The 72089-nt window shown below is 34.5% G+C and overlaps 6 protein-coding genes across 8 annotated transcripts; 4 read left to right on the top strand and 2 right to left on the bottom strand.

The window, feature by feature from the left end:
- The first annotated feature begins 3959 nt into the window (after positions 1–3959).
- LOC122309798 (F-box/kelch-repeat protein SKIP11-like) lies at positions 3960–6998 on the top strand. 3 transcript variants are annotated; one of them, XM_043123454.1, is made up of 3 exons: positions 3960–4203; positions 4812–4871; positions 4947–6998. In XM_043123454.1, exons 1-3 carry the CDS (start codon positions 4146–4148, stop codon positions 6401–6403), a joined length of 1575 nt encoding a protein of 524 aa, XP_042979388.1. In that variant the 5' UTR covers positions 3960–4145; the 3' UTR covers positions 6404–6998. The 3 variants fall into 3 exon arrangements, with proteins under 3 accessions (XP_042979388.1, XP_042979390.1, XP_042979389.1); XM_043123456.1 differs by lacking the exon at positions 3960–4203 and adding an exon at positions 4214–4595; XM_043123455.1 differs by lacking the exon at positions 3960–4203 and adding an exon at positions 4215–4595 and having other exon boundaries at positions 4812–6998.
- A 12683-nt stretch (positions 6999–19681) lies between these two features.
- On the top strand, positions 19682–20622 carry LOC122308831. The gene has a single exon (XM_043122088.1). The coding sequence runs from the start codon at positions 19816–19818 to the stop codon at positions 20356–20358; it is 543 nt and encodes a 180-aa protein (XP_042978022.1). The 5' UTR covers positions 19682–19815; the 3' UTR covers positions 20359–20622.
- An 11364-nt stretch (positions 20623–31986) lies between these two features.
- Positions 31987–35332, bottom strand: LOC122311609 (40S ribosomal protein S9-2). Its single transcript, XM_043126217.1, has 3 exons — positions 35170–35332; positions 34561–34942; positions 31987–32514 (listed from the first exon to the last, which is right to left on the bottom strand). The coding sequence occupies exons 1-3, from the start codon at positions 35195–35197 to the stop codon at positions 32331–32333; spliced, it is 594 nt and encodes a 197-aa protein (XP_042982151.1). The 5' UTR covers positions 35198–35332; the 3' UTR covers positions 31987–32330.
- Positions 35333–36310: 978 nt separating this feature from the next.
- Positions 36311–39428, top strand: LOC122308829 (protein GAMETE CELL DEFECTIVE 1, mitochondrial). The gene is made up of 3 exons (XM_043122086.1): positions 36311–37025; positions 37694–37883; positions 38978–39428. The coding sequence occupies exons 1-3, from the start codon at positions 36379–36381 to the stop codon at positions 39182–39184; spliced, it is 1044 nt and encodes a 347-aa protein (XP_042978020.1). The 5' UTR covers positions 36311–36378; the 3' UTR covers positions 39185–39428.
- A 13752-nt stretch (positions 39429–53180) lies between these two features.
- LOC122309133 (pentatricopeptide repeat-containing protein At1g26900, mitochondrial) lies at positions 53181–55260 on the top strand. Its single transcript, XM_043122503.1, has one exon. The coding sequence runs from the start codon at positions 53262–53264 to the stop codon at positions 54999–55001; it is 1740 nt and encodes a 579-aa protein (XP_042978437.1). The 5' UTR covers positions 53181–53261; the 3' UTR covers positions 55002–55260.
- Positions 55261–57284: 2024 nt separating this feature from the next.
- LOC122311108 (PH, RCC1 and FYVE domains-containing protein 1-like) lies at positions 57285–70514 on the bottom strand. The gene is made up of 9 exons (XM_043125500.1): positions 69694–70514; positions 68987–69073; positions 67804–67893; positions 67396–67476; positions 66979–67143; positions 64756–66834; positions 61325–61471; positions 59626–59918; positions 57285–57869 (listed from the first exon to the last, which is right to left on the bottom strand). Exons 1-9 carry the CDS (start codon positions 69739–69741, stop codon positions 57713–57715), a joined length of 3147 nt encoding a protein of 1048 aa, XP_042981434.1. The 5' UTR covers positions 69742–70514; the 3' UTR covers positions 57285–57712.
- Between the last annotated feature and the right edge of the window lie 1575 nt (positions 70515–72089).

Raw genomic sequence — 72089 nt, 5'->3', positions numbered from 1 at the left:
AGTTTTTCATTATTTATTTATTTTTCCTGTGGGGGTTGGAGTTTGGAGATAGTGGAGTTGTTTGGTTTTGAAGTCTGTTTTATCATTACTCCATGCCCTTTACATTTATATCTCCATTATTACCTTCAAAGATTTATGTATTGCACGTGCCTTTTGAGTTTTTCTATATATATATATATATGTATATAAATAATAAATAAATTTTTAGAATTTACAAATTTCACATACTTTTTTTAAACAAATAAATAAATAAATTTAAGATTTATATAAAAATATTTATATTTTAATATTAGACTCGGCTATTTTTCAATAAAATTATGCATTGAGAAATATTGGAAGAGTTTAACTTCATAGCTGAAATTAGTAAAAAGACTCTTCTGTATCAACCCTGGAATGCAAAAGCCAAAAGTAAAGAAAACAAGTAAGATGAGAAGTGGGATAATACCAAAGTCGCACTTTAGCAAAATGAAAGGAAAACAAAATCCCATTCAGAGCATTGCCGTCCTTGGAAAAATAAATATAATATAATATATTACTTGCCAACTGAAACAGGCAACATTAACTTGGACAAATACAAGATTAAGCGGTTTCTTCAATATATTTCTATTTTTTTAAGGATTTCTATGCTTATATCTTATATTAATATATAATAATAATATTATTATTTTAATTATGTTATTTAAAAAGTTAATTAATAAATCAGCATTATTACTAATATAAAATTAGAGCACGAAATGGAAACAAAAGCCGTCATAGACGGACATTCTCTCATGTGTACTGCACATATATCTGTATTTATAAACAGGCGGCCGTATAAAATAAGTCAAGTAAAATATAAAAAAGTAAAGGGGCTTTTGGAGCAAATAGCTTCCTCCAGTAAGAACTTCCCACATGCGCCGACACGTGGCTCGAAAGCCTAGAACGATGTCTTTTGCGCCCTCGATGGTCTCGCGTTTACCCAAAAATATATGGAAATGACACGTGTGTGCGCTATTAGATCAGATTAGATTACAACAAACATCGAATCTCTAAGGATCACATGCGCCGCACAAAGCTGAAGCCCATCGGGGGGGTTGGTTTACTTTCGGTCCTCGACGACGCCGTCAAGTCATACACGCAAAAACACAACCCAAACATATTTTTAAAGATAAAAATTCATCCCCCAAAAAGGCCACTATATTAAATTAAACATTATTTCCTGGTCGATATTTATTAGTTTTTATGTTTTATACGTTATTCGAACAGTGAAATGAAGTGATTTAGATATAAATTAAAAATCGAATAAAGTATTATTTTTTAATATTTAAAAAAAATGAAATTGAGATTTAAAATAATTGAATTATTTCTTATATTTTATAAAAAAATTATATAAAAAATGGCTTCACATAAAATTATAATATTTTTATTTCTTAAATAATAAATGAAACGGCTGGGTCGGTGTTGTGGTGGGGAAATTTGGGAGGGGGGGAATTGTAAGCGACGTGGATTGTTGGAAAGAAGTCCAAAGTCTTTTTATTATTATTATTATTATATAATTTTAGAGGGGAAGTGGATTGGTCAAAATCTCGTGAAAGTGGTGGCTGATTTTATTGGCCGTGTGATATGAACAACGATAGAGAGTCGTATGGGATAAAAATTCAGTATGGAGTTTGGACCACTGACACGTGTGAGTGAGTGAGTGGTTAAAATTACATCTCTACACACGCACGCACGCACGCACACAGATCCTACTCCAGAGTCCAAGACTCCAAAACGCTAAGCGATTACCACCACTCTCTCACCTCTTGCCTTCTTCCCAATCAATTCCCACGCTTTCTTATCCTTTCCTTTCCTTTAATTGGTATTTGCTGTAGATTCGACGGAACGAAGGTTTTAGTCATTTTTGTACACATGACTGATAGATATACATTTAAGAATATTTTGAATAATAAGGCATGTATGTCGATCATTCAAATAAAAATTATTTTAAAAATATTTCATCCCATCAACGTTCTTCGAAAATTACACATTTAGAATGTATACAATTTCTTTTTTATATAATATAGAGAACGTTATAGTATTATAAGAATACTTTATTATAATTTATTATTTTTTACTTATTATTTAATATTTTACTTTTATCATTTTCTTATTAAAAATATCTAAAATTACCACACAAACGCAACGTTTGGAATGTAATCTTTTTGGAAAATATGATTTGGGTATTGTGGGGGTTGGGTAACCTTGGAATTTGATACTAGAATGATTGGAGGTATATTTAATATAGGGTTCAGCTAATATGGTTGAAATACATTGGTTTGAAACAAATTTAAGAGCGGAGAAAATAAAGACAGCAGCAGCCAAGGTGGGCCAATGTGATGAATCATTTTTCCTATTGATAGGCAAGAAAGTTTGGAAGCCTACACCACCCATCTAAACCTATTTTAAATAGCATGTGTTAATTCAAAATTTGAATTAATCATGTAGATCGAATCTTTACACAGTGAAAGTTTCATGACACTGTCGTTAATGCTCTCTCTCTCTCTCTCTCTCTCTCTCTCACAATATTGCGATGCTGTTAATTAATGGTTATTAATGTTTTTGGTTGTCATGTCCAGAATGAGTAATAAAAGCAGTGAAGAAGAGAAACTTAATATGTCTTCTCTCTTTAGAGATAATATCATTATTTTATTAGCCTTTCATGTTAATTATTAATTAATCTCTGTAAAAACTTTTTCAAAAATAAAATAATATCATTATTTTAGCGTTAAAAAAAAATAATAATTAAAAATAATGACAAAACAAGTGTTCATCGTAAGCATTGATAAGTTTGTTGTCGGATATTATCTTATTTTGTTGTTGTTTTCATAAAAAACCAAATCGAATTCCACTCATTCATTCATTTGACGTTACAAGTCACAACAACATCCATTGAATGCATCGAAGCCCCCAAACAAAAAAAGAAAAACCAAAAATAAATAAATAAATCCAGGTAATATTTAGCTGCATGCTGACCACGCGTTTCTTTCCAAGTACGATAATAATACTAATAATAACGGTAACTTTGTTATGCTAATTATCGGTTTGACCAGTCAATTAAGAGTGCAAATCCTATTACCCACGTGCCCCCCCCCCCCCCCCCCCCCCCCCCCACCACCCAAAACAAAGGTGAAGAACCAAGTGTAGTATAATCCTCTGTTGCATCGTCGCACCTGATCCCTCCCCCACCAGTAAGACGAAAGATTGACCGGGTAACCTACGGGTAGCGGAGTCTCTCTTCTCCCGGTCTGTGGAGCCTCTGAGAGTGAGAGAGAGAGAGAGGGACGGGCTTTTTCGGTCGGTTGTTTCCTTATTTTCTCTTTACCCCAGTCAACACGTGTCTCTACCGCTCCTTACCTGTTACCGGTATTATCCGTGACGGCGACGTCGGCCAGCTTCCCCCTCCTATACGTGGACCCCATTCCCGTATAAACTCCTATTAATTTTAATCAATCGGATATATGGTTATACCGTATTTCTCGTTCATCTTTCTATTTACAGGTCAGAATAATTTATATGGAATTTTATTTTCAATTTTTATTATTTTTTAATACTTTTCCATCATTTTAGAACTAATATTTTATTCATAAAAACTCAAAAAACAGACATTAAATAGAAATCTGGTCAATTTATTTTATCTTGCTGTATTGAAGTGCATCATTCTCATTCTCTTGGATTTATTATTTTAAAAATTTTAACTTAATAATTGATAAGTTTTTCGGTGTTAATAAGAGGCTTGGATTGCTAAAAGAAAAAGGTTTTTTGAAACCATGTTTTTTCTTTATGGTATTTAGAAATTGAGTAAGATTTTTTTTTTTTTAAAGTATTAATTTAAAACAAAACATTACATCTAAATGAAAAACTAAATTAAAAAAAAAAAAAAAAAAAAAAAAAAAAAAAAAAAAAAAAAAAAAACCCCAAGGGAGAGAGAGAGGAAGAAGAAGAAGAAGCAGCTGAGAGGGATAAAGGGGAGGTGGGGGGCCTCATGAGAGATTTAGCTCCCAAAGCCAGACACTAAAAAAGCTCCCAATCTGATTTGCAGAGCAGAGAGCAGAGAAAGATAGAGAGAATAAGAACTCTCGAAGAACAGAAACCAGACAGACAGGAAAGAGAGAGATATAGAGTACATGTGTTATTTTGATAATTCCAATCAAGTCCCCTTTTTTTTCCCTTCTTATCCAATCCGTAAGTCCCCTATGCATTATCAGACCCTTCTTCCCTCTGTCTGTCTCTCTATTTTTTTTATTTTTTTTCCCCTTTCTTTTCGTTTCTTTATATTCTCGTGCTTTCCTAAACGAGAATATCTAATTTATATGATTATCTTTAATCGTTAGCACTAAACCATGCTTATACCGATCTAATTTTTAGTCGTATTTTTGTTTTTTTGGTTAAATTGAAAGTGTTCTTGAGCTCTGATTTCGATCGTTTCTGGAACTTTGAGTAACTGGCTTTCCATTGGGCAAATCGATATAAGTTTCCGATTTCTTGGTGGATTTTAGAGATCTGAGCTTTCCTTCTTCTTGGCCGTGAACAGTGAAAACTTTTCAATTGCAACTGATATGTTTGGTGCTGTTTTGGTCTCTTCCTTCTCCTTTTCTATTTGACATGAACTTAGTTCCGAAACATCTTTGGTTCATTGGTTTCGGATCAGTGAATTTTTTTGTTTGGTTTTTGGATGGAATGAATAGCGTTAGGTTCTATGCAATTCGGCTTCTTTTTTAGACTTACCTTTTAGTTTCGAAAAAGTATTTAATTTTTTCTTCAATAAGATTTGCATTCATTCTCTTGGATAGGTTGGTTCTGCAATTGGACCGATTTTTTTTATTTGTGGGACTTCGGAGCTCGGATTATAGGTACACTTTCTGTTTCTCCATTGAAGAATAAACAACAAGGTTTTGGATCGGATTGACGCTTTGTGAATTTACCAGCTTGGGTTGAATTGAGTGAAGACATGTTGGAGGGTAGGTGCCTGCTTTCGAGATTTTCGAGCGCAGAAGCCCCGTGGTCTTACATGAGCTATCGGTTCGATGTCACAAACGGGAAGCGCCCCCTGGAAATTGACGGTGAAGATGAACGTGAATGTAGACAGAGGAAGTTGTGCGAGCAGCCATTGGATTATCGCGAGACGAGAGCCGGAACGGCGCGTGAGCTACAGCAATCCCATCATCGAAGTGAAGGGCGAGGAGTAGAGGGAGGAGGATCCGATGACCGGAATGGAGGAGGAGGGGATTCTTCTGATTCGGGCTCGCTTAATGGAGCAGGAGGAGGAGATTCTTCGGATTCGGATTCCCTTAACGGAGAAGGAGAAGAAAGAGGGGATTCTTCGGATTCCCTTATCGATCCCATTGGCCGAGACATTTCGATCAAATGTCTCATTCTTTGCTCCAGGTCTGATTATGGTTCCATTGCCTCTTTGAACCGGAGTTTCCGTTCCTTGATTCGGAGCGGCGACCTGTATAAGGAGCGGCGCCAGAAAAATGTGATCGAACACTGGATTTATTTTTCGTGCCACCTCCTCGAATGGGAAGCATTTGATCCGATTCGTCGCAGGTGGATGCGTTTGCCTAGAATGACCTCCAATGATTGCTTCATGTGTTCGGATAAGGAATCTTTGGCCGTGGGCACCGAGCTTCTTGTATTTGGTAAGGAGGTGACGTCCCATGTCATCTATAGATATAGTATTTTGACAAACTCATGGTCTTCTGGAATGAGAATGAATGCTCCGAGATGCTTATTTGGGTCTGCCAGTCTTGGGGAGATCGCAATTTTAGCAGGTGGGTGCGATTCACGGGGAAGCATCTTGTGCTCTGCGGAGCTATATAATTCCGAGACTCAAACGTGGTTGACACTCCCGAGCATGAATAAACCCAGGAAGATGTGCTCCGGGGTGTTCATGGATGGGAAGTTTTATGTTATTGGGGGAATAGGGGGAAGCGATTCAAAGGTTCTAACTTGTGGAGAGGAGTATAATTTAGAGACGAAGACTTGGAGAGAAATTCCTAACATGTCTCCTGGTCGGATTGGTGCAGCAAGGGAGAACGAGATGCCTGCTACAGCTGAGGCACCGCCTTTGGTTGCAGTAGTGAATGATGAATTATATGCGGCCGATTACTCTGACATGGAAGTGAGGAAGTATGACAAAGAGAGCAGAGAGTGGTATACAGTGGGGAGATTGCCTGAACGAGCAGTCTCGATGAACGGTTGGGGTCTCGCTTTCAGGGCTTGTGGAGATAGGCTTGTAGTAATTGGCGGACCTAGGACTTTGGGTGAAGGTTATATAGAGCTCAACTCGTGGGTTCCCAGTGAAGGCCCTCCACAGTGGGACTTGCTTGCGAGAAAGCAATTGGGTAACTTTGTCTATAACTGTGCAGTAATGGGATGCTGAAGAGTTGGATTTTTGCAGTGCCATGTTTGCTGTGATTGTGCCTTGCTCGCAAGGAAGTGCAACAATTGGTTTGCTCTTCGACACAGGAATCTCGCTAATTGGTAATTTTCCCTCCTTTCTTGTTCAGATCTTTTACCTTTTTGGCTGAGGGAGGAGGGGAAGAATCTTTGATTTAACTCAAGATTCAATAGAATGTTTCCTTTGAAGGAGGTCTTGAGTTTTCAATTTTTTCTTTCAAACTTTTTTTAATGTTTTGTTCCATTGAATTTATATCTTTCCCCATTTTTAGTGGCATGAGAAATCTCAAAGGTTGGCATCATGTAGCACAGGAATAGATTCAATAATTAAACATACCAACACTTTGGTAGGTTGTCATCAGTGTTTGCTGAAGTGTTTTTTAAAGAACACAGAAGGAGGATGTGGGTTTTCATGATCCTTTATTTTCTTTCAAGGGAAGAAGTAAGTTCTGAAAGGTCACTTGTCTCAAAAGGAAAAAAATCTGAAAGGTTCTCATCTTGTACGTGGCATATGTAGTACTTAATCCCAAATATCGTTGCAATCAAGGGGCTATCATCTTTTAAGGTCTCTGTTAAAATTATTGTGTATCCACTTTAGGGCTTTACCATTAGTCATATTTTCAAATTTTTTTTTTTTATAAGTAGTTATATTTTCATTTATGGTTCAGAAATAGCATATGCTCTCTCTCTTTCTCAACCCCCCACACACGCAAAGAATCAACATGGACTGTTTATTTCTGGTTTGATCAAATGAAAAAAAATTTACCAGAACCTTATAGTCGTTTTCATTTTCTACCAAGGCATAGAAATTGGCTGGGATTAATTATTGTTGCAATCAAGGGGCTATCATGTTAGATTTGCTAATTCTCGTCTCTTCTATTGCTTTCTTTCTCTTTATTTGTCATGAAGGCCACTCTGCATGGTGCACTTAGAGTTCAAAGAGGAGAATTTTCCAATTTGGCAATTAGGGTTTGTATGAACCTTCTTATCTTTAGATGCAATTTGATTCTATCAGCGTCGTTTAAGGTGGTTATCTTGAGGCTTGGGTTATAGGAATTATACGAGTCTTTCTTCAAACTCCTCAATGATCCACTTTTTACAGAAAAAAAATTAAAAAAAAATAATAATAATTAAAAAAAAAATTAGGATCCATATTGCTAGTCATAGAAAATAAGAGACATGGTTATGGGGGTGTTTTTTTTTGTTAGTTATGACAATGGCATTTCATAAAAGAGGAATCATACAAATCTTTTTCCAAAACGTTAGAGAATCCATATTACTAGACATAGAAAATAAGAAAAACATGGCTTACTTTTTGGTTAACAATAATGTTGGCATGCAAAATAATACGTTATTGTACCGTATAACCTCAAACTCACTGCCAATATGAAAGAAAAGCTTTAAAAATCATAAATCAAAGAGTTGAATTTCATATGGTGTAAATTTTGTGGGCTGAAATGCAGTATGAAATCCATCTCTTGTTGATTTGGTGTTATTGGTGACTGCAAAGTTCCAAGTTTTATTTTTGGAATCACACATGGCATGAGAGTGAAGGGGCCATTATGATCTAATACGTGGACCATGACTTCAACAAGGTTATCTTTATTGGTATGGAGATGGCTATTATGTACACTTTTAGTTCAAGAAAGTGGAAAACCACATTATATGGTATTTAGTATGCATATACTTCCATACTTGTTGGTATACATAGACCATATGAAGGTTATTGCTTGAGAGAATTAGGTTGGAAGAACTGAACCCGATAGGTGCACGCCTGACTGCAATGAATTTTGGCCCGCGGGAACTTTTGCGGAATTTATTTCTTGTTTGTGCCTGTTGTTTGTGATATGGTCTCTATATCCACCCTTGATTGAAATTAAATAGTGAAGCATATTTTTCTTTTATTTATTCTTCTCCCATTTTCTTACATAGTTGTTAGTCTTGAAATGGGACTTCTTGCCTTGACTTTCTTTCTTGTTTTGTTATGTTTTCCTCCACGTTCTTTTTGGTGGGGTGCAAGCATGAATTTTTTTCATTATATATTGAGTTTGTTAAAAATGCTGCTCTCCCAGCATGGTACTAAATGCAATAATTCGTCAGTACTTATTCTCTTTATAAAAGCCAAAATTACTATGTAAAGTCGTGAAAGACTGAAACTTCTGGGTAACTTGCCCAGGAGGGGGTTCCTTCAATACAAGGTGTATTTACTTGGCGATTGTGTTTGATAGAGATGAAAAGGAGAGTGTTGCTCATGTTAGAAGTTACTGTAGAATGTCCCCTTTTTTTCCTCTCTTATGGCATTTCCTGTTGACTGAGAAGTTGGGTCGTTGAGTTAGGACGGCGGTTAGTTGTTACATTTGACCAACATTAGATGGTAAAGTGGAACAATAATTTTCGTGTTCTGCATCCTTGAATTGGGCTATTTGCCACCCCTACTCCTTAACTGTTCTGTTTTTGTTTGTGTCGAGTCCCCATTGCTAGCTTTCAAACGTTTCTTCCTTAAATTGCTGGCTTTGTAATTCAGCTCCGACTTCAGAAATAATAGTACTTTAGCAGAAATTGGTGGTTCGAATTTATTGTTATGTCCTGAAAAACTTGAAACTTTGAGAGATGTCATCCTGCTCAAGAATGATCCATCTACCAGTTTTATTGCTGGTACTTGACCTAAAACCTAGTCGTAGAAACATTGAATTGCCTTGCTTTGGTTTGCACTACCAAGCAGTCTTTGTGGCCTGTATCTTGCATTAGACTATTTAGCTCTTGTAGTTATGGACAAGCAAAGCAAGCTTCTCTCCTTCCTGACGAACCAGAATGACAACAACTCTGTCCCTAGAGTTTCTATCCAACTTTTCAAGCTTAAGAGTTAAAAAGGAGAGAGAGATACAGTCTGGGTCTAGAAATATTTATTGTAATTTGTGTGAATGTCAAATGTTTGATAGATATCAAGAATTTTATCGTGTCTATTTCTCTCCAATTATAAGCGGTCTCACTTCCGCCGCCATGGTCATAAAAGCAAGACACTTGGACTTGAATCATAGGAAATAGTTATACGTTCATTCTCTATATATCTAGGGCCCAAATGTTCGGAACTCTTTAAGGCCTATAAGTTCTTTGATTCATTTTGCTTTGAATTGGCCCAAACGCCTACTAAGCATTTAACATCTGGTTTCCGGGGTCGTGACAAACCGAAACCATTGTTCTTTTGGGTTAAAGATTTTTGATATTCATGCATCTGCCAAAAAACACAGACTCTTCGGGTTTCTAATTTTTATAGTTTTACTCCTTGAATCTTCAAGTTTTTGCAGTTAAATTCTCACATCCAACGTTCGATATATCTATGTCAAGAGCCTGATTGCATATTATCAAGTTCTCTAAATAGAAAACTTGAGTTGGAAACTATCCGCCTCCTATATAAAAAAAAAATTCGATATATCTATTAACAAGAACCCCACATTACTCCTCATTAAAAATATATATATATATTTTTTATAATCAAAAAATTATTAAAAACCCAGAAAAAAAATCAAAATATCTAAACTTCTAATACAAAGAATAAAAAGTTAAAACTAAATCAATAAAAAGATACAACAAAAATTTAGAGAGAGAGAGAGAGAGAGAGAGAGAGAGAGTTTTAATTTATTGACAAGTGGCAACCACGCTAATAGTAAATTAACAAAGTAAGGGTGGGGCCAATTCAAGACTGATTTTACATTTACTCCTCAATCTTTCCAGCTTAAAAGATTATATGAAAAGAAGTCAAAAGAGATTATGAGAACCATTTACAATTATTCCTGTTAAATAATGTGTAAGTTATGTAGCTACACCACTGAGAATACAATTATTACCTCTGAATGAATAATTTGAAAATAAATTTAATACAAATGAGTAATTAGACATCTTTACGTAACTAGGAAAAATTAGATAATGTCCTTCCCTACTTTTCAAACCCTTTTATTTATTCTCCTACCAATCACCCTTTCAAAACGGCATCACTCAAACAATATATATTCTTATAAAATAACATATTGTACCATTTGCTTAAACAAGTCTTAATGAGCGCATAAATTGAGGCTAGTTTAATTTATACGTGGTCTCCACTATCTCTTACACCCACACCAAAAATAAAATAAAATAAAATTGAAAAGCTAACCTATTTCTTGGTATCCATCATCCATCAGATTTATCAAACTAGCCTTTATTTTTTTTAATATCCGCTGAGCATCTTATATATTATTAGCTCTGCCCCAATTGCTGTTGGTCTCTGGTTTTCCTTAAATCAACACAATTATGTTGTTTGTCTTGATTGATCTTATTAGGTCCATGTCCCCAATGCATATAGACTTTTAATGCATAGAGCAGGTGGCCCATAACCAGCATAAAGTACAAAAGCCAGCTGACTCTGCTCTTAGTAGGGGGAGAAGGGATTGAAATCCCTTTTGATAAAGAAAATTAATATACTTTGCGTTTCTCCTCGTGAATCCCCAAGAGTAAAAACAAACTTAATTTGCTCAATTCTTTAAACCCCCCACTTTGATTTTTTCTTTTTCTTTATAAATCTATTCGTACTAGACAATATTATCCTAGGTTGATCCATCACAACTTCTCTTTTTTACTTTCAATATGAACCCTCTACATTGGAGACCGAGACGATATGGTGATGTTTATATGTATATGAAAATGTATGGAAACTTGTTGGGTCATCATTACTTCCTGCGAGTATTCCTTAAATAGAGCTTGTCATGGAATAGCAGTAATGGATTTGCACATGAGTAGCACCTTTTGTGCTTTTCTTTTTGTTGATATTGGCCTTTTTTTAAGATCTTGGTAGATATGATATTTGCATTAGTGCTTTATACCTCAAGTAATAATTGTGAATAAAGTGACTATATACGATCCAACCTTTCTAGGATTTGTTGATATTAAATAGTCGAATGATATTGACACTAGAGATGGGGAAAATGCTAGGAAGAAAAATATCAATATATATTATATGAAGATCATACGACAAGCTTAACTTTCAACCTTGGGGTTTAGGTGTTAATTTTTCTATCCTTTTCCCCCCATAATGCTAACTACTTGTTGAATTCTCAGAGATCACAATTAAACAATAATTATAAATTAAATTGGGGTTCTTCCCTTTTCCTTTGGCTGGTTGGGGTGGAGTGGATTATGTGATGGAATAAACTTGCTGCTGAGTTGTCATTGTGAAAGATCTCTAATTAGCATAATAAAGTGCTATTTTTCATCTTGTTAATTACAATCATTCCATCATTCCTTTCATGGGAGTCTATTGTTGCTAGGCACGGCATCATCGAGGTCATTGGCCTTGGATCTATTAGATTCGACGATTGTCATCTCTCTGAGAGTGGGATATGGCCTACAAGTGCCTCCACAGCTAGTGATGGTCGTTTGCTGGCAATTCAACCTATATGTTGGTTGTTATTTTCTTATGTTCATGTTTTTCTCAACCAATGATCAAGATAAAGTGGTGAAAGTTTCCTTCAACCAACCAAGACCAACAAATTGAAGCACACAACAATCCATTGCAGCTTCCAGTCGTAGTTTTACCATCTGTTTATCAGACTATATCAAATTCACCTTTGTTGAAAATGGGTGGGAGCCAAGTCATTAGCTCTAGATTTCTCTTTATTTTATTTTTCTTATGTTGTAATTGCTAATTTGAGATATTGTTAGGAGCTCTCATCCAGCTGAGTCTTGTATCTTGTAATCGTTTATCATATATATGATATGCTAGTTTTAAAAAATATATATATATATATATCCTTCAAAAGCTGATGATTAATTAAATAAAGCTTACGGCATTCATATAGGCAAAGCTTAGGCAAATCATGTTTGCAATGAAGTGACTAGTTATCTCAAATAAGCATTAGAAGAGTACCTCTTTACTTCATATCATGTATCTGGCGGCCTTCACCAACTATGCAATTTTCAAATAAAGAAGTAAATAAAGAGGGGGGGATTGTTAATGAAGGTGATGAACACATGATTAAGCAAGTAAACCCCATGCAGCAAGCCAAAATAATTGGAGCCCTACAAGTCCTCAAGGGCAAGGGCCATGCAGAACTTAAAACAAAAAGATTGGTCCATCTGCCGAGTGGTTGAGGCACAAACATAATGGAAACTTGTATCTCAAATCAAACAAAGCTTTTAGAGCAAATCCAAATTATGATAATGATAATAATTATTACTAGATCGTGCATGCCAGCTACTATAAATATTTGAGGGACAGTGCTGATGCAAACAGTAGTACTTACGACTAGTTGTTGATGAGATCAAAGGAGGTCCCCACTACCCCCTCTTTTCTGTTCTAAATAATTGATGGATCCACCATACAATGACCTCTCTTTGAATTAATTAGGGTGGAAGTACTTGAAATTAGGTCCACTTTTTTTTATTCTTGTTTTCTTTTTAAAATAAGAGAAATTAGGTCCACTTAATTATCACCACGTGCACGCCACTTTCTGATAGGCCACTCTTCCACATGTGCTTGCCTCCCAACTCATCGATCGATCTTGTGATCGATCTGGACGTTTACCACACTGATTTTGAACTGTTGTAACGTTTATATTAATTAATTTCCACCATTTCTAAGCACCTTTTTTTTTTTCTTCTCATGATTGATGTTTGACAGACTTAAAACTTGGGAAAAAAGATTCCAAAAAATGATCGTGGATCCATGGCCCCTCCCATCCACTATTATTGCTCCGATCAACTTGATCATAATTAAGCTTTATTTTATGAAAAAATATAGTTGTAAATATAATTATACGCTAATCTGTGTATTAATATGATATGATTGGTCAAAAAATAAATTTTATTAAAAATAATATTAATTTAAATTTTAAGTATGAATAAATTAATATTAGTACACAGATTAGTACGCGACTGTGCTTATATGTAACAAAACTCTTACTTTATACGACCAGCTTGCTCAATAAGTTTTTTTTTTTTTTTTGAGCGATTGATCTAAGTTTCTTCCACACCTTCAAGCGAATATATATATATATATATATAAAATATAGCAATTAGTATGAAATTAAACTGCCGTTTATATCACAACAAATTAATTATATCAAAATGATTTTGACACGTGAATAAACTTAGGTTGTGTTTGGTTGTGTAAAACTCATCTCAATCTATTTTAGATATTTTAATCTAAAAAATTAAGTTTATTTCAAATTTTTTTAAAAAAATTAAATATTTTTCAATAAGATCTATAAAATATTACTATTTACAATTTAATTCAACTCATCTCAATATTTAAATAACGTAACCTTAGTGCCAATGGCATGAAGAGGGTTTTGTTTTTGTCTTATCCCCCCTCTCTCTCTCTCTCTCATTTGATTTTAAGTTTGTGTTAGTTTACAATTTGGACATGAATAATATTAAATACAACTTTTAAAAAAGTATACGAAATTTGGACTAACCTACCATTATCATTTCTCTTTAAAAAAGCAGTAGTACGCACTATACGATTATGGAGGTTTCGCATGCAATTGGTAAATCTACGTACCAAATGATGACTCGATCTTTCTGTGCTTTTATTTAACCTTTTTTTTTGTCTTTCAAGATTTTATATATTATTTTTCTGTAAGTACTGCACTACTACCTGCTTCTACTCATGTTTAGTATCGATCGAGGACGTTCATGCATGATTCATGAACGAACATGCAGATCAGAGCATGATCGTACGCTCATGCGTTATTATTTTTTTCCTGCTGTTAACCTAACATTACGAGCGAGCGAGCTAGACAGTCAATATGTTATAATGAAGCAGCGTTTGACTAATTATTCAATTTTCTCATGTTGTGGTTTTGTATGAATATTATATCTTGTCAATTCTCTGTCTAAATTTAATGATTTAATTCAATAAATAAAATATATAGTAAATCTTAGAATATTTAATACAATTAATTGCATGGTACGAAGTTTCAATCCGAACAATATAAATAAATTTCATATCAATATTTAATACTCTAACTTAAATAACTTAATTCAAATAGAAAATTGGAGATCTTTTTTACATTATTTTGTATGGTTCGATCTCGTAGATCTCCCCTATATAATATGTTTATCAATAATATTGTAATACATAAAGATCAGGACAAGCATGATCCGGCAGTATCCAGACAGGGCAGGCATGCAGTACGTAGGGACACTACAAAATGTTCTCATTTTCTTAATCTCAGATTGGAACTTCAACTTAGGTTATTGCATGCACATTGAATAGTATCGTAATATATATATTGATTTCTCTTCATTACTCGATACAACCCTAATTCTTAATTCATGATATATACAACTAGCAATTATTAATAAACTTATAACCATTTGATCAGTGATTAATTAGAAATAGATCATATATATATATAGGATATGTGGATGGATCACTATTCCAACAACAACATCAACATCAACAACATTAATATTAATCTATATATCCTAAATAAATATAAGGTTAATTTCAGTCGTGTCTCAGCAGTACACGTGATCCACAGCCTAGCTAACTCCATATTGTATAATAAATTAATAAAATGCGCGCCTTTACTTGGCATGAACCTTACTTCATTAGTGATGAGATGAGATGCACCAATACCAGACACAAGCTTAAACAACGTACAACCTATACGAATTAATTAAGGGGGAAAATCACCGAAAAACGCGTTAACGTTTTTAGTGGGGGGTTCGAATATTCGATTGGCGTGGAGTTTTGTCTTGTGGGAGTGGACGTACGTTGTTGTATTTGATCACGACGTTGTTTGATCAATACGGTCCATTAGTAATCCTTTTCGTTTAATAAATACTTGAAAACGTACGTTCTCAATTGTTACTTCATTTATTGGCAGTACTAGTACTATTTTCCGAGCCTCATTTTTTTTTTTTTGAAGGGTTGACTGGGTTTTCTTCTTCTTTATGGCGATCCAATCTCTAGGTAAGTAAGACCATCCGTTCGAATTTTTAAAGCTAGCTGATTTCAAGAAGAACTAGTGACGAGTTTTGCATTATTGTAGTTAAGTACTATTAATTAATTAATTGTTATATTCAATGATATATGAGTGGATCTAAGATGATCTTTTAAAATTATATGTTGAAATTTTAAGGAAGCTTGGGTCTTAAGAGAGTAGAGATGAACAAATGAAATGAAATGGATCGAATCGTACATTATTTAATATTTTTGTTAACAATTATGCAGACATTAATAACTATTGTTAAACTTATTTTGTCGACTGCTAAAAGACTCGAGAAGCCTCGCATGACTTTCTAACACAAAATTAATTAAATGGTAACAAAATCAATCAATCGTGGTTTGATTTGATCATAGATAGCAAAACGTCAAATCCAGAATATTAAACCCTTTTTCTTTCAACAGGATATCGGGGAAACTTAATTGTAAATTAAAAGAGGTCTATTCGAGAAAAAGAATAGTACTTTTTACCTTTTAAATAAAATAAAACTAAAAACTAAAAAATCATTGCTCCGAAATAAAATAAAAAAAATTCTTAAAGTAAATTACAGCTCTCTATCATAGTTGCAGCTTTTTTACGCATGAATCATTGAAAACCTTATTTGCATGAGTTTCGATCAAATAAGCTAAAAAAAAGAAAATAAAAACAATTTATTGACTTTTTTTTTTTCCTCTCTCTCTAAAATATATAAAGCAGGAGACTTTGATTATGTTTGGTTCTAAAAAATTTTCATCTCAAATTTAAAATTTTTATTTTATTATTATAACTTTTTCAAATCCAATACAAAATATAATAAATAATTTAATTTTTTCTTAACTTTTTTAAATCTTAATATAATAATAATATTAAAATATAATATTTTAATATTTAATTTTAAAATTTAAAATTCTTATCTAAAAATTTTAAGTGTCAAGCAAACCTTTAGCTTTCTAATGACGTCCTCATCCATATTTAATACTTTATGCATCTTCCTAGCAATTTCTAACGATTACGTACAAAGTGACACGACAAGCAACTTCAGAAATTGTAAGATACTTTCGTGGCTAGCATCAATCAAATGTAACAGCGGGATTCCCTTGAAATTGTTTGTGGGGGCCGCTAATACAGGAAGAACCATTTATTCCCTTGTAAACGTTATCAGTTTGTATGTGATTTCTGGGTTTGTCAGCTTCTCAAAACCAGTGATGTAGATTGCAACTGTTGTATACAGTTGAATGGATTGATTCTTAAGTGACCCACCCATTCGATATTTTATGAAGAAATTAGACCTACATTTTGATTGGCTCTAATTTTTTTTATTCGGTTGTTTCTGTTTTTCCTGTAGACTAAAAGATATGAAAAAAATTTAGTTATAAGCGTAAGTGTACATTAATATGTATATTAATTTAAATTTTAAATATAAATAAATTAATATTAATATATAAATTAGTACATAATTTTACTTAAATTTAAAAAATATATATTATTACTATTTGTATCTACATTTCTTTGAGTGACCCACCCATTCGATATTTTATGAAGAAATTAGACCTGCATTTTGGTTGGCTCTAATTTTTTTTTTCCTAGTTGTTTCTGTTTTTCCTGTGGACGGGAAGATATATACTATTATTAGTTGGGTCTGCATTTCTTTGAGTGTTTTTTGACTACCCTTTACACTTCAATTAATATTATATATAGTTATTTTTACATATTTTTTTATATATTTTATTGATATAATTAATTAGATAAATTTTTTTAATATATAACCAATTGTATCAATAAAATACACATAAAAATACATAAAAGAGATTGCACATAAAATTTTTTATTACAACTTTGGATGCTCAAGAGAGACAAATTTCCTCCTATTGATTGTCTTTCACGGACTTCAAATGGATCTAATTGGCTCAATTTGAATCGGATATTTCCTTATTATGAATAATAAGATCAAAAAATTTATTTATTATTTATTTTCTGATCATTTTTTAATTATCTAATACCACATCATAAGATAATAAAATAATGAAAAAAATTGAGATGATAAATTATCAGAACTTCAAATCTGTCATTTGTCTTAGATAAACAAATCCTGGGTAAGTTTTTCGTAAAAAAAAACACACACACACACCCTGCAAAAAAAAAAAAAAAATTATACTTTTTTGAGTTGGAGTCCATTATATTATACACAAAGCTTATACATTTATCTTTATTTTTCTTAATAATTAAACACAAAGGCATATTGACATTTCTCTTGGAGACTTTTGATAAAGGTGCCCTAAAAATCATTATTGACTTATTGGTCTACATAAAGATCATGGAATATTAATGTTTCAGTTAAAATGCCGATCGAATAATTAATTAAATCTTTTTACGATTCCTAAAGTTTCATGTAAATGATTCCAAGTTTGAACATTGCCTCAATATTTCACTCTTGTCCATAAGCTTAATTCCATTATTTTCTTTTTGAAATAAGTAATATTTTACCACTTATTGCTTGCAATCATCTTTGTCTTGAACTGAAATAAAGTCGTACGTACCAATTGCACCTTTTTGCAATGGTACATGATGATAATGAACCATCTGAATATATATTTGTATTTATTTTTTAAAGCAAAAATAAGAACCCCAAAAGAAAAAATAAGAAGGAAAATGAGATAAGGCTGCCCCAAAAGCAAAAAACAAAAGATCTCGAAGTGTTGAGAACTTGTGATCCTTTGTAAGTGGCGTGTTCCTCCTTTTAATAATGTCTTTCTTTTCTGAGTCTGACACAAAGACATAAAGGGTACCTTCAACATGCAGCGACTCGCAACCTAGCTGTGTTCCCAGTTCGAACCAAAGATGTTATCTACGTATGAAATGTCGAAATTGGGTCCTAATTCTGTGGGGATCTCTTCATTTTCACGTTTCCTTTATTAATTTAATAATATTTTGAGAATTTTATTATAAAGTAATTCATTCATCTATAAAAATAATTTTAAAACAATTATCTTGGATTGTAAATTGATGGAAATTTATAAGATAGTATTTTATAATTTTTTTTAATGGATCTAACACTTTTGAAATTTATTTGAATTAATAAAGAGTATCTATTTAGTATAAAATATGGATGTTTTAATTACTTTAGTTGTAAAAGGTGGAGAAAATATTTTCATATTAAAAAAATATTCTCCATTTCATTGAATATTTATTAAAATTATTTTTTTAGAAAGATATTAATAATCTTTCTCCCATCCCAGACTTAGAGCTATAATTTCCAAACAATTCCCTTAAAAGAGAATCTTTTTCTGCTGACCATGGGTTGTTACTCGATGTGGACCGTTCAGTTAAAACCAAATATACCAATCTCAGCCAAAGCAATGAGCACCAAAGGATCAGAATCCTAGCGTCGGATGCAAATATCTAAAGCTGATATATTTCGTCCACAGAATTATAAAAGTTCAATATTTTGTATTATTATTTAATTGATAAAAAAATAAAATTAAAATAGACCCTTTTTATTTACTTTTCAATCTTTGATAATATGATTTCGAGAACAACTTCAAAACTAGTAGGTGCAATCTCAAGAATCGGGACCAGCGATTTTTAAATAGATCCGCCTTATGTACACCTGTCTCCGCATTACTACACCGTCCACACACACCGAGCCTCTGGCTTTATTTATTACAATTCACACACACAGGCACGTACGAATACGACTTACCAAACTTTTTTCTACATTTAATTTTACATATTTTTTATACACTTATTAACGGATTAGTAAAATTAATTAATTTATATTAAAAACATAATATAACAGATTAGAATATATAAAAATAATTATAATATTATATAAAATTATAAAATATATAAAAGTCATGCAGTTAATTTTTAAAAAATAAATATTATTATTAAAAATTAATTTTTTATATATATTTATTTTTTAAAAATAGTTATATAATCACTATTGCAATTAAATATATTTTTTTATTGACTCTGTCACCATCTTTCGTTGTCTTTCATATCTTACATCTCCTGTAAAGCTTCACCTCAATTTCTAGCCGTTGATATGCCTCGAGAAGCACAATTCTCAGTGTTCACGTTAATCCAACGGTATCTTCTCAAAGGAAATTAGCCCAACTCATGAATCATGATGCAAAAAACTAGTTTTTTGTTTTTTCTCATTATAAAAAATTAAGCTTCTCTCTCATCTATCAAAAATTAATGCGCGTTAAAATATTCTCCTCGGATTTCTTTATGCAGCTCGATTTGACCGAAACCCCACCTTTGCTCCTCCCTCTATATAAGCCCTGCACTTCCCAATCTCTCTCCTCATCCTTTGCCTTTTACTCTCTCTCTCTGTCTCTCCCCATCCATTGCCTCTGCAGTTTGCACCCTTGTACTCATCGCTTCCAATTTCTATTTTCACTTTGCATTAAAAGCCTTTTCTCTCATGGCGGAGACTCCATTAAAACGCCACAGAGAAGAAACCCAGATGGATGATTGTGAAGATTCTAAGCGACACAAGTCGTACAACCATATACTCTCTCTGCTAGAGGCAGAAGCAGAGGAAGAGGAACCCACTCAGGATCTGTCCTCTCTTATCACGACCCTCCAACAAGAACTCTCATCCGATTCCATCTTCAACCCGCTTTCATTCCCCACCGCAGATGCCGTCGACCCGGAAAACCCCACGACAGCCTCTACCACCCTTGAAGACCAAACCTCCTCCTCCTCGTCTTCCTCTTCCTCTTACTCATCTTCAACACTGCTTTTGAAGGAAGACGAGGAGGAGGATGACAAGGATAGGGTGATTAGACACCTTCTTGAGGCTTCTGATGATGAGCTTGGGATTCCAAACAGAGAGGTCGGAGAAGTTTATGGTGGGAATGAAGGGTTTAATGGAGATGGGTTCTCGTTGTGTGATGGTCTGTGGGAGTTGGAAGATGAGGCTGCAAACTACTATACCTTGTTGCAGTCTGAACTTTTCATGTAGGCACATAGCTGTTTAGTGGGCAAGTTGTCATAGTTGCAAAACAGGAATGCAGAGGAATTCTGGGGCTCAAATGAAAATGCGAAAAAAGGAGAAAAAAAAAAAAAATCAAGGGTACGATATAGGAAATGGGGATAGTTTTTTATTTTCATTTTGGTCACTCAAATTTGTAAAAAGATGAAAAGTTTCAGCTATCTTTCTAGAAAATCAAAGAGTAGAAGAAAAGTTTCTTTATTGGTTAATTTATTGACGTGGGCGGTTCTTCAATATATGCGTTATGAGCTGTGAAAGCAAGCAGTAATTTTCCATTACCAAATTTTTCGAAGTCATGAGCCGTAGAAAACTCGAACCTTTCGACGCTCGGAATCACTGCAAAACTAGATGAAAACGCCTCGGGAGTTGGGAGATGCCTATTTGAAGGAAAATGGCATTAAATATGAACAGAAACATAAAAATATATTTTTATAATTAATTTTACGTTTTCCTGGTAGTCATATGAGAGATGCCATTTGTTTTACATTAAAGGCGATAATTTTAGATAAAAATTGTTTATTGATCCCATATCAGTGAGACACGTCACTATAATAAGAATAGATATTTGTGATTAATTTTTTATAATGAAAATAATTATTTATGATTAAAATAGATTTATTTTAATTAAAAGTCGTAAATAAGCTATTTACAATTTTGAGCACTACTATACAAAGGAAAATGATAAAATAACCACTTATTTATAATTTCTTTACAACCTTCTAAAAATATAATATTATTTTAAATATTTATTTTGATTTTGATTTTGATTTGATGTGTTTGAAATTTAAAAAGATATTATTTTATTAATAAGTTATAGATGAATTGGAAGCCTATCATCTCCATGTACAAAAGGAAACTCAAGTGATTTGAATCTACTTTTTTAAAAAACAATATTAGGATTTAGGTGATTAATATGAAATTGAAACAACAACTACGGAGCCATATATACCATCTCAAATCCAGAGTGCCCAAAAATCCTCCTCGTACGTCTCGGAATGGACTTTACGAATTTTCTCCCTCAAAATAAAAAAAAGTACAAAATAAAGCCACGCGAGGATTGAAACCCACCCCGCACCTTGACCTTTACCCTTCCAAGCATCCTTTTAAACGCCAACTTTACCTTTGTGAACTCCCAAACATTTTCCTCCCTTTAAAGATAGAGGGGGTAATACTTTGAACTCTTATCGACAAAACATTCGATGTCCAACCCATAATAATTCATCTCTATTCGCTTGATATCATTTTTCTAATGGAATTATATGACTAGGTTTTTTTTTCTTATTTTATTACACAGATAAAATGATATAAAAATTAAAAGTTAAATAAAATATTATTAAAATATTATTTTAATATAATTTTTTATTTTAAAATTAAAAAAATTAAATTATTAATTATATTTTATTAAAAAATTAAAAAAAATTATAATGATTGAGATAATCATCTTAATAACCAAACTAGGGCTTAAAGCTTGCCCTTGAAAAAAGAATGGCTGGCGTCCGTCCATGTCCGTTTATCGTTGGCGTGAAGCGCACGCGGAACGGCTTTTGGCGGAAGATGAAGATCACGTTGCCACTAACGACGCTTTAGGTCACGGGGGAGGCTTGGGGTTGGATGACGCTAACATGCGCTGATTAATATCTGATGCACAGTACGCCAACGTTGAACTATATTTATTTATTTATTTAAAGAAATTCACCATATTTAACCGTTTGTGGTGGTTCATCATGGACCGCGCGTGGAAAGGACACGCGCCGACATTAAATTCAAGAGGAAAGTGCCCTTTAGGTTCACGTGGTTTTCACTTATGGTGCCATAGACGGTGTGCGTCCCTCTCTCTCCTCGTTGATTGGAGCGTGTTGTCACACTTCTTTTGCCAAGAAAAAAAGGAGTGAAAATAAAACAATCAAAGTGGGACAGGACGATCTGGGGGAGCAGCAGAGTGGGACCGGATGGACAGGGAACGTCATCGAGGCAATGCCATTATGGGGACAGGTGTTGGCGTAAGGTCCACTTATGGGTGATAATATAATGAGGAGGCAAAAGATTGTCGGCCATGTCCCGCGGCACACGATGACACGTCTTATCTAAGGTTACTTGCATTTGCATGGTGATTCGTCAACGGCGGTTTCTTTAAAGAAAAATGATGCCAGGAATATGGAAGTTCTGGATTAATTTTTTTTTTAATACATAATTAATTATATTATTAGAGTGTATAAAAGAGTCTATAAAAATAACTGCACATAGAATTTTTGCAATAAAAATGGGGATGCTTTTTCCATGCGATGTAAGGCGTAAGCTGTAAGTTGTAACCAGCCTCTTGTTTGCTAGTTTCCGTGCTATTTCCTAGTACGTACCTTTAGGCTTTTACCTTTATTACTTCGTTGGACGTGCATAGTGGGTAAAGTTAGGATGGATTTAGGTGAAAATTTAAAATATTATTTTTAATATTTTTTAAATTAAAATTTAAAAAAATTAAATTATTTATTATATTTTAAATTAAAAGTTAAAAAAATTATAATAATTACGTTAAATAAATTGAGTTGAGTGAGGTTAAACTTGATAAGCAAATACTGCCTAAGCTTTTTTTTTTCTATTTTTAATCAAAAGGAGAGAGGGTGAGACTAGTGTAACAACTTTTATCGCATATGATTATTGGAGTCTCTTTCTATTGCGAAATATTCGTTTCAACCATAGTTATTATCTTATAATATCAGTAATAATTTATTTATCTTTATTTTTATTTTTAAATTTAAATAAAGTTATCTTAAAATTATCTATATTAACTTATCTATTTTTATAATTTTAAATAATTATAAACAGTGATTATTCATCTTTAAAGATATTATTTTCATTTTTTAAATATTATTTTATTATTTTTTCTCTCTCCTCTCAACTCTCTCTTCTCTCTTTCTCTCTTTTTATTATTTTATTATTATTTGATAAAAAATACATAATTTAATGTAGGAATTTTTTTTCATATTCAATTTTACATATAAGAAAAAAGAATCCATTGCCAATATTCTTAAAAGGCGAATCTCGCGCTACAGTATCTCTAAAATATTTAGATCATCTATAATCTATTATATGGCTCAAAAGTCAAGTTTTGTTATCATAAAATCTTAATTTATATTTTGATTCGAACTCTTTATTTCAAAATTATGAAATATCAATTCATATCAACTAGATTATTATTCTAATGGTCGTTGGAAGCTAATAGAAAGGAAAATGATAGACGGAGAATTTTTTTTATGTGATTATGTTTTAAATAAGAGATATTTTTATAAAATAATTTATAAAAATAAAATTATTTTATATAAATATTTTTATTTTAAAATATAATATATATAAAGTATTGTAAAAAAAATTATACATATATCATTATTCAAATAAAAAAATCTAAAGATCTTTTCGTGCTACTAAGATTCATGATTTTCATTTTTTTTTATTTTTAAACATAAAATAACATCTCACTAAAAGTATATTTGAGAATACAACTATTTTAAAAAATAATCAAATATTATATTTCTAAATATTACTCAAACTTAAAATATTTTTCAAGTTCAAATCTTAAATTTGTTGTTTTTTTTTTAATGTATTTATTCCCGTTGCAACATTTTCAAACTTTTTTAAATAAAACACAAAAGACAATACAAGATTTTTAAATTTTAAAACAAAAATAATGTTAAATTTTTAACTGAATAACATTTTTATAAAAAATTTTCTCTTTTATTTTCCAAAACTCAATAAAATATTTTAACTTAAAATATTTTGTTAATATTTATAAAAAAAATATTCTAAAATATTCTTAGCATCCAAACGAGCCATTAGTAGAAAGTCTCATCTAGCATTTAAAATAATCGTTAACTAATGTAATTGTAACGCCTTCTTAATTTAAAAAAAAAAATAGAATTTTATAAATGTATATAATTAATGTGACACACTAAATATTTATTAATAAAAAAATTTCAAATTAATTTATAAATTAAATTTTTTAAAATCTCTTTGAAATGAAAATATTTATTTTCTGTTAACTTATTTTTTTTTCCCAAGATGTTTATTTACTTGAAACAATAATTAAAAGGAGAATATAAAATATATCAAAAGTCCTAACGTAGCGATTCCAAACCTAACATGGAGTGAATCTCATGAATCAATCACGTAAACATTATGGAATAGAATATGAATATTATGTATCCATATTCTGCTTCCACGACTTCAAATAAAAGAGTAAAAATGTATTTTATAGTTTTTTTCCCAGAACGTGAAAGGAAATACCTTTATTTATGAATTAAAAATACTAAAATATCATTAAAATTTTGAAAAATTAAAGCACTCATTCGGTAATTGAGTGCAGAGGGATATTTATGCATTACCAGATGTAAGCAAGGAAGAAGAGGGTGTTTATCATGTCATCATGTTAATGTTAGATATAATCATAGATTATTATTTAGGTATCACACATTTATTTTTAAAAAATAGTAAGTTTTATCATTAAAAAAATTAATTTTTTTATATAAATTTTATATTTACTTATTTTTTAAAAATTAGTAGAGAACTTGCACGACAAATATCATTTCTCTTACCCCCTTAGACCATCTCTCTTTGGTGATGTTTAAGTTTGCGCGCATTTTTTTCTAGAGAAGAGAGACGTATTCAATGGTAGACGTGGCATTGTTTTTGATAGTATATAGTGATTGATACCAATGCGAATTCCAGAGAGGAAAAAGAGGTCGTATCTGATGAGGATAAGTGGTCTTGGATTTTTGAAGATGCTGCACTATATATGCTTATATATACAAGTGATTAGACAAACCCAAGAAGAATATGACACTGGTTTTTGAGTGGCTTCTCAACTAATAAATAGTAGCCAGCCTCTCTGAATTTAGTGGGCCAAGATCGAGTTTATCCCCCAAAGTGGGTGTTTTTTCAATCTCAAGTGGTGGTGGAGGTCATTTCTTAATTCCTTTGGTTTTGATTTGTTGAAGAAGGATTCTTCCTTAGATAGGTCTAGAACATCTTGTGCCTGAATTCCATGGATTACTAATTGATTAGTGCTCGTAGTTTGACAAGTTCACAAGAGTTGGGGGAAGTTGAAAGCAAAAGGTCCGTGCCGTATCCGCCATGCTCCTATTGCTTGAGCACTCTGGCTGATTACAGGTTGAAAATGATATCTTCTTCACTTTTGCGTTGCCTACTTTTCTAGTCACAACATATATATCTCACATCAAGAGTGATGTATATGTTTGTATAAGACCAATCAATAGTGGGAATCAATTATTTACCGACTCCATCTTTCTAGATAATGAATATGCATGTGATATTCAATAAAAAGAAATGATAATTGTAATTATGAGAGTATAAATACTGTACAATCACTCTAAAAAAATGAATAAATACGACATTTATATAAAAAAATTAATTTTTTAATAATAAACTTTATTCTTTTTCAATAAAACCTTTCAATTAAACAGAAATAACTCGCAAGATCAACTATATTTTACGTAATTTTATACTTTAGCTACTAAAATAAAATTATTTAAAATATTATTATATCTCCAGTGGTGTAACTGATGTGATAAAATTTAAATGAAAGAGCAACGTTTTTTAAAAATTGAAGATATGCAGCCGACAATATGTTTATCTGAACAGTTTGCCCTATACTGAGGCATTGCTGATTTCTTTGTCAAAAGAAGACACGATATCCTATTTCCGGGATTCGGGTGGGTATCTAAACAGTTCCATTAATTCCGCTATTGAATGGTCTCCATTGTTCATCTTTTTTTTTTTTTAATCTTTGAAGATAAGCAGAATCTAGGATGAAGAGAGATGCTTCAAACAGTGGGCATATTATATGGACCTATTGGCCGACACTAAGTACATATATATCTATATCTACTGCCCAATCACCGTTTATGTGTTTCCACATCTTATACGAGGCCGACTTCTCATTCATTGAGATAAGGCTATCCAACCAACTTAAACAAGTTGATGTTTTAGCTGTTCTCATTTGTATTTTTTCCCCTTTTCTTTATGGTTTAGAGAGAGAAAGTGGGCATCAGATATGATCGTACTGATTTCAGATGCCAAAAATAGATGCCCATGCTCGCTTGCATATCTCATTCAAAAAACAACTATGGAAGAAAAATAAGACTCTTTTGGCTATCCTTTAAAAAAAAAAAAAAAAAAAAACTCTTTGAAACTATGGTGCATGCGCTTTTATTGTAATATGACTATCCTCCGATAATTTTTTTTGGTTCTTCCCTTTAAGATCGGGTCACTCTTATCTATTTTTCATCTATATTCACGTTTATATGTCAAACAGGACTGAATAAACCCAAAGACAAACTTGTACAATGTATGAAAAAGACGGGGGTGCATGAGGGGATGCACGAAGCATGCCATCCTTTGATTGAAGTGGCGCCGTGGGAGTAAGCTGGGCCCCAACACATGCTTAAACGGATACACATACAAAACAAAATAGAAAGGGAGAGTGGTTGCGAGGGGGGTGGGCGTATTGTATCATGCAGATTCCAGATCCACGCAAAAAACCCAAAAGTGGGTGTGTTATTTAAGAGGTCTGGAGCTTCTTTCAGACATGGGGCGCTTTCAGTTCAGACAGCCTGGAATGATGCTTGCTTCCTTCCCAACTCCCCATACACCAAAAAGAAGTTAAAAATAAAAGAAAAGAAAAGAAAAGCAAACCCACGTTACGTTAGTTAAACATATGGAACTGTAGTTGGAAGTCGATGGATGTAGATACTAGATAGGATGGAAAACACTAGTGCCACATAAATTTTGTACCGAGTTTTTAAATTTTATTTATTTATTTAGTGATTAAATAAATATTTTTAAATGAATATGTGATTTTTTTTTTACTTTTAAAAATTATTTAAGTAGTTTAAAAAAGTGATGAAAGAAAAAATGATAAAAAAGAAAAAGAAATGAACTGATCAAATCTTCTATGATATAGAAACGTCCAATACGATAGGAGTAACTATTTAAGCTTAATTGTATATATAGTTTAGATGAGATAAAATATTTTATTAAAAATTAAATAAAATATTATTATAATATAATTTTTTTAATATTAATTTTATTTTAAAATATAAAAAAATTAAATTATTTATTATATTTTATATAAAAATTTAAAAAAATTATAATAATGAGAAAGATAGTTTAAATTTTAAGAAATAAACGGGTAACGAGCATATCTATCCATCTAATAACTAATACAAACTCCCACGTTTATGTTCTCAGATTTGACACGTTTATAATTTACACCCATCTCCACGCAGCCACTGTCACGGTGTCACATCTCTCATTTATTTATTTTATTTATTTTTAAACATGTTCAAAAGCTCAATAATTATCTAATATGAATAATATTAAATACATTAGTAGAATTTATAAATATTGTATAATTTTTTTAAAAGATAATGAAATTATTAGTCAAAGTTAATTTTTTTAATAAATTTCATATTTATTCATATTTTTTTTTTAAAAAAATTACATACGTTTCTATATTCTATAAATTCAAATATCATTTATCATAATGTATTTTTACGGATTTATCATAATAAATATGTTAACCCATCAACCGATGTTGATCTTTTGTTGGAAGCCATTAATGTGCAAGAGTAATAGCGTACGTTAGGGTAAGAATTGGATGTTGAGACTTGAGAGAGTAGTTGGCGCACCAGAAATATGTCCACATGACTTTCTCCTTACTATAAAAACTTTACCAAGAAGCAAAGCCAACCCGTGGTGGCCTTCAGGCTTCGGCCATGGACTTGTCGATTGCAAGATAATGAATACAAAGGTATTTTTCCACTTCTAGTTCTAAATATGATGTGCCAATATATTATCTATCGTGAAATTTATCATATGTATACAAGTAGTTACAATCAGGAAAAATGATAGCGTTACTTCTTATTTAAACACTCAACACATCGTTAATGTGAATTTTTATTTTTATTTATTTTTATCAATTGGGCTATAAAATGTTTAGTGTTTTATTATTTTAAATTATAATGAATCTCATTATAAATAATGTGTTAATACACAGATTTATGTATAGCAAAATTGGAAACTTAACATCATTTTCCCAAGGTGGACCCACTTTTTTTAATTTCAAAACCCTACAAAGATATGATAAGTTCTCAAAAGCATCTCATAAATTCCCAAGATAAATTATATCTTGTCTCGTCCCATTGTAAGTTTTTTCCTTTTTTTTTTTTTTTTTAATTTAATTTTTTCACAATCAATCATGTACGCAAAACTATTCCATTCACCTAGTACATGCCTGCCATTTCAAAATAGTTTGAACAAATAAATTATTTAATCTAAAATTTTAAAACTTAAAAAATATTTTGTCTTTTCTTATCACAAAATTCACTTCTAAATTTTCACGTAACATCACATTTTCTACTCCTAGAGCCATAATCAATAATGACTTTTACTCAATAATTGATAAGCGTCCCTCTAAATACTCAAAGAGTCCACTGTGTAGAAATGGACACCACCACCTTTTTGGAACGTTCACAAATATGGAAATTTCCAATTTACTTGCAACATGGAATCCGTAGTTCTTATCTTAAAGCCAATTCTTGTAAACCCATGCCTTGAGAGAATATCCGTTTTTAGGACCAAATTTTTTAATTTATTTATGATTCACTTCAGAAATGATAATAAATTAAGTTTATTCTATAAAAGATCGTGGTCGAGTTTAATTTAAAAGAAAAATCTTAAATTCATATTTTAGTTTTTTTTTTAAATGTCACTAGCAAAATAGGAATCTTTTTGCATTTAAAAAAGAAAATTATTTTAGAAGATAATTTATAAATATATATTTTTTATATATAATTTCACGATGTATAATTATTATTTTTTACATAATCACTTATAAAAAATATGTATTATGACACGGAAAACATTAAGGCCATTGCTAGTGGCTCCTATTGGGGCCATCGTTGGCTCAATGTTTTTTTTAATTTTTTCTTTTTTTTAATGATTAAGAAATTTTTTTAATATTATTATAATTTTTTTATATTTTTTTAAAATGTTTAAAATTATTAAAAAATAATTTAAAAAAATAAAAAAATAAAAAATTATTTTTACCTAACGGTGGGCGGGAGCCATCAACGCCTGTAACACAATCCTTATGACACATGCGATATACTGTGCCAATCCTCCCACCCTACACACATCATATCCTAGTTCGGCTCCTGCATTTCCCTCACATTTCGCGCAGCCACAAAAGTTGTCCCTCAACCAGCCCCACCCACAGTATCAAGCCACCACCCATCGCCCCTCTCTCTCTCTCTCTCTAGTCATTGACTCTGTTATTGTTCGAAAATTCTCTACAACTGCCCGGCACAACCGCTTGCGACTCCAACGCTACTTGAATCAAGAAATTGCAAGTTTAACCAATTAACTGTGATTTCGAATGAAGAACTACCACATTAAAGGGTTTTTTTTCTCTCATCTTTCTTTTATTGGGACATTGTGTTACCAAACTCTGTAGCCAAATCTTCCCAAAAAAAACAAGCAAAGTTAGCCTTACCAATGTAGACAAACGGATTCTCTAAAACTATCAAAACATATATATTAATGACATAAAAAATGCTTACTAGAAATGATAAACAACAGCTGTGAAAAAGAGGGTGTTTGATCAGTGAGATGCACAACGTCGAGGGACAAAGGTAAGGACGATAGCCGGCGCCGGTGGAGGCATGTGAACAGCAGCCTCACAACGGTGTATGGAACGTCAAATAGTTGATGCAGGAGAATGGAGGACATGATTTTAAAACAAGCAACGGAACGAATTTTGAAATGTGAATGGGTTTGCAGCATCAGATATTTTTTCCCCGTTAACAAATGTGATTGGTTTTGCTGTATACCCTTAAAAATGTCAATTATTTTCCTTCATTGTGAGACCACTTCGGTAGAGTAGTAGTGTATTTGGGTCTATTAGAAAAATAAGTTTGTAAATCGATTTTTTAACAGGGATACTTCATAAAAAGTATTAATTTTTTATTTTTATTTTTCATCTGATTCAAAATTTTAAGGTCGTCGACAAGACAAAATCATAAGGAAATTACAAATGTACACACTCCGATGAACAGAGGTAGGAACCGACATGCGGCGGAAATGGACGATGGACAAGTGTTAAAAAGGGTGAATACCTCAGCCCAAAAAAGTTAAGAAGCTGCTACAATAATGGGAAAACGGACGGACAAGATCGAGAGATAGGAAGCAACCCAAGGATCACAACGTGTGATCTATAAGTAGAAAAGCTCTGGAAACGACTAGAATTAAAATGGAGTCGGTCAGCAATATGGACCGAATGACATACCGGCATTTTTCTAAAGAAAAATTTAGTTATAAGTAAATTACGTACTAATATGTACATTAATATTAATTAAAAATTAAATTTTATTAAAAATAATAATAATTTAAATTTAAATATGAAGAAATCAATATTTATATATAAATTAGTGCATAATTTTATTTATACATGATAAAAATCTGACAAGAAAGGGCTTTATACAACGTTGCTGAGAAAGGGCTTCCTCATCCTCCACTGCTTGTCGCAGTCTCTCCTCAGTTACTGTTTTGTTCACAGCTTTTTCATTTTTGGAATTTAAGTTGTTTGGTTACTGAGAAAATACTATGGGAAACTGAAAGCTTGTCTCTCCATCGCGTGCAGAAGAGAACAGCCGAACGTTAAGAGAGAGAGATTTGCGTTTGCTTCTTTTGATGTCTTTCTCTTCTATTTGTATTTTTTCTTTATTTTTCATTTTTCTTTTTAATAAAATTAGCATCTGACTACTGAAATAATCCACGTAAGCAAATTGGTACGCTTGTACCTAGCACAACTGAAAACAAAATCAATCTTTACTGGGAAACCATTCGAAGCCCAAGTTGCCTCTCAAATAGAGCAATAGAGCAGCTACAATACCAATGGTTAACGGACCCCTATTGGCTATAGAAGACCGACACCAACCATTGTTCCTCTCCTCCCCCCCCCCCCCCCCCCCCCCCCCACCCCCAAAAAAAGTACTACTTATTAAAGCGGACTAGAGCTCAGCACATTATCATCAGTCCCAGTACTAGAGAGATGATAGAGTTAGTTTTACAAGAGACAACATGGTTTCATTTCTCATCCATTTTTATTATGGAAATATATATTAAAGCGGGTCAAACCATTGGATAAATTAATGATAACATAATTGTGTAGGGAATAAACATTGAAACAAAATTTAAATAACAATGCTATCCAGTGTGTTATAACTACACAAAATATAACTTAAAATGGTTTTGTTATCCTGTCATCTTCGTTCTGTTTTGGTTTTTGTTTCTGTCTTTGTTTAAATAGAAATTACCTGTCATCTATCAAAAAGAGAGAACTCATTATACATGAAACAAAAAAGATTATTTTGGTATTTTTCGTTTTATTATTATTATTATTATTATTATTATTATTTATTTTAAAATTAGTCATAATTCCTTCAGTATAGGACTAACATCCTATTATAACTGTTTACTATCCGATAACAATCAATCTAAAAACCTATGTAAAGATATTTTGTCAAAATGTACTAAAAAGGTTATTGATTTCCTCATGACCTATTGGCATTGAGAAACAATATTCAGTAACAATTGGCAGCCCACCAAAACAACTCGACCCCATCGCAAAATTGGAATTTAACCATGAAATTCAAGATAAATTCTCACGATGAGGATGAAACACCCTAATATCCAAGTGACCAGAAAAAAAAAAAAAAAAAATGCTCGATAATATCCAATAAAACAGAAGCAAAACTTCCCTATGAGTAAAATAGCATTCTCAGAAAGACCATTTATAATTGAGAAAAGAAATGATAAATTACGATAGAAAATCCTATTATTACCATTGTCCTCTTGGATCTGAAGTTTTGAGCTTACTCTTCCTCCTCTTCATCTCCATCTCCACCAGCAGCTTTCTTGGCAGCTGCCTTTTGGTTCCTGCGCTTCACTCTCCCAGGGCGCCCACCACCAAAAGGACTTGTCAGTGAAAAATCAATGTGCTTCTGTGAGTCCACTCTCACCATGAAAGATGGAATATTAACTACCTGTCTCCCAACCCTGACAAAAAAAGCCACAAACATTTTAAAGCATTTCATCAAGAAAATAAACTGTCATTTGTTCACCCAAGAAAGTGGCCCGATGGAATCAATCAATGGCAATTTAGAGTCCAAAGTTCAGTTAACGCAACATATCTCAAATTGGATTGAATGAGAAAGAATGCCACCATGCTCCTCAGGAGCAACAGTTACTAATCAGAGATCTACTAATTATGAAAACCAAACCATATATTTAGGGCATTAGGTCAATGTTCGTTGGTGGCCAGGCAAATATCCTAGGACATAACCATGTTTAACTCAAGTCCCACTGGGACCAACTGCCAAGTCTAGGAATTTGTTATTCAAAGTCAGAACAAACTTAAGTGACCAAATACATCAAATATTAATTAAGCCAACCCAACTACTAAGCCGGGCCAATAGACACAAATAAGAATTTATGAAAAAAAAACCCATACACAAGCTCAAAGTTAAATGAAAGCTCAGGGACTCTAAATCAATATTTGCTATTGGTGTTCCAGCTGACCCAGGAAACCAAAATCCTATAACAAAATAATAAGATCACCTCACAAAAGTGCAGCTAATTGAAGCATGAAGCACATTAAAGGATGACCTTACGAGCACAACCTAGTAAACGCTAATCCCTTCAGCCACTCACAAAACACAACCACCTTGCACTACAAAAACCATGAGAGCACATCCCCACCAGGGTATCAAGGCATTTATTATTGTCCTCTCAACCACTACTTATCCCAACAACATAGTGGAGATTCGAGATCCTCCAAATGTCCAAATTAAGAATGAACCACCATGATCTGAAAGTCTGCCTAAGGAGTAATTCTTATACCTTCCCAAAATAATTTTAATTGTGGATGCAAACTCTAAACCTACAAAATGTAATCATTTCCTTCATGTTTCGGAAGGGTGCTCAGTTAAATTATTTTTCGAATGAAAAAAAGGTGGTGAATGGAAACAATCACGCCACAAGACGTTACAAATAGTTTAACATTTATTCATTTCATTGCTTGCAACAAATTCTAGTCTTGTCACTAATCCAGTTTAACAAAACTCTGCTTTAAAATCCAGAGCCAACAAAAATTAGCAGTTAAGACTACACTAATGATTTGCCTTCCCTCCTCAGCGCATTAAATTGGAAGGGAAAGGGGTGGAATTCCCTATCCAAGGACAAATCACTTGGCAGTATTTGGAACATACAAGTCACAAACATAAAGAGTCAACAATCGTAGGTGTTCATAAAAACCAATTCAAAGCAAAAAAAAAAAAAAAAAAAAAAAAAAGACAAGGCTGGTGAGGTCCTAATGTCATCATAGACTTAATATATCAAGAGGGGGATGTTTTTTTCCATCAAATTCACAAATTCTACTTTCTTCCTTTTTTTGGGCTCTCAAACCCATGAGTTCAAATACTCTCTTCTGGAAAACCAAGAGCTTTAAAGCTTACCTGTTTACCTTAGACTTTAGCTCCCAAGTTTGGTTATTTGTGTAAATTCTTTCAATGTGACCAGTTTCTAACTGGTCAAGGTGTAATCTAGTGGTCAACAGATGGGCTTAAGATGAGCTTTATACTAAGACATCCTGAGTTTGATTCTGCACTAAAGAGGTCCCCTGGATCACTTGACACAGCTCTATTGTGGTAAGGAAGGTCTAAATGGCTGCCCTGCCTTGGTGAGGTTTCATGTCGTACAAAAAATGTGACTTAGATATCATGATTCTAATGGGTTGCTTGAACTCGAACCCAAAACTAGTGGGATGGAGTAGATGATTAACAGTCATTGAAAACTCCAGACTCTTTGATTTTGACACATAAAAAATCCAAATTAATTGCAAAGGTAGTCGGCCAAGAACTGAAATACCAAATCACATCCACCTATAAGCGATTAAACGGAAAAAAGAAAAGAGAATAAATACATACATATGCAAAACACAAAAGCTAGAAGACACGATCACAAACATATTAGATCTTGTGAGAAGAAATGAAGCATTAGTAGCATAATCATTTCAACGTAACCTAAGGGATATTAATTATTTACCTAATATGCCTTTGCCTGATAAGCACTCTGGCATGGTGAATGGACTTGGCCATACCGGACTTGAAGACCAGGGTTTGGAGACGGCGCTCAAGAAAGTTCTCCACAGTGAGGGCCAACACGTAATCGAGCTTATTCTGGCTCTCGTCCAGTAGCCCGTACCTGTTCATCCTCCTCAAAAGGGCTTCACCCTCGAAAATCCGACGTGGGTTCTTTTCGTCCAGTGTCAGAAGCATTCTCGCATTGTTACGAATGCGACTCAGAGCATACTGCACCCTCCACAGCTCCCTCTTGCATCTCAGCCCATACTCTCCCACAAGCTTCAGCTCCGCGTCCAGACGCTCCTTCTCATAGGGACGTCTGGGCTTCTTAAAGGTTTTCCCATCTGAATTATATATGAATCGAAATAAACGAAAATTGAACTCTCATTAGAACTTCGAAAATGTTAATAGACCGACAAATAATGATTTAAACTCAGTCTCACACTTACTTGCGATGGACGGGGACTGATTTAAGTTTCAAACAGATTACGAGAAGCAAGGAAATATGAAATATATCCGAGGCACGAAGATAAAATATGCCATCCAATATCATGAGACCCAGAAGACTTACAGTTTCTGTAAAACGAGACGTGCACCATGCTGCTTTGCCTACGCCGGCGATCCCGCCCTCAGTCCGCGATCCGAAGAGAATGAGGAGGAAGGACGGTGTGATGGGAGCTTGAAGCAGTAGAAAGCAGGGTGCGTTATAAGAGGCTTTATATATTTCCCATCAAACTTCCGAAGGACTAAACCCTAACCCTAGTCGGCCGAAACAGGGCCGAAATCTACTTCGGCCCATTTTGGAGAGAGGTACCCGTACATCCAATTTAAGGACTTAAGAATTACTAGAAGAAATTATGTACTTAATACGACACCGTGTCGTATAGTCATTGGTATACGATTATAAAGACCATATGAAAAATGTCTATAAAAATTCAGAAATTCTGTGTCATGATTTCAATTTTCATTATTTTTTTATTATCTCGATATTAGATAATTATAAATTATTTATTATATTTTATTTATAAATTTATTATTTAATATCATATTACAAAATAATGAAAAAATAATAAAAAAATATGATGAATAATTTTCTTTTTAAATTACAAAACTAATCTATCTGTCAATTTGTATAAATATAAAATTTATTTTATTTTAGAATTAGATAAATCATTAATAAACTAAAACTTATAAACAAAATTATAATTTGGCCTAATTTGTTTTTATAAATCATTTCAATTCAATTTATTTTATTATTATAATTTTTTTAAATTTTTATATAAAATAATCTAAATAATTTAATATTTTTAAACTTTAAAATAAAAATAAAATAAATAATTTAATTTTTTAAATTTTAAAAATAAAAATAATATTACAATATTTTATTATAAAAACAATGGAGAATTTTTCAAAAAATAGATTTATTATGTATCAGTTACTATTTATAAGATATAAAGATACTTTTTCATAAAATATATGAATACTTTTTATAAAACGTGTGATGCATAATGATAACTGCTCTCAATATTTTCTCTTTTAAGAAAAAGGAAATGTTACGTATAATTATTTTTACGCACTTTTTGCGCACTTTACTGATATGATTGGCTGGATTAATTTTTTTTAATACACAATTAATCATATTACTAAAGTGCACAAAAGAGTCTACAAAAATGACTGCACATATAATTTTCCTTAAGAAAAAGCTAACCAACAAAATCTCTCCCTCTATCTTGGTATAGGGTTTAAGCCCTACTCTGGTTCGAGAACTCTCTCAGCTTGGATGCAGCAGTCTCTCCATCCTGATCTGTCTGAAATCATCTATTTTGCATCCCATTCCCACCGATCCCCCCCCCCCCCCCCGGCGAAACAAAAAGAAAAAATGCAGTGTCTTAAACGCATAACAGCATCCCCTTTAATTACGAACAAGTTTCATAAACTCTCTTCCGCAATCCCAGAACTCAGAGGTTTATCTTCCAAGCCATCTTCGTCCGCCAGAAGCAACTCGAGAAAGGCCCAAGAAGAATGGAACGAATCGTGGGAGACGGCTTGGCTACCGGAGGACCTTTCGGCCAAGTACCGGCCTCCCTGGGAGACCGATGTGAACTTCCCGTCGTCTGAATCTGGGATTGTCCTATCCTCCGAGGTGGACGCGGATACCAAGGCGTTTGTGGAGGACATGAACGAGAATTGGAATCAGAGAAAAGGGTCCAAGACCAAACAGCAAGAAAAGCAGCAAATTGAAGGTAATAGCAGTAATGGTACGCTTTATAGCTTGGACAACATGAAGAAGGATTACAGGTTGATGAAGCAGAGGATTCACGCCGGATTGTGGGTGAAGGAGATTGAGAAGCAGGAGGAGGCCAAGTTGGGGGATCCCATCGCCGGAGGAGGGGACGATATTGAGAAATTGCTCGATAGCTGCTCCGAGTATGCCTTTTCTAACACTTTCGTTTATCTTCTAGATTTTATTTATTCATTTTCGGATGCACGGGATAATTGGCAGGGGATACTGTCACTTTGGCCCTTCGTGAATTTATTATGATCTGTTTGATATCTTGGTCATGTACATGTTCTGGTATCTGGTATGAAATGCTGTAATTTGGGGCGGTGTACGTATATATAAGGGCTATATAGATTTTGAAATCTTATATAGTAAGATTTTATTGATAGTAAAAGGCATAGCCCAAGTACACAGTATACACAGAATAAACATATTTTTGAAATCTGGCGACCTCTCAACAAGACTTGGCATTATTGCATTATGGTCAAGTCCTTTTGATTATTTTCAATGCATTAAGATAAAATTGAACACTTTTTGCTAGTTCATTTTGTGTGATATCTTTATCATGGTCCTTCTAGGAATGATTAATAAGAATAAACCCATAAAGTAATGCTGTTTTTTTGGGGGGCCTTCTATTAGTGTTTTTGGACTTTCTTACTAGAATATATGCATCTCTGTTGTTGGATGCAGTTTTTACACTATTACACTTATTATGTCTTTTAATTTTCTTGTTTATATGTAAGAAGATTATAGTGGCACAAGTGCAGGCTTTTTATTAATTAAACTGTTGGCATTAATACTTGAATAACTGCAGGATTTTTGACACTTCCAACAATGAATTGAACAACTCAAAAATTCCGAGCTCTAGTGAGTTGAAAAACAAGCCTGATGGCTGGGAAACCACAGCCAAGGCTCAAGATGGAAATGTTTGGGAAATGTCACAGAGGGAAGAAGATATTCTCCTCCAAGAATTTGATCGCCGAATTGCATATAGTAAATTTCAGGTGTGCACATATCGTGACATGCACATACTTTTTTTTATCTCCTTGTTCTAGTACATTATCTTTCTGGTTGTTTAGCGTTATGTGAATGATGGATGCAACCTGAAGATGGGAAGAAGTCCCAGATTTTAATTTATTTGTCGGTCCATGGTACTCAATAGATAATTGTAATTATAGGCAGATTGAGGTCATAGTTGTTTGTTTGGCCTTAGAATGATCTCTTTCCATTTGACGGTGTAATTAGAAAGAGATATTGGAGCAGTAATCAGGTCACAAATGTTGTAGACACTGATACAATCCACATGGAACATGACTATTGTTTTCTCTAAATTCCAGGCGGTTGCCTCCATGTTGGCTAAATGTAAATTGGGGTAAATTATACTTACTAAACTAGCACCTCATTCTCAAACACTTACTGAATTGTAAATCATTGCTACTAGACACCTAATTTGAGGTGTTGGTTTTACTTTGCCCTTTTCATCCAAATGATCAGCTAACTTATTGTATTATATGAGAAAAAACACTCATTAAGTTGCCAATTGAAATGAAAGAAGGCAAAAGTATTTAGTACGGATATATATTTCTTTCTCTCTTGATAATGTAGAGTTTGCAGTTTTGCGACCTTAGAATGAGGTGGAGGAAAAACTCCACTGGGGCATGATTTTTTATTGTTATTTTTCAATCAAGAGTAATATGGTTGTCCCACATGTTTCTTCTGTTCTACTTAACCACTGATTTGCATGGAATTGGCAGTGGAATTGAGACTTTTGAACTAGGGGGTGAGTTACAGTGATTTTTCATTTAGTGTCGTGTTCAAGAGTAGGGTGGTTGTTTGGAGACGAATGTTTACTTTACTTGTAAATTGTAACATCTGCAGATTTTTGGACTGGGTATTGATATTTTAGAATTTATTTTTAGTTACTTTTTAAGATTATTACTCTAATTGAGTACGATAGCACACGTTTTTAGTTTTTTCTTCAAGTTCTTCCCCTTTTTCTTTTTTGCCGGTTCGCTATATTATTAGTAGTTTAAGGAAATTGGTATGCAGATTTCATTACTATTTCATTTACTTATCAAAAACTGAAATTGCTATGCAGATAGCTAGTTTTATCAAGACTCATATATTTAGCCGGAGAAGGCCAATTGATGGGTGGAAATACATGATAGAGGAGCTGGGACCAAATGCCAAGAAAGGAAAGGGTAGTGTTTCAAGGTTACCCAGTCTATCCGATGCATCAACCCAACCCTTTAAGGAGGAGAAGAATCCATTTGACGGCAGGCTAACCCCGTTAAAGGGAAGGTAGCTTGGACAGGACTTCTCTCAAATATTTGCCTTTGCATCTGGAGATCAAGATTTTGAAACTGTCAACCGCTACTGCAGCAAATCCAGTGATTTTGGCTCCCTCTGTGTACGGGGGTTCCTATCATGTAGAGAACTGAAATTCTAAATCCAGTAAGCTACAAGAATGCGTGTTAAAATGGACTCTTTGAAAACATTCTAATTTGAGCCCTTATAAGAGAAGATTTTTTTTTTTTTTGTTGAGAAAAGTAAGAAGGTATATTAATAAAAGAATAGGCAAAATGCCACATTCAATACAAAGAATGTCCTAAACTATGTAGGATCAACAGAAATAAGAAAATCATGTAGATTTTGGACATTAAAACTAACAGTAATAGCCCAAGTACAAAGAGTTCTAAAAAAGAAGACTTTCAGCTCCTCTATTGATCTCTCTTTATCCTCGAATGTCCGTTCATTGTGCTCCTGCCACACGCATCACATAATGCATATAGAAATTATTTTTCAAATCGCCTTAATCTGGTTGTTACCTCCTAGACTTGTCCAGTTAGCAAGAACCACCACTACTGTTTTCGGCATAACCCAACTCAAGTTTAGTTTACAAAAAATTTCATTCCATAACCCTCGAGCTACCTCATAATGTAATAATAGATGGTCTACAGATTCACTCCCCTTTCTGCACATACAATATCAATCTATAATGATCACCTTTCGTTTTCTCAAATTGTCTGTTGTGAGGATCTTGCCTAGGGAAGCGGTTCATAGAAAGAAATCTACTTTGAGAGGTGTCTTGTGTTTCCAAAACTTTTTCCAAAGAAAGTGAGAGTGTTGCTCTTGTGCTAGAGCCTTGTAAAAAGCACGGACCGAAAACAAGCATGTTTTTGATGGTAGACACCACAACAAATCTAGAAGCTGGTTACTTGGTTTGGTTGAATACAAAAGATTGAAAAAGTGTCAATTATCCAATCTTGTGCCACCCTGCTAAAACTAATGTTCCACTGGATTTGCTCCCCCACTACCACCATGACTTCTGCCACTACTTTCTCTTTATCACTTGCAACCAAGAATAATGTCAGGAATAAATCCTTAAACACGCAATTACCACACCAGGTGTCGTACCAAAATTTGATCATGTTCCCCTCTCCTAAACGAAGCCTAGTGTAATGAGATAAGATCCCCCGTCCTTGTCTAATATGTTTCCACAATCTCACACCATGCGCCCCTCGCACTTCCTTAGTACACCATCCACCCCATAATCCCCCATACTTACTTTCAATCACCAACTTCCAAAGAGCTTTTGGTTCTCTATGATATCTCCATAACCACTTTCCAAGTAACGCCTAATTAAAGATTCTCAACTTTCTAATGCCCAATCTCTCATTCAAGATAGGCCTACAAACCTGTTCCCACCTGACTAGATGAAACTTGAACTCCTCTCCTATTCCGCCCCACAAGAAGTGTTGTTGTAATTTCTCAATGCAAAGTGCCACCCTTGCTGGGATAGGAAATATGTTGGTAGGTTAGAAAGAGTACTCTTTATTAGTGTAATCCTACCCGCTTTTGATAGGTACATTCTCTTCTAACCTGTTAAATGTTACTCTACTCTCTCAATCATTGTATCCCAGAGCGCAACTGCTCTAGAAAGGGCCCCCAATGGAAGGCCTAGGTATGTCATAGGGAGTGTAGCAATCTTAGACCCCAGAGTATTAGCTAACTGCCTTAAACGCTGAACACCACCAATAGGCACCATCTCCAATTTGTCCAGATTCACTTTCAAATCTAAAGCTACCTCGAAGCAACGTAGGAGTGCCTTCAATACTCGAACTTGGAGTTGATTCACCTTGCAGAAAATTAGGGTGTCATATACAAACAACAAGTGAGAAATGTTAATACTACCCCTTCCCAGGGGTCCAATCGAGTAACTAGTCATATGCTCATTTGCAACCAGGACTAAGAACATTCTGCTCAAAGCCTCCATCACAATAATAAAGAGTAACGGGGACAATTGATCTCCTTGTCTTAGGCCTTTGTGCCACTAAAGAATCCAGTAGGGCTTCTGTTTATTAGGATTGAGAATTTCACCATAGATATACACCAGCGGATCCAAGAACGCCATCTCTCCCCAAAACCACACTTCCCCAAAATGTCAATAAGAAAGTCTCAGTTAACATGATCATTCACCTTCTCCATATCTAGCTTGCATATAATCCTTAGATAGCCCGTTTTCAATCTACTATTCAGACATTCATTAGCAATGAGCACTGTGTCTAAAATTTGTCTATCATTTACAAAAGTATTTTGGGGCTTTGAGATTATATTTCCTACGGCTTCACTGAGGCGATTTGCAAATACCTTGAAAAGAATCTTGTAGACGCCATTGACAAGGCTAATGGGTCGGAACTCCTTAATATCCTCCACCCCCACCCTTTTTGGTATCAAAGGTAAAAAAGTGGTGTTTAAACTTTTCTCAAACTTTCCAAACGAATAAAATTCCTAGAGCACCTTCATAATGTCATCCTTTAAGACCTCCCAACAAGTTTGGAAGAATCCCATAGAGAACCTATCAGGACCCGGAGCCTTGTCTTTAGCCATTTTCCTTATCACTTCTAGCTCCTCCGCCTCTTCAAATGGCCTCTCCAAACGGTTGGCATCCAAAGGTCCAATGGAATCAAAAGCCAACCCCTCTAGCTTAGGCCTCCACCCCTCCTACTCAATAAGAAGCTGTTCAAAAAAACTAACCACATGATTGTTAATCACCTACACATCCTTACAATCTGCCCCATCAATCTTCAGTATCTCAATATTGTTGGATCTCTTGTGAGAATTAGCTACCATGTGAAAAAACTTAATGCTACGATCACCTTCCTTCAACCATAACGCTTTAGACTTCTGCCTCCACGAGATATCTTCTAGTAGGATGATCCTCTCGAGCTCTGCGACCAATGCTAACTTTTGGGCTAATTCCTCCAGATTCAAAGGCCTTGACTCTTGAAACCTTTCTAGCTTGTGTATCTTCCTTAGCTTGATTTTCTTGAGTTCCCCGATATTACCAAATGATTGCATGTTCCAAAACTTTAAATCTTGCTTTAGAGCTTTCAGTATTCCAGCAAAAATGAAACTAGGAGTGCCCTGAATTTGGTATGAAGACTACCACTTTCCGACCCTGTCCACAAAACCTTCTAATTTTAGCCACATGTTTTCAAACTTAAAATGTTGCCGCCTTCTTTGAATCCCCCCACAATCCAGCATGATGGGCCAATGGTCTGAGCACAAACGAGACAATCTCTTTTGCCACACTTCTAGATAGTTAATTTTCCACTTTGGGGAGATTAAAAAATCTATCTAATTTAGACCAGTCTGATTTTTAGCCCTCGTATATATACCCCCAGTGGTAGGTCCACTAGGTTCAACTCAAAAATGCATTCCGAGAAATCGGACATTGCTGGACGCATTCTTCTATTTCCAAAACACTCGCTTATGAATCTTGTTATATTAAAATTACCACCAATGCGCCAAGGAAGATCCCACCAGTTGTTTAACCCAGCTAGTTCATCCCACAATTATCTTCGATCACTGTCTGTATTATGGCCATATACACCTATAAAGGCCGACATATACCCATCGATCACACTCTTAAATGAATATGCTACTGAGAACAACCCAACGAACTCCTCCAATTTCTCCACCACCCGTTGGTCCCACATCACCAACACTCCTCCCAAGGCCCCATTAGCTGCCGAATACACCCAATCGACATGAACATAGCTCCATATACTTCGTATTATTTTTGTAGTGACCGTTTTCAACATTGTCTCCTGTAAACAAACAATGTTCGTCTTCCACCCACGCAGTAAGTTTCTTATTTGAAGACGCTTATCGGCATCATTTAGACCACGGACATTCCATGAGAGAATTTTTGGTTTCATTTATTGGAAGAAGCTAGCCGCTTCCCTTTAGACCTATCCCTACTTGAGCTACCTTCAGAATTCATGGACCATGTTAGCCTATTGAGTTCTCACTATTTCTTGAACCCCGTTTTCCTTTGTTGTTGGTGACCCACCTAATCTGATGCATTGGATGAATCTAGATACATACAGTTCAGAGGAATTGGATTATGCACCCTAAACTCCGTCTGCCCCTCCATGTTCACTTCTCCAATCACTAAACCAATTTCCCCTCCATGATCATTAATCCCCTGTAATAGCCTTTGTGAACTCTCTTCATCAGATAGGAAAAGATCACTGGCCGAATCCTCTACTTTTCCTTCATCGTTGTTTTTCACCACCACGATGTCACTGTTCACCCTTGAGGGTCTCGCCGAGCCACCGTCTCAGGTTCTGCCATTATGTTGGTGGGACTACTACCATCGGCGTCGTCTGCTTCTGGTTACTCATCGAAGCATCATCAGAGCATTGGGTTCTATTGCCATCCGCTTCTAGGAGCATCATCGGCGCCGTTTGTTGGTCGGACGACAAGTTCTGTTGTCATCGCAAAGGAGACTCAGGTGGAGGAGAGCCTCATTCTACTCCGTACCCATGACCGGAATCCTTTCCCATGACCCATGCCTTCAATTCCTGATGGGTCGAGTTCTTCATCTTGTGTTGGGGCCCAGGTCCAGCCCAAATCGAGGGCCTTCCATTTCTTTCCTTTCCCATAAGCCTTCTAGCGTGATTACGGGCCATGGGCTTTGGCCTATAGCCAGCTCAGCCCGATTCCTTAACTTCTCTCCTTAAATTATTACGGGCTATGGGCTTAACCAGCTCAACTCCAGAGCCCGAAGCCTTTGGCCTCTGATAGGCCTGCTTGCTAACCCTTAAACTCACTGTTTCATCCCCTACCTTAAAAGCCTCTACCACCTTCCTCACTATGGACACCTCCCCCTGCAACTCCTCAATTGAACCTACAAATCACATACCAGGAACAATGTCTCCCTCACGTCTCCTCCACCCTCTCTCTCCCTAGACTGACCTTGAGGGGCTCGATGCATAGCACCCCCTCCGAAATCAGTTGACAACGCATGCGTCCACTCTATCGTTAAAGCTTCTTTGTAAGACTTCACCTTATCACCCCCTGGTCTCTTCGGAGCATTACCAAATGTGCCATGGTTGCTTCTTACCACCCGAAAACTCTCCCTCAACATCTCATGCAATCTACTCCAACCATGATCACCCTTCTCTTCAAGGATAAAAATGGAGCTGTTTCGTCCCCCATCACCGTAAACCGCCATCTTCATGAAACGACCACGACCATTCGAACATCTCTGAACGATAAAACTCTGGTATCCCTCCCTCCTGGATAAATAAAAATCTTCTCTTTTATATGTTGCACAGCCCTTCAAAGCTCCCCTAACCATTGTGTAGTTCCCAGTCCAAGCAATAACTCCTGTTTGAACCTCCTTCCTCTCTCAGTGATACGGATCAAGCCATCCTCTCTCACGATAAAAAATAACTTAGTGTCAATCATGAACTCCTGAATGAAGCCCATCATGAACCACCGTCGATGTAATAATCACATTGTCGTGACACTTTTTGAGACAATCTGTATCAGTGTCAATGCCATGTTGAATACCATATATGCAACATGGAGAACATTTCTAAGTTCTGTTTTCTTATTTGTATAATTTAAGGATGGATTTGTGTTATTAACAGAAGAAAAATTGAAATTAAGCCAAAATTCTATTCCTTTTCTTCCCTCCCCCCGGGTCCCCTTCCCCCCCCCCCCCCCCCCCCCAAAAAAAAGGATAGAATGCTTGAATATCAAAAGACGTAGTTCTCATGGAGTCTATTCTTATATTTTAGACTGCTTGTTTGATCACTGTAAAGGTTGGAACTATAGATGTTGGTAGTGATTCTCACTTAAATGATGGAAGCATCCCCTCTGTCAAATTCTCTCCATCAAATAAAATCAAAAGGGTGCAAGGTTTCAGCTCTTTTACTTGATCTTGTGTTAGACTATGAGTATCGACAATCAACAAGGGGAGAAAAGTCAATGGAAGACACACAACAAGAAAGTTGAGAGAAATAATATTGAGTTTCCGAAGAACTAGTTTTATATATTGTGATTATTAAATTTTCTTATTACTTTTCATTAGTTTTACAACAGTTTTTTTATTTTTTATTTATTTTTAAATTCTATTTTTTGTAATTATTGAATGCATTTTGAATGAACTCAAGCTAGCTCAAGTACATTATTTGCCTGTAGGGTTAGAGGAGGTAACTTTGCAATTGGTATGTTGTCTACAATAAGTGATTTTGAGAGTAGTTGGAATGCATTTGCTATCAGTCGAAAGGTCTTAGAGAGACTAGGGTTGGGCAGGATAGAGCTTGTATTGAGCGGAGCGAATCACAATCTGTGTGAAAGGTAGAATTGTTTCCATCAAAGCTAGGATAGCATATTCTGCTTCTGTCATTGATGGTTCAACAATAGTAGTTTTCATTTTCCATGACTTCAGGAGTTCTCTTTTGTGGTTGTGAATGATAGTTGTTCTAATAGACAAGGAATCACTTACAACAGTAACCATCGTTTTGAGATGGCTGACTCATGTGAATTAATAATAGACTTAATAAATTCTTTTTTAAGGAGTGTGCCTGAAATTTGTACACTTGTATGTATCCTTATTAATAAAACTAGTACCTATGAATTGCACACCCTCCGAATTATGGTGCGCACGTGATGGCTTTCTAAATCTATATTCTAAGTGTAGAAGCTATCAAAATAATCCATGAATGAGTTCTAAGGTCATTTCCACAGGGACAATAATGTTCATAAAGAGCAAGCTTATAATGAGTTGTATTTGTGTGAGGAGCGTGTTTGTAAAAGGGGCTACTTACACAACTAAGAAAAGAAATAAGAAAAATGGAATTTATGAACTGATGTAGAATGTATTAATGAAGAATGTTTTGGATCTTTTCTCTATTTTTTTAATGGAATAATTTTTTTGAAAGCTTGGAAAATTAAAAGTGAGTAAAGAATTAAATGCTAGAAATGAATGCAAGAAAAATAAAAGTGGCAAAAATCTAAACTAAAAATACTTGGGATTTCAAAATGGGATTCTAAGAAACAATTTATCAAACACCTAAAATTCAGGTTTCACCCATTCATGAATTAGAATTGAACATTCTTTACATTCATTTCTACTCAATCATTTACTCATTCAAAGAGATAATGACTGGAAGTTAAAACAATTTAAGTAAGGTTTATAGTTTAGCTAAAATTTCCTACCGAGTTTCAAAACAAGTTTAGTCAATGTAAGAGGAAAAAAACCTATGGAGTCTTAAGTCACAATCAAGTATTAGTTGTGTTTTACATCAACAACAAATCAAGATTAGCAAGAAGCACTCCAAACTTTCACAAATATAACTTGTTTCATAAAGCAATAGAGTATGAAAAAAAAATCAATAGATGAAGTGTGAAAAATCAACTCTAATCCAAATCTGAGTTACTCCCCAAAACTTAGGCTTGGAAATTTAGCCTAACATCTCAAAATGGTTGTCCTCTCTAAACATTTGTGAGTCTATTGAAAACTGAAGTAAAATAAACTAGAGAAAAATAAACAAAAGAAATAGAACCAAGAAGCTATTGTGCAGAATGCAAGACTAAGGAAAATAAAATGCCAAAATGCAATAAAAATCTGGAAAACCCAGCCACCGAAAAGATAAAATCTATAGAATGAAAAAATTGCAAGGTTTGAAAACCGAAACCAAAAAGACAAGCCGAAAAAGAAATAAATTGACCGACAAGGTCTGAAAATGAAAACTTCCAACTTAAAAATCTAAATAAATGAAAACGTAAAGCCTTAATAAAATAAAACAATTGACAACCACTAAGAATTTAAGAAAGAAAACTGGGAAAAAATGAAAACGTAAACCAAGACAAAAAAAAAAAAAAAAAATCAAAACAGCCGCCCTTAAGGTCTGCCAACCAAAACCAAAACTAAAAACTAGAAATAAAATCTAAAACGAGAGAGAGAGAGAGAGAGAGAGAGAGAGAGAGAGAGAGAGAGAGAGAGAGAGAGAGCTCCTCTGTACCCCACGCCGTTTGCACCCAATAAAGTAAAAACAAGAGAAAAGAAAAATAAAGATGCCGAATGAAATTCTCCTCCCCGTAGCAAAAATTTGAATTTGCCCCTTTCTCTTCGTGAAGTCTGCTCTGCATTGCTCTTCCTGTGCTGTCTTGCTGCGGCTTGCATCCCACGTGCCCCTGTCATCGCAACTGCTGTGTGCGTCAGTATGCATCTTGTGTTGAGGCCAAAAAACCCCCTCTATCCATGCTGCACTCGCTCTACCACCAATTTCTTTGTGCAGAGTTGGGTATTTTCAAGAATACCCATTTGTTGCAAGATCCCTCTCAAATGAGGTGTAGGCAACTCATGCAACATTTAAATAAGATACAAAATGAGTAAAATTGAGGTATTAATTCTGATGTAAAACAGTTGCATTATAAATCTTTTTTAAGTGTAAAAATATTAGAATTTATTAATTTACTCAAGTGTCATAATTTACTCAATTAAGTGCTTAATTCATTTTGGTTAAACAATTTAGAGCCTGTTTGGGGTTGCGGTGGAAAGTCTAAAAAGTGCTTTAAAATGGTTTAAAGTACTTAAATGATAAAATTTACCTGTTTGGTAATTTTATATTAAAGTACTTTTAAATAAAAAAATCTAAACAAACACGTTTCAACAAAAGTGATGCTTTTTGTCAGAAGCACTTTGCAAAAAGTAAATTCTATTTTTTCGTGACATATATATTACCAAATGATCCTCACTATTTTACCACAACAACAACTTTGCCCCCCCCCCCCTTTTCTCTCTCTCAGCCTCCAAAGACCTTCATGCCTTAAACTTTCAGATGGAGCTGAAAATTTTCAGATGGCAGTTTGTCTTCAACCCCCTTTTTTTTTTTTTTTTTTTTTTATAACACAGAATCAGTATTCCTTATCAAAAATCTGGATTGAAAACCCACCTTCGAATTCTTCACCCACCTTAGACTCTTCAGCCACTACACCTTCATGGCCTTACGATTTTTCTCTAGGAGTTTCTTATGGTATATAGCACGTCAGGTTAGTAAGAAATAGGTTGCAGTTGATGCCTTTCTGGAAAGAAGCCCTTGAGAATTGGTATTGGGATTTTTGACCAGTCGAATCGGTTCTCCAGCTGCATCGGATGGCGCTGAAGCCTTCAATTTTTTTATTTTATTTTATTTTATAACACAGAATCAGATGGGGCTGAAGCCTTCAACTTTATCGTCTCCACCAAGTTCTCCAGCTGAATCGGTAGTCATTCTTTGGAGATTTTTCATACGATTTGCTTTCTATCAAATTTGAATGGAGCTAAAACAGAGTTATTGGAGCTAAAACATAGTTATTGGAGCTCGGGGGTAGAAATCTTTATTGGTACTCTTCGGTTGGTTATCTTTACTTTCCTAAAATTCGAGAAAAATGGAACCGACTGCGCAAGAAGATTGATTGGATAAGTGTTCAGATTTATTGGATTAGCTACCTACTCAAAGATTGGATTTTAGAAACAAAAAAGTCTCCAGATTTATTGGGTTAGCTACCTACTCAAAGAATGGATTTTATCATCACGAAAAAAAAGTGAAGACAGGTATGAATAAATTTATGTTAATATCCATTTCGATTGATTCTCACATATTTTTCATCTATTGAAACTCTAAGTCTTTGCTCTATTTATACAACACCCATGACTGAGTTCGGTAGTGTGTAAAAAAAAAAAAAAAAAAAAACCTTATCTTCCATTCGGTGTTACTGCAAATTGTGTGGAGTGTGCATGCATTTGGTGGTATTTTCATTTGTGCACAGTGAGTTATAATCATCCATTCATAGTCGGATATAATCTAGGTATGTTGTGATTGGTATTATTTCCTCATTATTTGTTATTTTTTTTTAGAGTTGCTTCTCTAGTTGCCATCGCAGTCCTTACTCCCCCCCCCTTTTTTTTGTTGGCCATGCAAGGGGGATGAGTTCCTTTGTGGAGCACGAAATCACAGTGCATAACTACTGTGAAAGTCCTATAATTGCTTGACAATTTCTAGTATCATCATAACTGTTGTGGCTTTGAACATAGCTCTTGTTCTAATATATGGTTACAAGAGGGTATTTCCTTCACTCATTGGGTTAGATTAAATGGTTCAAATTTTATGGAGGGTCCATAAATTCTAACTACAATTTTTAGATTAAATGGTTCAAATTTTATTTTCTTAAAATTTGTCATGTGATATGTTGAGTCTGGTTTTTAAAATATTTTTTTCTGTTGCGTGGTAATAAATGTATTAAAAAACAATTTCATCGCAATGTTCGTCTGAGTAACTTTCCCATCCACTTTCTGATGTGAAAAACATTTGTATTTCCATCTTCAACAAAAAACCAGGCAAAACGGTCCCTCAATTGATTGGATGAGAAGGCTAGAAAAGAATACTTCCTACCACAAACATGAAATCCACTTTTCAGAATGCTATTCACCCTTTGGAATATTTTTTGTCTTTTGTGGATAAGAGTTTGATGTGATAAGCTTTACAATAGGAGCGACATAGGAGTTAAGAACATTGGAATTCATTATCTGCATTCCTTCATCCATAAAAGTGACTATAAGAACATATGTACTTTAGTGCAGCAATGTTGACCTCTTTAGGTTGGCTTCTCAATAAATTGAAGAAATTGTCTAACATTAGTAGTCCAATAGCCTCTAGCCAACCACCTATAAAACTCATAAAACTCATATTTTTCATACAGGTAAAGTGTGTTGTGTGTGTGTGAGGGAGCCATACCTCATTCTCTGTAACATTTTGAATAAAACATTTAGAACTTGCGGCTCCAATCATGAATTAAATTTTTTACATGTACAAAGCCTTTTCTAGTTTCTAACAGTAGCACATACGACCAATGGATTTTTGCATATTCAGCAACTTTACTCTTGTTCTAATTACTTCTACAGCTTTGCTACTTAAAGTTACCATCAGCATAATTCTTGATAAACCTAGAAGCTATAAAGATTGTTTCTCTTAACTTACTTCTTTCTATACTTTTCAGCAATAACAAACATGTCTAAGAGAAATCAAAACCATGTTGTTGTGACTACACAAATGCAAGATAGTCAGACAACGAGATTAATTTGGATAGATAAAATGCTAGAGGATTATATAGACATATGTGTAAGTGAGATTTATGCTAGTAATCGTCCAATAACCTATTTTAATAAGATAGGGTGGAAAAATATGGTTAATAAGTTTAGTGAGAAAATTGGTAAATAATTTTGCTATAAACAACTAAAGAATAAGTGACATAGTTTAAAAAAGGATTGGAACATTTGGATGAAATTTGTAGGAAAGGAAACTGGCCTTGGATGAGATCAAGTGAAGAAGACAGTTGACGCTACAGATGAGTGGTGGGAAAAAAAGTTACAGGTACTATGTTTTTACCTATTTATTTTCTTCTTTATAATTAGTTAATATTTACCATTACTGATTATATTGCACTTATATATAGGAAATTCCAGAAGCGGCTAAGTTTCAGAATGCAGGTTTGGCTCATATTTCCAAGTTGGATATAATGTTTAGGGATATAACTGCCACTAGTGAGGGAGCTTGGGTCCCATCCTTTGGATTGAGTTTTGAAGATGCATTAAGATTTGATCAGGATAACGATGTGATGTTAGACGTAAAGGAGATTGATGACTCGGATGATGAATCCGATGATAGTCATGCAGATTTAGACACTCAGACAAAAGAATAAAAACGAGCTACACCTGCAATCCAAGATAGGAAAAGGAAAAAAGGAATTCAAATATTTGATCAACATTTCACACGTCTTTGTAATGTTCTTGAAAAGCGGATTAGAACATCATCCTTTGATAAACCTGGCCGTAGCATTGATAAAGTTATAGCTATTGTAAGAGAGTTAGCTGCGATAGAAAATGACTATTAGTTTTTTAGGGATTCAAGTGAGATACTCCTTACGAAATCACATAGAGAAATGTTTATTGCCCTAAAGGACCCAACATTTCAAATTGATTTTATTAAACGAATGAAAAATAAATAAATCAATAATGACAATCATGATCTCATTTTTGGGGATTTGTTATTATTTTCTTTTTCTCAATGCTTTGTAATGAACTATTTTAGAGGTTGTTGAGAATATATATATTTTTTTATTATATATTTTGTTCGAATTTTTACAACATTTTAATTTTTTATTGATGCTTGTTCTTAAGCATTACCATTTTATTATTTATTTATTTTTCATATTTTTGTGAATTTAACAGACATGGAGAATAATGGTTACGATACTGAAGAGTATACAAGCGATGTCGATAATGGTAAAGAAGATGAAAAAGAGGATGATATTGACTTTATGATAACATTACAACTAATGATGGCTTCTAAATATTACACAACATATATGGTCAAGAAACCTTGTAGGACCTCTCCGCATATAGGTTATAAGTTTGTTATGGAGATTCTAAATGGTTATTATAATAGATGTCATCAACAATTTAGGATGGAAAAAGATATATTTCATACTTTATGCAAAGAGTTGAATGTAAGATATAACTTAACTAGTACTCGAAACATAACTATTGAAGAAATGGTTAGAATTTTCTTGATTACATTAAGTCATAGGTTTGGGAATAGAATGGCGCAAGAAATATTTCAACATTCGGGAGAAACTATTAGTAGGCATTTTAATAGTGTATTAATGGTTGTTTCACGAATGGCAGTCGACATTATCAATCCCATTGATAGGGAATTTAAGGATGTTCCAAAACAAAAAAAATTCGTGAAAATGAGCGATATTGGTCATACTTTAAAGATTGTATTGGAACTATTGTTGGAACCCATGTGCCAGTTACTATATTTCCAACAAAACAAATTCCATTTATTGGTAGAAAAGACATACTTACTCAGAATATCATGACAGTTTGTGATTTTCATATGTGTTTCACTTTTGTTTGGGTTGGGTGGGAAGGTATCGCACATGATATACGTATTTTTATGGAAGCTATTCGGAAGGAGAAATTGCACTTTCCACATCCATCTAGAGGTTTGAATTTAATAAGAACGACATTAATGAACTTTAATAAGATAATAAATGATTTTTATATTACTTTTGATTTATTATCCTAAATTTTATGTAGGTAAATATTACTTGGTAGATGCTGGATATCCTCATATGAATGTATACATGGGGCTATACAAAAGGGAATGATATTATCTACCAGATTTTCGTCGTGGTTCTCGACCAATGGGTATGCGTGAAATATTTAATCATGCACATTCGTCACTCAGATGCACTATTGAGAGAACATTTGAAGTTTGGAAAAATAGATGGAAGATATTAGATCATATGCCAAATTTTCCTTATCATAAGTAAGTTAAAATTGTCGTGGCGTCTATAACTATTTATAATTTTATTAGAACTCATGCATTAAATGATATTGAATTCAAGCCATACGATGATGACAAGGATTATATACCTCCTAGAAGCATGGAGGATGAAGAAGCAGAAGATTACTCAAGCATGCAACAATCAGAGATATCTAGTGAAAATGTTATTAATATTGAGCGTGATTATATTGCTTTTTTACTTATGCATGTTTGAAGTTATTTTCATTTCATTATAATTACTGAAAAATTTATTGGACTATTTTCGTTGTTATTTTATTTATATCAAGAATATACACTTTTGTATCATTTCTACCTCAAAAAGTGTTTTTTAAATTCGTTTCCAAACAAATTTTATATATTTAAAAGTGTTTTAAACATATGGATCCCAAACAGTAAATAATTTTTTAATAATATAGCTTATTATGTTAAGCTCTAAATTATAAGCCTTAAACTAAAAGTAATATTTTCTACTATAATTCCAAACATGTACTTAATCATTTTAACAACTTAATTATACAGTTTTGATAAATCATCAGCACGCCACTGATTCGTTATCGTTGACCTTTTGTTTCTAAATCAAAGACTTCATATGTACCAGTTCTTATATGTGTCGACACCTAATTTCTCGCCAAACAATTTTAACATTTGCCACTGAAGAGTCCGGACACCGGCTCATGACCTTGGCGAATGCCGAGGCTGCAAACATTCAGACTTCTTAACCCAAAACACTACTCTACGTTGTTACAGGACCAGAAGCTCATTTCTCTTTTGAAATCTTGTAAGCTTATATCAGAAACCTCGCAAATCCATAGCTTTATGGTCAAGACTGGCCTTGACCGTGTCCCTTTCACCCTGAGCAAGCTTCTTGCGTGCTCCATTCCAGATATGGAATATGCAGCCTCCATTTTCAATCATATAAAACACCCAAATTTGTATATGTTCAATACGATGCTTCGGGGCTATTCCACTGGTGATGACCCAAACAAAGCTTTTGAAGTTTTTAATCATGTGAGGGCTCAAGGAATTATGCTAGACCAGTTCTCTTTTATTACCAAACTTAAAGCCTGCGCCCGTGTATTCGCCATTGGTACTGGGCAAGGGATTCATGGGGTGGTTGTGAGATCTGGGCATGGGCTATTTATCAATGTAAAGAATACGCTTTTGCATTTATATTGTGTTTGTGGGAGGATTGGGGATGCTCATAAGTTGTTTGATGAGTTTCCTCAAGAAAATGACTTGGTTTCATGGAACACTTTGATGGGTGGCTATCTTCATTCGTCACAACCAACTGTGGTATTTGGTTTGTTCTGGCAAATGTGTAGCAGTGGTTTGAGAGCCAGCGTCACCACAGTTTTGAGTGTTTTGTCAGCTGCCGGTGATTTTGGAAACTTGCGTGGAGGGGAATCTCTTCATGGGCATTGCGTTAAAGTTGGCTTTTGTTCTGATTTAAATGTTGTTACTGCTTTAATTGATATGTATGCAAAAACTGGGAATGTTGAATTAGGGCGCAGGACTTTTGATGAAGTTACTGAAAAGGATGTTGTATTATGGAATTGTGTGATAGATAAGTATGCAAGAAGCGGCATGGAAGAAAAAGCGGTAGCTCTACTACTCGATATGAAAGTTCGAAGAGTGAGGCCCAACTCATCTACATTGGCAGGATTGCTTTCAGCTTGTGCTGCCTCTGGAACCATTAATCTAGGCCGATGTATCTATGATTATGTGCAAGAGGAGGAAATGGTGTTGGACGCAGTTCTAGGAACAGCTTTAGTTGATATGTATGCTAAATGTGGGTTCTTAGAAGAGGCCATTGACATTTTCCAAAGGATGGAGAGCAAAGATGTGAAATCTTGGACAGCTATGATTTCGGGTTATGGCATTCATGGGCAAGCGAGAAATGCTATCGTGCTGTTCTACAGGATGGAGGGTGAGGGTTTTAGACCTAATGAAGTCACTTTTTTGGCGGTTTTAAGTGCTTGTAGCCATGGAGGGCTGGTGACAGAGGGCATGAGATGTTTTGAGAGGATGGTATGCGTGTATGGCCTGTCACCAAAAGTTGAACACTACGGATGTATGATTGATCTTTTAGGTCGTGCCGGGTTACTGGAGGAAGCATACAAGTTAATCAAGAGCTTGCCCATAAGGAGTGATTCTACGGCATGGCGATCGCTACTTGCAGCTTGTAGAGTCTATGGGGATGTTAAATTGGGGAAATGTGTGAAGACGGTGTTAGTTGATATGTATGATGAACAACACCCCACTGATTCGATCCTTCTCTCAAACACTTATGCCATTGCTGGAAGGTTGCCGGAAGAAAGAAGAATGCTGGAAATGAAAGTGAAATATAAGTCACTAGGAACTGAGGAAGAAAAGATGACGATGAAGGAAGCTGGATGTAGCATAATTGAGATGGATTCTCGGTGGTAGATAGATAGACAGTTGGGGAAACGAGACCTACTGACTACGGATATTCATTTTCTCGCCATGACAGATGACTCATGAGCACACAAGTATTCCAGTTCCTTGTGATGAGACTTTTTGACATATTGAGAGTGGATAAAGTAAAAAGTTTCAAAATCCAGCTGATTATCCCAAATAGACGGAAAAAAATCGTTTTTTTTCCCCCTTCTCTTCTCTACTTATCATCTCCTATACCATATACCAATACTTGGTTTGTCATTTCTACTCTTCTATTTAAAAATACATATTAATATGTAAATATGTGTATTTAAATAAAATGATAAAAATGACAAATCACATATTAGTGCGTGGTGTAGAGATTATGAATAACATATATTTTTTTTTTAATCTTAGGTAAAGCAAAATATGTGCCACACCTCTCAGTGAATATAATTAAATGAGTTGGTTTCCGAATATATAATTAAAATTAGCGGATAAAGACATCTTCCACTTCTATTTCTTGTTCATTTTACATCTAACCGTTTTAATGTTGAATACAAAGAAAATATTTGGTCTACACGTAAATCTTAAAAAAAAAAAAAATTACACAATAAATTAGTTTAATATAATCCATCAAATTGATAAAGATATTTTATTATAAAGGAAATTTGACGTATTATAAAACATGTCTTACGAGAGAAACTCTTGATGAGATGGAAACTTGTGATCAGCTTGTTTCTCTATCTTGTTTTTTTTATTTTTTTATTTTTTTATTATACATCATCAAAACTCTTTTTTTTTTTAATTTTTTTTAACTAATGAATTTTATAATATATCATATATTAACTTATCTATTTTTCTTCATATAATTTAAATAATATTTTTTATTCTTTTTAAATATTTCTCCAAATACCAATAAATTTGCAATATCCTTATATCTTTTGATATTTGCAATATATACACACAAAATATACAATGTGATATAATTCCGTCTTCTAAACACAATAAACATATATAAGTCAAATAAAAATTAAAAAAAAATTAAATATATGAAAAAATGGGATCATATTACAAAAATATTTTCAAGATATTTTGTGGAAGAGAATGAAAGAAATAGAAGTGTTTTAGATCATGAACAATAAAAAGAAATTGCTTAGATGGTGAAAATCAAAATAAAAGGAGATGAGGGAGTAAATGAAATGTTAATAATAAAAAATTATTTATAGGATGAACGGTATCAGCTACATGTAGAGCAAGGGGCAGGCGGCAATATTTGGGAACGGGGGTGAAGGTGAAACCACACCTACCCTCGCCCCATCCCCACTTAGGGCAAAGGGCTACCTATGTGTAGTCAGTCGATCTCTATTAGAGCAGACGGATTACATTTTCTAAAACACATAGGAATGCATAATTTAACTGAAGATGGCTAAAATGATCTTACACTAGATTAATAAAAGAGAAATGATATTTGAAATCGTAGATTGCATAGGTCTTTGAAAATAATGAGTAAATATGAAAAACATAAGAAAAAATAATAATTTTTTAATAGTGAATTAAAAGCTAGGTAAATTAATTTTGGCTACAGTGTCCAATAAATAATACCAGTAGCTCATGGTGGCTGTTTTCTTACCAACATAGTTGCTCTTGGGTGTTTTTAAAGCTCTTTTTCAGTTGTATTTTGAGTGAGATATTGGATAGACAACGGAGTTGTGACTAGTCTGTGAGTTCCAATATATATATATATATATATATCCGGCAAGAGTGGTTCCTCCAAATTGATTTAACGATGTCTTTTTGGAAGAACCATCCCACCAAATCATAATCTTGAATTAAAAATGCTTTTTGGATATGTTTTTCAAACCTTACTGTTTTGCATGCATTGCTGTGTTCTTGAATTAACTCTAACCTGGGAGCAATAAAACCGTGCTTGTGGGTAAGTGTTTCTGTCACATTGTTTTGCATCCATTGTGAGTTCTTGAATCGTCATTTTAATGGTGAGATAAAAGAAATTGTAAAAAAAATTAAAATTAAAATATTATCTTAACGGTTTAGCAAAACTGATAGATAATCTAATATAGGATGCAGAGGAACTTGATTATGTTAAATAGTCGAGATGCCCTTTCTGGTTAAATTTTAACTAGAAAAAAGCATAAGCTGAGAAGTTACCAGTTCGTAAGTCAGACAGCTGAACTTTGTTCTTCTCTGTCTGGGGATAGACCAGAGATTAGGTTCATCGTGAATTACAAGCACAAGTTGTACTATAGTTTCATCATCTTTAAATAATGCATCACAGAAGATGGAGAGTACCGCTTGATGTAGAAACCAAGGATTTTGCCTTGGCCTTCCGCCAAGATAAGTATTTGTACAAAAAGTTGGAGGGACTAATATCAGGACGAAGGAGCAAAGGGAGAAGGGGAAAGGACAAGAAAAGGCCTGTCGAAAGATGCAAGAGCCACGTACCGCAGCATGGAACTTCCTCAACCAGCATTAAGGGCCCCAAGAAAACAAAAAATTAATTGAGAACTCCAGGCTCCAGGTTACTGGAAATGCATTTTTTTCCCAGATGTTCTCTCTCTTTAATTACTTTCCTACATTATGGATATTTCTAATGTATCAGTCTACATGCTTCTGATCCTGGATCATTGATGAGACTCCTGAATGACGGACCACAAAAAAAAAAGAAAAAAAAAAAAAAAGATAAAAAAAGGATTTACAGTTTCCAGAAGAAAGGGAGAGGGTCATGGAAAACCGTGGTATGATGCATATTTTTTCCCAGGGAATGCTGGACTGCCAACTACATTTTGCTCTGAACTACGAGCATTGAGCTCTTCACATACTTTGGCTCCTTTTTCAGACCACCACTTCGCTGCTTGTTCCTCTGTAAAGTGTTTCCGGCTGTAGAAAAGATAATTGACTTTCAGCAGACAGAAATCCAGTACCAGTAAAAAAGAAATAACCAAAAACGTTGCATGATTTTGCTGTGCTAAACACACTATTCTTCAACTAGCTTACAAGAAGTGTTTACCGGGCACTATTAGACTACTTAATGCAGTGGGATTAGAGTCTTGGTATTTTTCAGCATTGTGTGACTGTACAAAAACCATCATAACTGAGAATGTTGTATCAGAAGCTTCATCCTAAACATCAATTGTAAAAGTTCGAGCAAGATGTGGCCTAATTGAGGATATAAAGGATAACGACCAAGAACAATACATTTTCTGGGACAATTGCTAACTTTCCCTATTTAATTGGAACCCCAAAAATGATTTTAGAAGTTCTGTTCAATTTTTGGTTCACAATGAGAATTATTAGTATTCAAAAAGTTGAAAAAAAAAAGACAAATTATGTAAATGTAACACCACCAAATGTTATTAATTAATTTTCCAGAAGAACAATCTGAAATATTAAATTCACCTTGACAGTACCTTAAAAAAAAAAACAAAAATAAATTCACCTTGACAGACTAACGGGAAACAAGTTGTCCACACAAACAGCTCTATCTAAGGACACGAATACAAGTTATCTGGTCACCCAAATGAGAGAAAAAGGATGCAATATGTTCAAGCTCTTGAAAGTCTAAATCCACTTTCACTAAGGCACTCGCATGCTCCAGTTTCAAATCAAGACATTCAAGTTTAGACTCACCACCAACCCATTTGATTATAGTAAGGCCAACTATTGTCTTTCACCTTGATCTGGGTTCAACCACTTGGGAGTTCCACTTCTAGATGATGCAGATGAAATGGTAAAGCTGTTGTTTGTTTTTTGGGGGGGGGGGGGGGGGAGCTTCAAATGGCATGGTAGAGAGAGAGAGAGGCTTCAATTGTATGGCTTGTGGGTATGATGACCAAATAACTCATTGACAACTAGGAGAGGGCGGGAGGGCTCTACATGCGATTTCTTAAAAAATAAGAATTGAGGCGGAGGAGCTTTATACACTGTTGGCCCTACCCCTCAATCTCATCCCATCACTAACATCAAATCAGCACAAGCACCTTCACAGTACTACAAGCTAACCACACACAGAAAAACAAGGCCAATCTGCTCAGCAGCAATCTAAACAAACTCAAGGGAAACCAAGGGGCTATGCCTATTCATTATTCATCAGTAAGATTTTTCATTACTTATCAAAAAAACATTGCAAAAAGCATACATGGATGATTGGTGGTAGATCCAAGACAATTGTTGTTGGGTGTAGGTCAGTAATGGCCAGAAACTTGTTGGGGCCAGGGGAAGAGAGAGAGAGAGAGAGAGAGAGAGAGAGGCTTTATGAAATCTGCTCCTTCCCTTTTCTTCCCCACCCGAATGGTGCCTGTAAAGTTTGAAAAATGGTTTATGCTTCTAATGTGTAAGTTGCTTTTCACCCATTTATTATTTTGTTGATTGGAAAATTGTTTTCTGTTGGCTGATAATTTTCAGCTGCAACAAAAAAAGATGGTTACGATGGTTAAAGTACATTGATTGACTCCCCAATTATTATATGATTTGAGTTGGAACCGGTGCAAACCAATGGCAAGGCTGATATATCTCATTGCATCGAAATATGCCACTTTGGAGTCCTATAATCTCAGGGAAGATATACATTAAACTTTTTGTTAAGTAGGTCATATATGATTGTACTAACATTGAATAAAGAAGGAAATATAGATACCTGAAGCGAACGCGTTTCAGTTCAGTACCACCACCTGGCAAGGAGGACAAAGTTATGTACACGCCTGGGTCACCATGCACTACCCACTCTCCTTTTCCAGAAGGTGGCTTGGTTCCATTATGTAAAGTTCGGTTTGTCAGATTTTCATTTGACCCGGCCTCTGAAGTGATTCTGTTAGGTGGATGGTTCATGTTGGAGAGCTGGTTTAGAACATTGGAGGTGTTTCCAGCAATAGAGCCAGCACTAAATTTGGTCATAAATTCTTCAGGTGGTCTTTCAGCCGTTTCCTTCAACTGTTCGACAATTAAACCATCCATAACAACAGAGGATTACTAGTTAAGGTTATAGTTGCATAACTTCCCAAAAAAGGTAAACAAGAACAAGATAGAGAATGATGGGTATAAAATTTGAAGTAAAATTTTTTTTGATAAATAATTTATCAAAAGAGTTCTTATAAAATTTGAAGTAAAATTAAAGCTGAATATTGCATTATTAATATATATCCCATGCCTCACCAAGGATATATTTCCAATCTATCAACTAGTGACCGTAAAAGTTTTTTTCCATAATGTTGTGCACTTCATTATTGTGTCTAGTGTGAGAATGTTGAAATTCATCAGCTGACAGCTCGACTTATACACTAAACCACTGGTCATACAGCCTAGAAAAGTCAAACATGGAGTATGATTTAATCTTCGAACTTTAATAACACTACGTATGACATATTATACTTCAAATATACCTTTTATGACGTTTGACATGATGTCTATCTTCTTAAGCATGATGTCACTAAGAGAATTCACTAATTGATATTAATTTTGTTCTCACAATCACTTTATGATTTCTTGTTACTCTGGTATTCAAACACCCTTATCATAAATGCAATCAAGAATATATATCATAGAAATTTGACTGCACATGCTTAAATAGTGACAAAACAAATATAAAATATGGCATAGGATACGATGAAGTCATGCATGAACTGGGGAATCGGCCCAGTCAATTGCATGCAAATTTATGTTGGTTCTTCTTAAATCTTCTAATCTACCATTTAAACATCTCAACCATTTTAATCATCTTCTCCATGCTTGCCCACTACATAATATGTTCTATCTTGATTAAAAAAAAGTACACTAAATTAATGACGTAACAATCTGTTCTACATATTGCTTCTAAACCTGACCTGATTTTCGTTTTAAAGCTTGGAAGAGTTACAATGGAAAGGTGTACTACAAATGTTTGTACTTCATAAGGTAATCCTGCTAACATGTCATCACATGGTGGCAATAGTCACACAAACTAAGATATTCCCCATATGGCACTGGCAGAATTTAACTTAATACCAACACATGCAAGAAATATAGTCATCCAGACCATGCAACTCGACTTTGTTTTGTGTTGGTACTATGACAACTAGGATTGCTTCAATTAGCTTATGGAGGAACATAATACATTCATAATATGAGCTATATGCCATGAAGGTGAGCTACAGAAGTAGGCTGCCTCCCCAAGCCAATCAGAGTTTCTCACACCTAAATTGAACGTTTGAAAAATTGAACAAGCTTAAACTACTTTTGGATTCAGATTCAAAAAACCAGACTGTTTTAAATCAATAACAGAGCAAGTGAAAATCAAACTGTGTAATACTGAAAAAAGAAACAAACAAATCATGAACAGAATCAACAGACAAACATTTTACCTGAGCAGTAAGAGACTTGATAGCTTCCTTTGCGGATTTGTGTTTCCCAGCTTCATCTATTGCAATGGCAGTGACCTCCTTCAATTGCTGCGTTGTTTTTTCAAGTTCAGCTTCAAGGTGTTGGGTTTTGCTAGTAAGATCTTCCACCTAGTAAATAAATTCATTCAATTACCATTTAGTATTATCCCATCACTTCAATAATTATGAAGTAAAGGACATAAACTGTACCAATTAAATAGTCATTCATAAGTTTGATGCAACAAAACTCTAGGAATACAGGTCATTAGAGGCACTGCATAATAGATGCAGATAGAATTCAGATACATCTCAAATTAATGTTGATGATATATAGGTCATTTTTACTGGTGATGATATATAGGTCATTTTTACTGTTGATGATATATAGGCTTCCATATATTTCTAAGTGAGAAGACAATGACAGGAGTAGTTCCAAGCTTTCCCCCAAATATATACCAGCATTAGGAGAACCAACTACTCTTATCCATTAAATGCCACCTTATTTCTTTCATTTGAAGTTTGACAGCTTAACCTTGAACCACTGCTCAACTTGTGGGTAGTTTTGCTTACCACTCTGCTTCAACTTCCAACTGCCTACTTCACTTAGTTCACAAGTTATGCTATGCAGAAAATATAGTCGTCTTACTCCAAAAGCATGTGAGCATTGCCTTCTTACAAAGCATATGCTGCCCTCTTTATGCGACAATGCATATATTACTTTAATTCATGGAGTGTAAGAACTAAACCATCTCTCAGCTTGCTGGGGCGTGGGGATTTTCTTTTGCTTCAGCACCAATTTCTATCATTCTAACTTTTTCATAGAAAAATAAAGGGGAAAATGCACTTTCCATCCTTCAACTAACATATGTTTTATACTTGACACCCCAACCACTAAAATTGACATGTTGCACCCTCATACTACTAAAAAGTTGTAATATCCTCCCTTAAGATCTAAATTTCAAGATTATGTCATGTCATCTGTTTTCACCTATTTTTCATTCATCTTAGTAGCTAGAATTGGACGATAGTTCTATTTATTAGTTTTGATAGGTGGTGGTGCAATATGTCAATTTTGGTAGTTTCAGATGCAAAGTGTACAATGTCCTAGTGTACTTTGGAAAAAAAATAGATTTTCACAAAAACCAAAACCAGGCATTTCAACTAACTACTGAAGTTTGGTCAATGCAACTATAGCCATTTTATGCTTATATGGTAATTGGAGTGCCCTTTAGCTCACGTTAGTCTGTTATTATTGAAGAAAACAAACCTTATAGGTTAGAGGAACCTCCATAACTCCCTACACCAACTTAACGTGCTTCATCTTTAACTTGTGCAACTTTAGAAAGTTTCACATGCTTCATCTTTACCATTGTGTGTGCACGCATGCAGGGGGCTTTGTATGTATGTCGATGGTGAAGTAAATGGTCCTATCAATTTGTGACTTCACATTTTAAGATATATCTGTTTCTTTTTCCAGATTCTTGTCCTTACAAATACACAATGTAATGACGTAATTTCTATTGGGTTATGTAGAGCCTGGTTGTGAGCTGAGAAGACGTCAAGCCAAGAGTTCGCTCGACTCTTGCTCGACATGGCGCTCGAGCGAAACTCAGGCAGAGAGTTTGCTTGAGGTGCGCTCAACAAGTGGCTCAAGTGATGCTCAAGCAAAGAGTTTGCTCGAGGTGTGCTTGATGGTTGGCTCGAGCAAACATTAGATGGAGTGTTTGCTCGAGGCTCGCTTGATAGGCCACTCAAGCGAATGTTGGACCGAGAGTTCGCTCGTTGGGCTCTTGACACCCCGCTAGAGCGAATAACCCAAAGTTTGCTGCCTTAGGGTTTTTGGCGCAGTGCTATATATATATGTAACGTTTTATTTGTTGAAAAGCAGCAAATTGAAGCCAAAAAGAGGAGAGGAACTGCATTTGAGCTTTCTTGAGAGAGAGAGAGAGAGAGAGAGAGAGAGAGAGAGAGAGAGAGAGTTGAGATTCTAAGTAAAGGGAAGCTCTTGTAATTCATTGTGTGTTGTAAAGGGAAGCTCTTCCCCTACAGCTCTGTGGAAGCAGGCACGTTGCCGAACCATGTAAATTTTGTGTCGTGTGTGATTGATTTCTGTGTTTCCGCATTTATTGTTTCACCATCTTTCTCGTTATCGTTGTTATTGGGTGTGGTTATTCCTCAACAACTTCCATAGAAATGGGAGCTTCTAACATGAGATGGCATGATCTAGCAACTATTAAACCAAAACACATTTATAATATACAGATTTCCATATATACAAAGAACCCAAACAATTCATGTTACTCGTACCCATGATTTTAAAAAATAAGGCAAGGTAAGAGCCCCAACTGAACTTTGTTAAATGAATCCCATCAAAGTTAGAAATATCAAATATCATTAAAAAAATTCATAATTTGTTTTTATCTAATCACTGAAAAACTTAATTCACAAACAAGTTGCTTTAATAATTGCATGTGATGACACGTTTGTAACATTGAATTTTGAGGATGAAACTCTTTATTAAATACCATAGTCCTTACCCAAATAAATAGTAATGACCACAAATATTTAACAAAGCTTCCTCTTGCTTAATCCAAATGACTCTTTGAAGGTTCTATTAGATATAGAAAACTTAGAACAAAGAAATGAAAACTTGGAATTTTATCCTCGGTTAAGGTCAAAGAAACAGCAGCAAAGCTCTCTCTTATCTTGTAAGTTTTGATTTCCCAGCTATCAGATGGAGCCTGATATTACAGAAAGACTACAGTGGGGAAAGACTTGTACTAAAAATATTTGTACCTAGAACAGAAGATTGTTTTGATAAGGTTCCAGTCCAAGTAACTGAGACCTAGGAGTAAATTATACAGCTTGGTTAATTAAATGATTTATGGTTACTCAGAAATAAATGAGCTTGTAGACCAGTGGGAAATTCTTTAGATCATGTGATTTTAAAGACTCACAGGCATTTTCAAAGCCGGTACATGACAAGAAGACCTGTAGGCAGCAGTAAGATGTAGGTGCCTCGATGTTGTTGAAATGGTTTAAAAATTGCCCCGTACATAATATTCTTGGTTTGAATCTAACTTAAATGGATGGTCTGACAAGAATCATTTCATGAGGAAAATTCATTCTTCATCTACCAGTCCCACTTTCAGGCACAAATCTGCCATTAAGTTAATATACTCTTCAACTACTTTTAGCCCCAAAGAAGAAAGCCATGCTCCCAGAATGAAGGATAAGGAAATGAGGTCACAACATTATAATTCATGATAATAAAGAGAAAAACTTCTTTGGGCATGGAGCACATTTAAAGCCAGTACCTAACGTGTCAAGTAACAAACAAGGATTTCAGATCTCTGCATGCATGGGATTAGAAAAATAAATCGTATTTGCTAAAGCATTTTGAATGGGCTTACCTGAACCCTTAAATTTATGATTTCTTGACTTAAACCATCATTTCTATTCTTTGTATAGTCAACGATTTCTTCAGAAAACCGTGCTGGGGTTGACTTTTCTGAAACAGGAGATGTTGATTGAGAAGGCATTCTAGAACCAGGAAGGGAAACTGAAGACACTTTCTTTGAATTTCTGAAAAGAGAATGTGATACTTTTGAAGAGAAAAAGCCACCAAACTGAAAATTTCCGCTCAGAGAGGGAAAGACACGACTATCATGCAGTTCCACTTTCATGTCAGGCTTTGAACACTTGCTTTCTGATTGAGTACCTGAGCCAAAAGATGACATTCTGGAGAGAGTTGTCCGTAGGTTAAGACCATGACTCTCTTTGTCTACCATGTCATTCAATTTATGATGAATATTTGCACTCTTGGCTTTAGGAATTCGCAGAATAGGTCCAAATTCCATGGCCTTCTTCAGTTTTGCATAACAAACATCACACACCCGATATGGCTTGTTCATATTTGGAGCTAAAGAAGCTTTAAGAGATTTCCTGCTACTGCAAGCTTTGCAAAAGACTAACCCACAATTGTAACAATTGTGACGTTTTCTTCTGAAGCCAAAAGGATTATGGCAACCGGAGCACACAGAATGGTCGGCACTAGATACCCATTCATGAAGGCAAACAACAGCTGTAAAGTTTGAACCACAAACTACATTCTTTACTTGCTTATCTTTTAAAAAATTGACAAGGGTAGGTGTATTTCTGTGATCATAGTCACCATGGCCTAATTGCCCATTTGAACCCTTTCCCCAAGTATAAACCTCTGTTTTGGAAGTCAGAACTGCAACATGATATGAACCACAGGAAATCTCATCTATAGAACTGTCAGCAATTTTACCTCCTACACGACCGGGAACTTTTCCATCAGATACAGGACGACCCAGCTGTCCATATGCAGTACTACCCATTGTGTATACTTGTCCTGAGGTTGTCAGAACAACTGTGAGATTATGACCACAGGCTAGTTGATGAATGTTTTCATTAACTAATGCGGCTACACACTCAGGAAGTAGTCTAGGTTCTACATCACCATGTCCAAGTCGACCTTTATCTCCATCCCCCCAGGTGAACAGCATTCCCCATGAAGAGTGACCAGAAGGTCCAGAAACGGATGACTCATTCTGCACATCAACAACAGCAGCAGTGTGCCAAACACCACAAGCAACCTTCATTGTCTGCTGTCCTTTCAAAGTTTCCACTTCCCGAGGAATATTTGTACTACTATGATCTCCATGGCCAAGGGCACCAAAAGATCCATCCCCAAATGTAAACAGCTGGCCAGCTGATGTCACAATAGCTGTATGCCAAGGTCCACAAGAGACATTTGATACATGTATACCCTCCATGAGACCACCTACTTTTTTAGGAATCCAATGACTAGCCTCACTTCCATGCCCAAGCTGACCAGAGTTGTGAGTTCCATCACCCCATGTATAAAGATCCCCAGAAAATGTAACAGCACAAGTGTGATATTCTCCACATGCCACTAATTCAACGTTCATGCCACTAAGAGTGTCAATGAGCTTTGGGTGGGAAAAATCTGCTTCTACACCATGCCCCAGCCTGCCCCCTGACTCCTCCCCCCAACTAAATATCTCCCCTTGTCTTGTGACTAGGATAGCATGTCTGCCACCACAAGCAATATTATGAACATCTAGAGGTACTTTTGAATCCAATGCCTTGGGGACAAGGGCATCTATCATGAAACTATGTGAACTCTGAACTCTATGCATACCGCCACCCAGCATTCCGTTACCAATACCTTCCCCCCAAATGAAAATATCACCCAAGGAACCAAAATCATCATGACCAGACCCATGGCTCGATGAGCTCACGGCACTGGATAAACTAACTCGAGATGCCTCTACTGCTACTAAACTTTGAGCATTTGAGTTCTCTACAGCTGCAGATGATAATGTGGAGTTTGAAACTGATTCCTTAGTGGCTGCAGTATAGGATATTATGTCACAGAATGCCTTTCCCAATCTAGTCAGTGGAACATTCTCTAAACGAATCCCTTCATTATCTCCTGGATCCTGTCATAATTTAAAAATATCCATGGAAAAAATAAACCATGAATGCTAAATTGGTTACCAGATCTTTTACTAAACTGAAGAAAACAGAAAAAAGCAAAAATAAAAACAAAATACTAAAAACCAAAAACAAAAAGTGCTACTGACAAATGGTGTGATAGATGGAGAATTTCTTCGCATACGAGAATGCGGACTATCTGACGATGCACTGTCAGATCTTGATTCGCCTCTCCATTTCTGGTAGTTACCTCGAGTAATCAATGCCTTGAGACCAACAAACCAAACTTCAGCTTCTTCCTTGTCTTTACAAATCTGTCCATCAGTCGAATGGGTGGAACAAAGATCATAACATATAATTTCTCAGAGACATCCACGCTTCTTCTTCTTCTTCCTCTTTATTTATTTATTTTTTTAACAAATAGACAAATGAAATTGAGAAACTAAATTCATTACAAAACAACAGTAATGAAACAAACTTTATTTAGTGGTTTCCATGTTTCATAGTCATTGATCAGCTAATGAAAATCCCACAAGAGAAAAAATAGACCATGGAAACACACTCACCAAATCCAAGGACCTGTCATTGCATATAAGTGAAAATGATTGGTATTCCTTCTCAGGACGAGGATACCGCCGGAATATTGCCTGAAAGATAAATCCATTATCATATTTATCTAAGTTGAGGATGAGTAAATGATAGAATAGAATGACCATATTATTATTTTTTTAATAGGTATGACTATATAGTATAAGAAAAGAAAACTAGAAACAAAAGCAATATATACAAGGATTTTAACTAAGCCTTTAGAAATTTGAACTGTCAATATATATATACTCAGTAAAACATTCATTTGAACTCATGCATAGTTGATGTGAACACTTTATCAGATCTGACAAAAATCACTTGAATTACCTTGAGAGGCTATATCCTCTTCATTTTCTAGGAAAGAAAGAACAATGATACAAACTTACAGTGCGTTGTCCAGGAATAATCCTTGAAACATGACTTAGTTTAAGTTGTTTCTCTTCTCTTCCAGAGTACCATATCAGTATAGACTCATCCTGAAACAAATCACAATCACCTGAGTAAATACAGAGAGATGAAAGAATGTTTTCCCATTCATTATTTTTTTTATAAGTAAAAGGTTTTATTCATAGTGGAAAAGTAGGCACAGCCCAAGTACACAGGTGTTCCATTCATTATTTATGTTCATATAGGAAAATCTAGTACATTAAGAACCTAAAAATCAGATGTTTGAAATGCTTGAGATATATAACTAGCTCAAACCAAAGAGAAGAGACGGGTCATACTTTGGACTTCAAGCACCAAAAGTTCAGGAAACCTATAGTCATGATGAAACCTTAACTAGTAATTTTGATTATTAAAGTGAGGTCTCAGTTAATAAAGTGCCAATAGCCTACACCAAGCAACGTGGTCAAAACTTTTGCTAGGTGTCAGCAAGAACCAAGAATGCAGTGGCTTTAATGTATGGAATTTCTATTTCAACTTCATAAATAAAAGGGATGGGATGGAACAGTGAAATGAGTATCAGTTTCTTGCTACATTGGTTATCTGGTTTAGATTTGTTAGACATAGATTTTTTCACACAGTTTAAGATATCTTTTAATGGATTTATACACATGACAAGATGCAAAGTATTATTGGTTACCAAAGCAAATCCCTTGTGCTCAAAGTTTCCTACTTTCTTGGGTAATTGAACCTCTAAATTTCTTTGGGAACAAAAACTACCTCAACATTTAGGTTCCGTTTGGTAGATAAAAATTTTCATCTCAAACTCAAAATTCTCATCTCATCATTACAACTTTCCCAAATCCCCATATAAAATATAATAAATAATTTAAATTTTTCTTAACTTTTTCAAATCTCAAAACAATAATAATATTAAAATATAATATTTTAATATTTTATCTTAAACTCAAAATTTTCATCTCACTTACCAAGCAGAACCGTACTCTATTTCATAGAATTTTCCACGATATCATTTTGTGCCAAGTTTTAGCATTACAAGGTTTTTCATAACTTGATTTCTGTACTAAGCCCTTGATGAGGTTTTGGCAAACTTGCTTGTTGGATGGGGATAGTTTCAAATGCAGGAGATGAATTCAGAAAAGGAACAATGCCAAAGTAACTTACATTAGAAAGCCGGAATGGGCAGAACTTTGGCTTCCCTCTGCGTCCATACTTTAGTAGATGTGCACCTTTTTTAAGTGCTGCAATGGCCTGTATTTTAAAAAATAAAATAGAAATCACACTACAGGAGCTATAGGTGCTTTTATAAAGGAACATAATTCTGTGACAATTTTGTTTGATAAGTTTGTAATAAATTGTTTATATAATTCTGTGACGACTAAAACAAACTGTAAGTGGAAGATAATCACTTCATTACTGAACACCTATTTAGACAGGAATGTTTCTCATCATCTACTTCAGTTACCTCAGCATAGCACCTTAAACACATATACTATCAAAAGGATTATTAATAAATCAAAATATAGCAAATGAAGGACACAAAAAGTTCTCACAGCCCTACTGATTGATCTGTGATTAAAAAAAACTAGAAAAACAAACAGAGGCTACCACTGAATGATCAAATATGACAGTCTCACATTCTACATTTGATTATTTGATATGTCAAGAATAAGAGTGTATAAACAACATAGAGAGGACTCATGTTTGAAATGTACAGAGCACAAGATATATGATATCAAACTACCGACCGCATATGAATTATTATTAAGCTTTTGACAGATTCTTTCTAAAAAAACAACAATTTTACAAAGCAGCCAATTTTCATGGATCCTTATTAAACTAAAGCCTAAGTCGAAAACCAAGAATTAAACCTGCTCGATGTCCTTTTCGACGAGACCACCTCTCTGTGTATCAGCCATTCAAGTTGCAATACCAGCTGCAGTCGAGTTACAGACCCAACGCCCATTTCAACAACAGCCCCAAATATATCGAACACGATAAGCCGCCTTGCAACTTCGGCCCATGTACAAGTATTGCCCTGAAGAGGATACTAAAATTCTGTGCCAAGATTGTGGAAGAGACAACAACTCCCTCATTTATCCCACAACCAAAAGTTGGCCATATAAACAGATATCGTAGCTCGCGAAGTCAGCCTAAAGACTTAAAAATCCACAATAGCCACGAAATCAAACCTCAATTCAGAGCCTCTATGATCAATCTAAGCTCGGAAACGGCCCAAGACGCTTTCCAGAATGCCAAAGAAACCCTAAAAACTCAGACACCTTCGAATTTTTTAAACTCTTAGATTTTTGCACGTTTTCGATATGAAAACGCTAAATTAAACGCAGACGAGCACGAATTAGAGCAATGCGATTGAGGTTAGCTAAAGCGCGAGAGATTCGGATAAATTTGCGAAAACGTTAACAATTTGCTAAGAATATCGGGTCGCCGAGTTCCCTAAAGAAAATGTAGAACTCAGCGCCTTGATTCGGAGAGATTACGGTGTCACGAAGGTCATTCAATGTCCACGATTTTGTCAAAATGTATGTGATCTTCAAAGCGAATTCGCAGAGCTCCGAGGATTGTTAACGTGCGCCTCTCGCTCCGTCTCTCTCTGGCGCGCGCGCGCGCTCTCTCTCTCTCTCTCAAACACAGTTGTCTGATTCTTTCAATTTTTTTAATTTTAATTGAATATCCCCAGATGATTTAGCTCTCTCTCTCTCTCTCTCTCTCTTTCTCCCAATCCCAAGTTTGTATTGTACTAGTTGATGCCACGTCGGCAATTAAAATCTTGGGGACGAAGACGGTTGGTTTTGAACGTAACTGGGCTTGGGTGTCAAATCAGTTCAATATTAACTTATTTTAACATTCAATTATCAAATAATAATGTATATCTAAGATTAGAAAGAAAACAGAGACAAGTAACAAAATTAATGTTTCCCTAACCAAAAATAAATAAATAAATCTATAATATGAGTATATTCAATAATTAAATGGTGGGAAAATGAATGGTTTAGACGAAAATTCAATCAATTTTCATGGATTAAAGGCATATGTAGCGGAAAGACAGACAGTCATGTCTAAATTTGGAAATTCTTTAGTTGGCCGAAGACAAGGTCAGTTGGATAGTAAATATAGAAGATCTAAATTCAGTTGTACAAGAATACCCTTGCAGTGCTGCATGTACTAACATTATCATACAAGAGAAGTGTTACAGAAATAAATTTTTTTAATAAAATTAAATTTATAAATTGACGTAATTTTATATGATATATTAAATTTATTTTATAATAAAAATAATTTTATAATTTAACTTATTATATCAAATTATGTCAATTTACAAATTTATAACACTGTTTAAACAATTATTATCATCAAACCTCATAGTCATTTAAAAGAATTTTGACCAAATGATCGCAAAGGTCAAACATATGGATAAGGTGAGTAGCTAATTTTAAGCTGCATTAATTGTTGGAAAATTGCGAGAATATTTTTATAAAACACTTTAGAAATATTAAGCACACGGATGATTCTAAATTAAGAATCTTTCTACAAAGTTGGGAGTTTCTCTCTAAATACATTAACATTCTCCTTTTGTGCCGATTAAAGAGGAGCTCCTCCCTCCTTTCCTCTCCCATTTCCACTTCTCCCCCCAATCCTTTCCAATAATTGTCTCTAACTTATAATAGATCGAGCTTTTGTTTTCTAGCCACCAAAAGATCATTGCACAATATCTCATCGACAATCAATCTTTAGGATGCACTCAAAGGGTGCTACCAATATTCCGACTTTTGTGTGTTGTGCATTGTGAATCCTTTCCAAACACCGTGAACACAACACCTCTAGCCCCCTTCCCTCAAATCTTTCAAATCCACCACCATCCCTGGTAAATGACATGATATTTAACGAATTAGAAAACAATGAAATACTTCAAGCATAGCTTATTGAATGCTCCACAAGTCTATTCAGTATGAGAAAATAATCCAACAAACTTCAAATGTCTTCTCTCAATAGTGAAGTGTATTATGTAGAATAAACTAAAGCAACACTCAACAAATCTATAATCTCCCTGTACATCTCATACAACTGATCTTAAAGCTCAGTTTAAGGCCAACCTTTATGCACTGCAAGCATGTAATGTTAAATGCTGTGGCCCATTACGGCTTGGGGAGGGGTTTGCCCATGTGGGCGCCCCTCCAACTTACCTAACGATATTCTTATCTTTTCTGAATATGAATTTGGAGAGAATTGAAATGGAAATAATATT

This window comes from Carya illinoinensis, chromosome 5 (assembly GCF_018687715.1).
Source record: "Carya illinoinensis cultivar Pawnee chromosome 5, C.illinoinensisPawnee_v1, whole genome shotgun sequence".
In the NCBI taxonomy this organism is placed as follows: domain Eukaryota; kingdom Viridiplantae; phylum Streptophyta; class Magnoliopsida; order Fagales; family Juglandaceae; genus Carya; species Carya illinoinensis.
Note: the sequence above shows the minus strand (reverse complement) of the source record. Positions and strands in the feature narration are given on the sequence as shown.

What these genes read in the sequence shown, in the direction of transcription:
- LOC122311108 (XM_043125500.1), bottom strand. Translation starts at nt 69,741, where the DNA reads ATGGCTGATACACAGAGAGGTGGTCTCGTCGAAAAGGACATCGAGCAG. An exon ending in GCCCATTCCGGCTTTCTAAT is followed by an intron (nt 67,894 to 68,986) that starts GTAAGTTACTTT and finishes GATTTGTTTCAG; the next exon opens with GATGAGTCTATACTGATATG. An exon ending in TCAAGTCTCTTACTGCTCAG is followed by an intron (nt 59,919 to 61,324) that starts GTAAAATGTTTG and finishes ATTGTCGAACAG; the next exon opens with TTGAAGGAAACGGCTGAAAG.
- LOC122308831 (XM_043122088.1), top strand. Translation starts at nt 19,816, where the DNA reads ATGGCGGAGACTCCATTAAAACGCCACAGAGAAGAAACCCAGATGGAT.
- LOC122311609 (XM_043126217.1), bottom strand. Translation starts at nt 35,197, where the DNA reads ATGGTGCACGTCTCGTTTTACAGAAACT. An exon ending in CGTCTCGTTTTACAGAAACT is followed by an intron (nt 34,943 to 35,169) that starts GTAAGTCTTCTG and finishes TATATAATTCAG; the next exon opens with ATGGGAAAACCTTTAAGAAG. An exon ending in ATCAGGCAAAGGCATATTAG is followed by an intron (nt 32,515 to 34,560) that starts GTAAATAATTAA and finishes TTTTTTTGTCAG; the next exon opens with GGTTGGGAGACAGGTAGTTA.
- LOC122309798 (XM_043123454.1), top strand. Translation starts at nt 4,146, where the DNA reads ATGTGTTATTTTGATAATTCCAATCAAGTCCCCTTTTTTTTCCCTTCT. An exon ending in TTTCCCTTCTTATCCAATCC is followed by an intron (nt 4,204 to 4,811) that starts GTAAGTCCCCTA and finishes TCTCTTGGATAG; the next exon opens with GTTGGTTCTGCAATTGGACC. An exon ending in CTTCGGAGCTCGGATTATAG is followed by an intron (nt 4,872 to 4,946) that starts GTACACTTTCTG and finishes TGAATTTACCAG; the next exon opens with CTTGGGTTGAATTGAGTGAA.
- LOC122309133 (XM_043122503.1), top strand. Translation starts at nt 53,262, where the DNA reads ATGCCGAGGCTGCAAACATTCAGACTTCTTAACCCAAAACACTACTCT.
- LOC122308829 (XM_043122086.1), top strand. Translation starts at nt 36,379, where the DNA reads ATGCAGCAGTCTCTCCATCCTGATCTGTCTGAAATCATCTATTTTGCA. An exon ending in TTGCTCGATAGCTGCTCCGA is followed by an intron (nt 37,026 to 37,693) that starts GTATGCCTTTTC and finishes GAATAACTGCAG; the next exon opens with GATTTTTGACACTTCCAACA. An exon ending in TTGCATATAGTAAATTTCAG is followed by an intron (nt 37,884 to 38,977) that starts GTGTGCACATAT and finishes ATTGCTATGCAG; the next exon opens with ATAGCTAGTTTTATCAAGAC.